The 72,089-nt window shown below is 48.7% G+C and overlaps 1 protein-coding gene across 1 annotated transcript; it reads right to left on the minus strand.

Moving 5' to 3' along the window:
- Positions 1–7,953: 7,953 nt before the first annotated feature.
- On the minus strand, positions 7,954–48,677 carry LOC141155611 (SCAN domain-containing protein 3-like). Its single transcript, XM_073642479.1, has 2 exons — positions 46,884–48,677; positions 7,954–7,959 (listed from the first exon to the last, which is right to left on the minus strand). Exons 1-2 carry the CDS (start codon positions 48,675–48,677, stop codon positions 7,954–7,956), a joined length of 1,800 nt encoding a protein of 599 aa, XP_073498580.1.
- Positions 48,678–72,089: the final 23,412 nt, after the last annotated feature.

The raw sequence follows: 72,089 nt of genomic DNA on the forward strand, positions 1-72,089 counted from the left end.
TTCCACCTCCGGGGGCTTCTCTGTCCTCATCTACATCCATAGACATTAATATGGAGAAAAGTATGTGCCCCCCACATCCACCTCCGGGGGGTTCTCTGTCCTCATCTACATCCATACACATTAATATAGAGAAAAGTATGTGCCCCCCACATCCACCTTCAGGGGCTTCTCTGTCCTCATCTACATCCATAGACATTAATATGGAGAAAAGTATGTGCCCCCCACATCCACCTCTGGGGGCTTCTCTGTCCTCATCTACATCCATAGACATTAATATGGAGGAAAGTATGTGCCCCCCACATCCACCTCCGGGGGCTTCTCTGTCCTCATGTACATCCATAGACATTAATATAGAGGAAAGTATGTGCCCCCCACATCCACCTCCGGGGGCTTCTCTGTCCTCATCTACATCCATAGACATTAATATGGAGAAAGTATGTGCCCCCCACATCCACCTCCGGGGGCTTCTCTGTCGTCATCTACATCCATAGACATTAATATGGAGGAAAGTATGTGCCCCCCACATCAATCTACGGGGGCTTCTCTGTCCTCATCTGCATCCATAGACATTAATATGGAGAAAAGTATGTGCCCCCCACATCCACCTCCGGGGGCTTCTCTGTCCTCATCGACATCCATAGACATTAATATGGAGAAAAGTATGTGCCCCCCACATCCACCTCCGGGGGCTTCTCTGTCCTCATCTACATCCATAGACATTAATATGGAGAAAAGTATGTGCCCCCCACATCCACCTCCGGGGGCTTCTCTGTCCTCATCTACATCAATAAACATTAATATGGAGAAAAGTATGTGCCCCCCACATCCACCTCCGGGGGCTTCTCTGTCCTCATCGACATCCATAGACATTAATATGGAGGAAAGTATGTGCCCCCCACATCCACCTCCGGGGGCTTCTCTGTCCTCATCTACATCCATAGATATTAATATGGAGAAAAGTATGTGCCCCCCACATCCACCTCCGGGGGCTTCTCTGTCCTCATCTACATCCATAGACATTAATCTGGAGTCGCTCCTCTTCAGATATAATAGCTCCGCTCTTCTGGGAACGATTCTGTAAGATTTCGGGGTGTGTGAGGGTTTTTTGGGGTCAGACGTTGATGCTGGAGAGCGGGTTCGGACTCGCCGTCTGCACTCACCCCATGCAGTAGGGGACACAGACGTATGAGACCCCTGTGTAAGAACAGTATATGGGCCTCTGCAGTCCAATAACTCATCATAATGTACAATTCCTCCTGCTTTGGGGGTGGTTGTGGCCCCCAGACCTCTTGGGCCCCTGTGAAGCAGCCCTGGTTGCACCAATGATATGTCCGCCCCTGACGCCATGGGCACAGTCACACTGAAATAGGAAATAGCCGCCCAAACTGTTACTAAAAAGCAACAATTGTGTAAAAGGTCTTTCTATGCGGCAACATTCACTCGTCACCGGAAAAACAGGGGCCGACCTGTAAAAAAGCTGCCGACACCATTACCCCTCCTCCACATTTTACAGTAGGGACTGTACATATTAGGGAGCGTTCTCATCAACTAAGCCCATATTCATCCATCATCAGACTTCGGCCGTCAGATAGTGAGGGGTCCAGCGCTCCAGAGACGAGCATCCTCAGCTTTAGGGGTGACGCCTGGCATTGAGCGCTCCCCCATCAATCCCCTGCAGGCTTCTCTTCAGACGATGTCACTTGTCTGGGCCGATGGAGCATTTTAGTGGCACCTCCGGTCCCCGGGGGCTTCGTATGGCATGGCCCGAGTTCTTCAGTACGATCTGTGCTATCATCATCTGTCTATGGCCGCCAGTTTGACTCTTTGCCCCTCTTTAAGATGGGCACAGCTGAAATGCCCAAGCTCAATATCTCGGAAGGGGTGCACATACTTCTGAGCACATCTTTAAGATCTCTGCCGTTGAACATTCTTGATTTCACCCAGTTCGCACAGCTGCAGGGTTCGTTACAGTGTGTCAGAGCCGCCCCTGTAACCAGTATTGCACATGTGTCAGCAGGACAAGAGGCGGATTCAGCTTCAGTCTTTTCTACCTTTGAGCAAATGCACATTTCTTTCTTCATGGATGGTCCCCGTTGCGATGCTGGAGCTGAGACCATTAGATAGGACGCAGAGAAAGAGACAAGCTGCAGTTTCATCTCCCTCCTCCCCCGCTCATGGTTCAGCTGCAGCTTCATCTCCCTCCTCCCCCACTCATGGTTCAGCTGCAGCTTCATCTCCCTCCTCCCCCGCTCATGGTTCAGCTGCAGCTTCATCTCCCTCCTCCCCCGCTCATGGTTCAGCTGCAGCTTCATCTCCCTCCTCCCCCGCTCATGGTTCAGCTGCAGCTTCATCTCCCTCCTCCCCCGCTCATGGTTCAGCTGCAGCTTCATCTCCCTCCTCCCCCACTCATGGTTCAGCTGCAGCTTCATCTCCCTCCTCCCCCGCTCATGGTTCAGCTGCAGCTTCATCTCCCTCCTCCCCCGCTCATGGTTCAGCTGCAGCTTCATCTCCCTCCTCCCCCGCTCATGGTTCAGCTGCAGCTTCATCTCCCTCCTGCCCCGCTCATGGTTCAGCTGCAGCTTCTTCTCCCTCCTCCCCCGCTCATGGTTCAGCTGCAGCTTCTTCTCCCTCCTCCCCCGCTCATGGTTCAGCTGCAGCTTCTTCTCCCTCCTCCCCCGCTCATGGTTCAGCTGCAGCTTCATCTCCCTCCTCCCCCGCTCATGGTTCAGCTGCAGCTTCATCTCCCTCCTCCCCCGATCATGGTTCAGCTGCAGCTTCATCTCCCTCCTCCCCCGCTCATTGTTCAGCTGCAGCTTCATCTCCCTCCTCCCCCGCTCATGGTTCAGCTGCAGCTTCTTCTCCCTCCTCCCCCGCTCATGGTTCAGCTGCAGCTTCATCTCCCTCCTCCCCCGCTCATGGTTCAGCTGCAGCTTCATCTCCCTCCTCCCCCGCTCATGGTTCAGCTGCAGCTTCATCTCCCTCCTCCCCCGCTCATGGTTCAGCTGCAGCTTCATCTCCCTCCTCCCCCGCTCATGGTTCAGCTGCAGCTTCATCTCCCTCCTCCCCCGCTCATGGTTCAGCTGCAGCTTCATCTCCCTCCTCCCCCGCTCATGGTTCAGCTGCAGCTTCATCTCCCTCCTCCCCCGCTCATGGTTCAGCTGCAGCTTCATCTCCCTCCTGCCCCGCTCATGGTTCAGCTGCAGCTTCTTCTCCCTCCTCCCCCGCTCATGGTTCAGCTGCAGCTTCTTCTCCCTCCTCCCCCGCTCATGGTTCAGCTGCAGCTTCTTCTCCCTCCTTCCCCGCTCATGGTTCAGCTGCAGCTTCATCTCCCTCCTCCCCCGCTCATGGTTCAGCTGCAGCTTCATCTCCCTCCTCCCCCGCTCATGGTTCAGCTGCAGCTTCATCTCCCTCCTCCCCCGCTCATTGTTCAGCTGCAGCTTCATCTCCCTCCTCCCCCGCTCATGGTTCAGCTGCAGCTTCTTCTCCCTCCTCCCCCGCTCATGGTTCAGCTGCAGCTTCATCTCCCTCCTCCCCCGCTCATGGTTCAACTGCAGCTTCATCTCCCTCCTGCCCCGCTCATGGTTCAGCTGCAGCTTCTTCTCCCTCCTCCCCCGCTCATGGTTCAGCTGCAGCTTCTTCTCCCTCCTCCCCCGCTCATGGTTCAGCTGCAGCTTCTTCTCCCTCCTCCCCCGCTCATGGTTCAGCTGCAGCTTCATCTCCCTCCTCCCCCGCTCATGGTTCAGCTGCAGCTTCATCTCCCTCCTCCCCCGCTCATGGTTCAGCTGCAGCTTCTTCTCCCTCCTCCCCCGCTCATGGTTCAGCTGCAGCTTCATCTCCCTCCTGCCCCGCTCATGGTTCAGCTGCAGCTTCTTCTCCCTCCTCCCCCGCTCATGGTTCAGCTGCAGCTTCATCTCCCTCCTCCCCCGCTCATGGTTCAGCTGCAGCTTCATCTCCCTCCTGCCCCGCTCATGGTTCAGCTGCAGCTTCTTCTCCCTCCTCCCCCGCTCATGGTTCAGCTGCAGCTTCATCTCCCTCCTCCCCCGCTCATGGTTCAGCTGCAGCTTCATCTCCCTCCTCCCCCGCTCATGGTTCAGCTGCAGCTTCTTCTCCCTCCTCCCCCGCTCATGGTTCAGCTGCAGCTTCTTCTCCCTCCTCCCCCGCTCATGGTTCAGCTGCAGCTTCTTCTCCCTCCTCCCCCGCTCATGGTTCAGCTGCAGCTTCATCTCCCTCCTCCCCCGATCATGGTTCAGCTGCAGCTTCATCTCCCTCCTCCCCCGCTCATGGTTCAGCTGCAGCTTCTTCTCCCTCCTCCCCCGCTCATGGTTCAGCTGCAGCTTCTTCTCCCTCCTCCCCCGCTCATGGTTCAGCTGCAGCTTCATCTCCCTCCTCCCCCGCTCATGGTTCAGCTGCAGCTTCTTCTCCCTCCTCCCCCGCTCATGGTTCAGCTGCAGCTTCATCTCCCTCCTCCCCCGCTCATGGTTCAGCTGCAGCTTCTTCTCCCTCCTCCCCCGCTCATGGTTCAGCTGCAGCTTCTTCTCCCTCCTCCCCCGCTCATGGTTCAGCTGCAGCTTCATCTCCCTCCTCCCCCGCTCATGGTTCAGCTGCAGCTTCATCTCCCTCCTCCCCCGCTCATGGTTCAGCTGCAGCTTCATCTCCCTCCTCCCCCGCTCATGGTTCAGCTGCAGCTTCATCTCCCTCCTCCCCCGCTCATGGTTCAGCTGCAGCTTCATCTCCCTCCTCCCCCGCTCATGGTTCAGCTGCAGCTTCATCTCCCTCCTCCCCCGCTCATGGTTCAGCTGCAGCTTCATCTCCCTCCTCCCCCGCTCATGGTTCAGCTGCAGCTTCATCTCCCTCCTCCCCCACTCATGGTTCAGCTGCAGCTTCATCTCCCTCCTCCCCCGCTCATGGTTCAGCTGCAGCTTCATCTCCCTCCTCCCCCGCTCATGGTTCAGCTGTAGCTTCATCTCCCTCCTCCCCCGCTCATGGTTCAGCTGCAGCTTCATCTCCCTCCTCCCCCGCTCATGGTTCAGCTGCAGCTTCATCTCCCTCCTCCCCCGCTCATGGTTCAGCTGCAGCTTCATCTCCCTCCTCCCCCACTCATGGTTCAGCTGCAGCTTCATCTCCCTCCTCCCCCGCTCATGGTTCAGCTGCAGCTTCATCTCCCTCCTCCCCCGCTCATGGTTCAGCTGCAGCTTCATCTCCCTCCTCCCCCGCTCATGGTTCAGCTGCAGCTTCATCTCCCTCCTGCCCCGCTCATGGTTCAGCTGCAGCTTCTTCTCCCTCCTCCCCCGCTCATGGTTCAGCTGCAGCTTCTTCTCCCTCCTCCCCCGCTCATGGTTCAGCTGCAGCTTCTTCTCCCTCCTCCCCCGCTCATGGTTCAGCTGCAGCTTCATCTCCCTCCTCCCCCGCTCATGGTTCAGCTGCAGCTTCATCTCCCTCCTCCCCCGATCATGGTTCAGCTGCAGCTTCATCTCCCTCCTCCCCCGCTCATTGTTCAGCTGCAGCTTCATCTCCCTCCTCCCCCGCTCATGGTTCAGCTGCAGCTTCTTCTCCCTCCTCCCCCGCTCATGGTTCAGCTGCAGCTTCATCTCCCTCCTCCCCCGCTCATGGTTCAGCTGCAGCTTCATCTCCCTCCTCCCCCGCTCATGGTTCAGCTGCAGCTTCATCTCCCTCCTCCCCCGCTCATGGTTCAGCTGCAGCTTCATCTCCCTCCTCCCCCGCTCATGGTTCAGCTGCAGCTTCATCTCCCTCCTCCCCCGCTCATGGTTCAGCTGCAGCTTCATCTCCCTCCTCCCCCGCTCATGGTTCAGCTGCAGCTTCATCTCCCTCCTCCCCCGCTCATGGTTCAGCTGCAGCTTCATCTCCCTCCTGCCCCGCTCATGGTTCAGCTGCAGCTTCTTCTCCCTCCTCCCCCGCTCATGGTTCAGCTGCAGCTTCTTCTCCCTCCTCCCCCGCTCATGGTTCAGCTGCAGCTTCTTCTCCCTCCTTCCCCGCTCATGGTTCAGCTGCAGCTTCATCTCCCTCCTCCCCCGCTCATGGTTCAGCTGCAGCTTCATCTCCCTCCTCCCCCGCTCATGGTTCAGCTGCAGCTTCATCTCCCTCCTCCCCCGCTCATTGTTCAGCTGCAGCTTCATCTCCCTCCTCCCCCGCTCATGGTTCAGCTGCAGCTTCTTCTCCCACCTCCCCCGCTCATGGTTCAGCTGCAGCTTCATCTCCCTCCTCCCCCGCTCATGGTTCAGCTGCAGCTTCATCTCCCTCCTGCCCCGCTCATGGTTCAGCTGCAGCTTCTTCTCCCTCCTCCCCCGCTCATGGTTCAGCTGCAGCTTCTTCTCCCTCCTCCCCCGCTCATGGTTCAGCTGCAGCTTCTTCTCCCTCCTCCCCCGCTCATGGTTCAGCTGCAGCTTCATCTCCCTCCTCCCCCGCTCATGGTTCAGCTGCAGCTTCATCTCCCTCCTCCCCCGCTCATGGTTCAGCTGCAGCTTCTTCTCCCTCCTCCCCCGCTCATGGTTCAGCTGCAGCTTCATCCCCCTCCTGCCCCGCTCATGGTTCAGCTGCAGCTTCTTCTCCCTCCTCCCCCGCTCATGGTTCAGCTGCAGCTTCATCTCCCTCCTCCCCCGCTCATGGTTCAGCTGCAGCTTCATCTCCCTCCTGCCCCGCTCATGGTTCAGCTGCAGCTTCTTCTCCCTCCTCCCCCGCTCATGGTTCAGCTGCAGCTTCATCTCCCTCCTCCCCCGCTCATGGTTCAGCTGCAGCTTCATCTCCCTCCTCCCCCGCTCATGGTTCAGCTGCAGCTTCTTCTCCCTCCTCCCCCGCTCATGGTTCAGCTGCAGCTTCTTCTCCCTCCTCCCCCGCTCATGGTTCAGCTGCAGCTTCTTCTCCCTCCTCCCCCGCTCATGGTTCAGCTGCAGCTTCATCTCCCTCCTCCCCCGCTCATGGTTCAGCTGCAGCTTCATCTCCCTCCTCCCCCGCTCATGGTTCAGCTGCAGCTTCTTCTCCCTCCTCCCCCGCTCATGGTTCAGCTGCAGCTTCTTCTCCCTCCTCCCCCGCTCATGGTTCAGCTGCAGCTTCATCTCCCTCCTCCCCCGCTCATGGTTCAGCTGCAGCTTCATCTCCCTCCTCCCCCGCTCATGGTTCAGCTGCAGCTTCTTCTCCCTCCTCCCCCGCTCATGGTTCAGCTGCAGCTTCATCTCCCTCCTCCCCCGCTCATGGTTCAGCTGCAGCTTCTTCTCCCTCCTCCCCCGCTCATGGTTCAGCTGCAGCTTCTTCTCCCTCCTCCCCCGCTCATGGTTCAGCTGCAGCTTCATCTCCCTCCTCCCCCGCTCATGGCTCAGACACAGGACAAGATCTGCACCCAGTTTGTATGTTCTTCTCCCCGTGTCCTCTGGGCTCTATAACATAGAGAATGGTCAGTCATGTCCCACCAGTGGCCTCATACTGAAGCCACGGAGAGACCCCATATGACAGACCCCAGACCACAAGCTCCACATTATGTGGAAACAAGAGAAACTTATTATTTCAGTCTCAAAGAAGAAACTGATACAAAGTTTATTCTGCTGCGTCCAGGATCGGTTATTTGTTCTGTGGCAGGGTTCGCTCAGGATTACAACACCCATCAGATGAAGGCGCACAGTGAGGACTCAGCAACCGTCCAGTAAGGTCTCCGGGTTACATGGGACTGTCCGCCTCCTACTCGATAACTAGGGTTAGGGGCAAACCTGCAGCCTGATGTATGAAGAAGTGCAGGAAAATAATGTAATGATCAATATTCTAATGATACATTTTTATCTCTTTTGTTTCCAATTTTGAAAAAGTAATAAACATTTTGTAAAACCAAGAAAATGTGTTTGACATAAGAAGATTGTAGAGAAGTGCTGCCCCCTGGTGTCAGCCTGTGTTATAGCATCATCTCTGATAGATGGGATAATATCACCACCAAGTGTTCGACAAGAAACATTACAGCTGAGACAGGAAAAAAAAAAAAAAAAAAGTGACAACTGCCGGAGGTAAAGAGCTGACAGATACCAGCACGGTCCTGTAATAATAGCCATCGGTGTATAAATTAGATATTCGTGAGATATAATTAGTGCCGTGCGTGTGTACTTTACTGTACTTGTATTGTATTGTAGCTAATGTAAGGCGGCGGTGTTCACACTGTGCAGTAACTGAGGCAGTGACCCAAGCAAGTCCAACACAAACAGCTTTATTCAGCAACGCACGGGTAAACAGGACAGTCCTCCGGTTCGCAGCCGGGTTAACACAAGTCTTTAAACAACGGTTGCCGTGGGCAACGGCCGCGCCGGGCCGCTCAGAGCCTGACAGGTGCAGGGTCTTCCCAGGCGGGGGGTCAGCCACCCTCCATCCTGCTGAGCTTTCCTGCTGTGCTCCAGCAGGTCCCAACACTGAACAACACTAATCCTTAGTGCAGGGATTTTAAAGGACCTGTGGCAAGAGCCACTGGAAAACCCGGGTTGGAAGGAGGAGGCCGCCCCACTGCCTCCTGTGACCTCCTCCAAGAAATGAAGGCCCTGCCGGGTTTTACTTAATCTGCCTTAGCCAGATAGCCTGACCAGGTCAATGCTCACCTTCATTCCTGCATTGCAGCCGGAGGTGAGCGTGTGACTGCAATGCACTCCAATGGGTTTAATAGGTCTCTGTACACATTCTGGGGGATATATAACGTCACTCGTATACGATCCCGGTCACTGCCTCACAGCACGAACAACCTCCCATGGGGAGTGTTAGATGGAGCTGTCTCGCTCCCGGTGGGGCCTTACTGACTGGGGCAGTATATATATATATCACGGTGGCTGGCCCAGGGCGGACAGTGCGCCAAAAAGGGGTTTTAATAAAAATGAAAATAAAAGTTCGTGACGCCACCTGTGGATCCCGGTAAGAGGTTACCAGCGCTGCGGCAGTCGGCTGAGGCCGATGTTAGGGGCAGCTTTGATGGGGCGGCTCCCCACGGGTGGAGCAGGGCTCAGGTCAGTGTAGAATGAATGGAGGTGGGTGCACTGGGCGTTGTGGTGCAGGTAGGGAATGATAGCGCAACCGGAGTAACGGACAGAGACAGGGGGTTTTGCTTCGTTACCTTTACTGGTACAGCTGTTAGATACGGTCCAGGGTACTCTAGGTGAAGGGCGCACTTTTGGACTTCTCCCCAGTGAGCGGGTATAAGGCCTCCTGTTCCGTGTCTGACTCTGTGTAAGCTCCTGGCCAGCCTGCAACTGTGCCTAGCTTATGTGTCTTGCTTTTTCTTAACCTGTTGCACTGAAGTAGGACCTCCAGTTGGTGACCACTCTCCCTGGACGTCGGGGCCTTCGTGGTACCTGGTCCTGTGAGTCTAGCTTCAGGTCTGCCAGGGACTTGTAGTTCTCCTGGGATTCCGGTTAACCCTACTGGGTGTGAAGGGTTCTTGTAGGCTCGGACCCGGTGTCCGGTAGATATACTGGGGTGAGCCTGGCATGCTCCTCTGCCCCCTTTATCACTCCTTCTCTCCTCGCCGTCGGCCACGCTCGGGGCCTTCACTACAAGGCAGCTGGCGTACTGCTTCTTCACTGCTCTCTGAGCGTCGGCACGCTCTCTGTCTGGCTTCAGAGCTGCTGGAGGCCTAGCTTGCCTCTCACAGCTGCCTGTGTGCTGCTCACTATCTGAGCACACTGCAAACTGAACTAAGAACTGAGCTGCCTGGCTCCACCTTCCCTTTATATATCCCTATCAGTGCTCCCTCTGCTGGTATGAGGTGGAAGGTGGAGGTGTTTGAATGTAGTGAGGGCTCCTTGTGGAGAAATCCAATCATGCACCCTTCTGGGTTCTGTGGCACCAAGCGCAGCAGGGCGCCACATTCCCCCCTAGTAAAACGCAGTACTCCCGGACTGAAGCATTTTTGTAAAAACAGGTTAACAATAATAACTCTTCCCTTTACGGGAGGCACTTGCTTGAACGTTACATAAGAAAACATTATAAATAATAAATAGATATATACAATTTGATAAGCAACCCCAGAATCCAAGTCTCTTGCGGTGAGGTTCCCAGACAGGATGTCCATCTCACAGGGTAGAGTACTTGGTAGCTTGAGGGACCTGTCCCAAACCCTCCACGTAGGCCCTGGGGTGGCTGCCGGGCATGGAGATCCTGAGTTGGACCTCCGTTAGTGCCACACCAGACAGGTTTTTCTTCTGAGGTCACCTAAAGGGGGCACTCCAGGGAGTGCGATTATTTACAAGAAGCAGTTTTTGGGCTGGACACAGTCCTCAGCCTCAGAGTTCTGAATGTACCCTGACGGGTAACTAGATACAATAGCAAAGTGTCCGTATCACTGAAATTGTCCATTTGCAAGGCAAAAACACATAAATAAATGAATACATGAAAATTTTACAATGATAACATACCCCAGGGGTAACTATTTATACTATCAGAATGCCCTTCTTCATTCTCTATATCTGGCAGGGATCTGACCTTTGGTACTACGTGTGGACCTGCGTGGTGCTGGAATGCGTGTGGTACTGGTATTTGCACTACTTCCCATTCTGTCAGTACTAGGTGTGGAGGGGCTACAAGACTGCCTTGACCTCCCTGCAGGACTGGCAAGTATACCATTAGCTGGGCCTTCTTGCTCTGCTCCAGCCGGGGATTCTTCTTCCTGGAATTCTTCTTGCTGTGGGTAGAAGGTGATTACAGGTATGATTACTGCTCCTCCTAGTTGGGGCCAATCTGCAGGGAAATCTCTTAATTCAGTGCGTATTACTGCTTCTTTATGCTCCTCCGGTATAGTGAGAGGCACTTCCTCCTGGGGTTTTAGCAGACCTGCACACAACTTCAGATGGTCCCTGGATACTGTTGCAATAGTTCTTCCTCCGTCCTTAGTAATTAAACAGGTCTTCCTGTTATTAAACCTTGAGTTTAACACAGTGTAGGGTTCTCTCTCCCACTGGTCATCAAGCTTATGGTTTCTCCTTTTTCTTTTTAACACGACTTCTCCAGGTTTTATTGTAGTGGGCTTTCTGCTTGTCACTCACCCGAGTGAGACTGTCTTTGACACAGGACTGAACTCTTCTGTACTACTTCTGTCTGGTCGTGTCCCAGTCCTCAGTGGACATATCTGCTTCTGGTTCTACTACACCAAGCTCCAGGTCCATGGGCAACTTCCCGGGTCTTGCTCGCATGAGATATGCTGGAGTACAATTGGTGGAACTCACAGGTATGTGGTTGTATAGATCTACCAGGTAAGGTAGTAGGTCTGACCACTGATTTCTCTCCTCTAGTGGTATGGTCTTCAGCAAGTCGATGATGATGTTATTCATCTTTTCACAGAGACCGCTGGTTTGGGGGTGGTACGGTGTAGTCCTGATCTTTTTACACCCGTACAGATTGCAGAACTCCTTGAACAGTTCGGCTTCGAAGGCAGATCCTTGGTCTGTCAGCACCTGCTGCGGGTATCCATGGGGCCTGCAGAAGTACGCCTGAAATGTCTTTGCCGCAGTTTCTGCCGTCAGGTTATTGATGGGGGCGACCACCAGGAACCGGGAGTAGTGATCCACCATGGTCAGGGCATAGGAATATCCTGACCTGCTGGGTGATAGCTTGACATGATCCAGGGCCATGATCTCCAGGGGTCGAGTTGTCTTGATAGGTTGCAGGGGTGCCTTCTGGCTGCTGTAGTCTTTTCTTCTGAGACTACAGGGTCCACAGTCTCGGCACCATCTCTCTATAGAGCTCAGCATTCCAACCAGTAAAACCGACCTTTCAGCAGGGTCTCCAGCTTCTTCCAGCCAAAGTGCCCCGCCTGATCGTGGTAGGCCTCCAACACCATCTGGATGTCCGTCTTGGGTACTACGATCTGCCACACCAACTCATGGGTTCTTGGGTTGACGTACCTTTGGCACAGCTTCTGTCTATAGATGAACAGCCGGCTCATCTCACTCCACAGTTGCTTGGCTTGTAGAGACGCTTCCTTCTCCAGGGAGGAACCTTCCTGGGTTATCAGTTCCTTGATATGGCTGACAACCGGGTCGCTGTCCTGGGTCTCTTTGCAGCTGTGGTGAGGCAAAGGGTTTAGCGTCTTACCGCGATGCCTCCTGGAGGCTCGTTGCTCGTGGACCAGTCCATTACAGTGAAAGGCAGGTAGCTCAATCTCTTCCAAGTCATCCACTTCTTCTTCAGTGTCCGACTGGTGAGGCATCCTGGACAGGGCATCGGCGTTGGCGTTCTTGCGGCCCGCCCGGTACTTAATAGTGAACTGGTAGTTTGACAGCCGAGCCATCCATCGTTGCTCAATGGCTCCTAACTTGGCTGTTTCTAGATGAGTCAATGGGTTATTGTCTGTGTAGGCAGTGAACTTACTGGAGGCTAGGTAGTGCTTGAACCGCTCGGTGATGGCCCAGACCAGGGCCAGGAACTCCAACTTGAAGCTGCTATAGTTCTCCGGGTTCCTCTCGGTCGGGCGGAGCTTCCTGCTTGCGTAGGCGATCACCTTTTCTTTGCCATTCTGCTCCTTACTCAGTACAGCTCCTAATCCTTCGTTGCTGGCATCAGTGTAAAGCAGGAATGGTTGGCTGTAGTCAGGGTAGCCTAGGATCTCTTCGCCGGTCAGGATCTCCTTTATCACCTTAAAGGATTCAGCTTGCTCTGTACCCCACTGGAACAGGGGATTCCTGCCTCTGGGGGACTGTCCTACCAGGAGGTCTGGCAGAGGCGCCGCTTTCTTAGTGTAGTCCTTCACAAACCTCCGGTAATACCTGACGAGTCCCAGGAACTGACGTACCTCCTTGAGGCTCTTTGGCTCCGGCCGTTTCTGGATGGCAGTGACCTTCTCCGGGTCTGGTGCTACTCCCTCTGGACTAATGATGTGCCCCAGGTACTGTACCTTTCTCTTGAGCAGGTGGCACTTGGAGGGTTTCAGCTTCATCCCATACCGGGACAGTGATTCAAATATCTCTGCCAGGTGCTTCAAGTGGTCCTCGTACGTTTTAGAGTACACTATTACGTCATCCAGGTATAGTAGTACAGTCTCGAAGTTGCGGTGTCCCAGGCAGCATTCCATCAACCTCTGGAACGTTCCAGGGGCGTTGCAGAGTCCAAACGGCATACTATTGAACTCGCAGAGTCCCATTGGGGTGGTAAAGGCCGTCTTCTCCTGATCCTCCTCAGCAACAGCTACTTGCCAGTATCCACTAGTGAGGTCAAGGGTGGAGAAGTAATTTGCAGACTTTAAGGGAGCCAGTGGTAAAGGGTATGCATCTTTATGTGTAATGCGATTTACTTGTCTGTAATCTACACACATTGAGGGAATCACAATGGGCATCGGGTCTGTCACCCGTACATTACCAATCTCACCACCTGTTAGCTTTACCTGTTGCTGGTACAGGAGGGCTCCAATCTCTTTCGGGAGCGCCCTCCTCTGCCCTGGTCTGGCGGTGTCAGCCATCTGTTGGAGCAAGAACAACACTTCTCCCAAACAGTTACTAACAATATTTGTGCCAAGTACCATATACAATTCTGTATCATCAGGATTAGTCTCTACTACAATTAGTCCCTGGTCCTTCAGTTCCACTCTTCCCACCTTTACTGCCACATCCTTAACCCCGACTAGGTTAAGGGGGAGGCCATTGGAGGCATACACGGAAAGGTTTGGAGCTGGCGGGCTCAGTTCGTCTGTGGACCAGAACCTTTTGTAGAGGACATCAGGCATGATGGTTACCTGAGATCCTGTGTCCAGCAGGGCAGGGGTCGCGATGCTGTCCAGCACAATGGACAGGAAAGGTCTTCCTCCCTTGAACTGGCGGTACCAGTTTGATGGGCCTGGTTGGTCTACTCCTGGGTGTCGGCCCTCGGCCCCAGGGTTTCCTCGTTTAAAGGAGAGTTTCGCGTGGTGTGGCCTGCTTTCTGGCAGCTGTAGCAGATGAAGTCCTCTGGAGGGTGCCGTTGATCTCTGGTCCTCCCACGGGGCGGCGTTGTCCTCCTCCGGGGTGGTGTTGTCCTCCTTCTTCTTCTCATCCAGGGGACATCCTCAGGGCTGTCGGCTAGCAGGATCCTTCCTTCCAGCTCAGGCGCCGTCTGTAGCTGCAGGGTGCTCATGACAGTGGCCAGGGCTTTGCTTAGCTGGCGCACTTCAGAGAGTAAGCTGTCCAGCTCGCTAGGGGGCACTGTTTGCATCCTTGTTTCGGCAGTTAGTGAAGGAGCGGTGGGGGCTGCAGGCACTGGGGTGGCCCCACCCTGGTAACGCTGGATAGCAGTGTCTGTGGTTTCCAGGGGCTGCAGGCCCTTTATAGCCATGTCCTTAAGAGTGTCAAAGGTGGCATCTGGATGGTCTAAGGCCCACCACCGTACGGTTCTGCTCTCTTCCTGGGACTTTAACCACCGGATGAACTGTTCCGTCAGCATTTTATTTTCATCATGGATGCTGGCTGGACTAACCTGTTTCAGGGACCGCAGGGCCTCCTGTAAGCGCCAGGCATAGTCCCGGATACTGTCCTCAGGCTTTTGGACACAATGGTAGAACCTCATCCGGAGATCTGTTTCAGTGCGGTTTTCAAACGCGGTTTGCAGTCTTTTAAAGGTGGTGGACAATGATTCTTGGTCTGCGGCTGGCCAGGTTTCAACTTCTCGCTCAGCGGCACCAGTCAATTGTCCTAACTGTTATGATAGGCTACAAGCACTAAGGAAAAACAGGAGATCTGTCCCTACAATGGAACTAAGCTAGATCCCTACGATGTAACAGGGAACCTGATCCTGCGATCAGACCCGCTAAAGTCCTCAGCTAGTCTGAACGAAGACCTATAGATGTGAGGGAGGGATCCCTACAAGAACTAGGGACTGGGAGAAAGATGGACACCTCCTAGCAGAAATTGTAGCAGTAAAAAGACAAACACACAACATAGAACATAAAGGTCAAAAGACCTAGCTAAACTGACTGAGAAAGGTTACAAAGCACCTGGCTAGCTTAAGAGTAGAAATTACAATGAAGTCCAGCATGGCCAGAAGGGCGGAGCAGGATTAAATAGGCAAAAAGGTCATGTGACCAGCAAAATAGAAAATTTTTTAATGAATTTTCTGTAATAATTGGCGAAACCCAAAAACCTCTGTATCGATTTCAAACCAATAGGCCTAGGCCATTCCTGCACAGCCTGAACCTTCACCGGGTCCATCTCAAAACCTTCACTGGAGATAATGTAACCCAAAAAACTAATTCTCTGTACAGCGAACTCACATTTCTGTAGCTTAGCAAAAAGACCAAAAGGCTTAACCAGACTCTCAAAATGACCCACAGGAGTGTTAAAAGCAGTCTTCCATTCATCACCCACCTTCATGCGCAAAAAATTGTATGCCCCCCGGAGATCAATTTTAGAGAACCACTTGGCCCCCACTAACTGGTTAAACAAATCAGGAATCAATGGCAGTGGGTAGGGATTACGTACAGTAATTTTATTAATCTCGCGAAAGTCCAGACAAGGACGTAAACCGCCGTCCTTTTTTTTTACAAAAAAAATCCAACAGCCACAGGAGACTTAGAGGGTCTAATGTGACCAGCAGCCAAGCTTGTCTGTATGTATTCCTCCAAAGCCTTCCTCTCAGGAATAGTAAGGTTAAATAAACGACTTTTAGGAAGAGTCGCTCCAGGGACAAATTCAATGGTACAATCATAGTCTCTATGGGGAGGCAAAATTTGCAACTCCTCCTCTGAAAAAACTTTCCAAAAATCCTGAATAGGTACAGGCAATTCTCCCCTATCCAAAGCTGCAATACGTCCGTTACAACACTTGTCATAACACTTAGGGCTCCAGGACTTAATTTCATTAGTAGACCAATCCAGTACAGCAGGGTTCCCCAACTCCAGTCCTCAAGGCCCACCAACAGGTCATGTTTTCAGGATTTCCTTAGTATTGCACAGGTGATAATTCCATCATCAGCACAGGCAATAGTTACATCACCTGTGCAATACTAAGGAAATCCTGAAAACATGACCTGTTGGTGGGCCTTGAGGACTGGAGTTGGGGAACCCTGCAGTACAGGATTGTGCAATTTTAACCAGGGTAACCCCAAAATTACTGGAGAAGGCAAATTATTTAATACTACCAAATCCAAATTTTCTTTTTGAATACCAGTAATAGTGAGGGGAAATTCATAAACCTTGTGAGTAACACATTTCAAGGGAGAGCCATCGACAGAAACCACGGCAATAGGGGATGACAAAGGTTTGGGTTTTAATTTAAGTTTTTCCAAAAATCCCTTGTTAATCACATTGAGTGTAGAACCACAATCCACAAATACCCGAAATTCAATCAATTCCTCCTGGACTGAGGTGCTTCTGACGCGCCCCCTGGGCCTGTGCTGTGCAGGGGGATACCCGGAGCCGGGCCTTCTGTAAGATGCTGGGGGTTGTAGTCTCCGTGTGGCAGCGACCCGGTCCGTGCCCAGGGTGGTCAAACCAGTGGCAGTCTATTGATATTGTAATTGTCCAACTACGCCACCCGTGGATTGCAGTCAGTGGGGACCGCCGCTGCGCTGCAGACCGCTGAGGCTGATGTTATATGCGCAGCCAGGAATGGAATGACTCCCCACGGGAGAAGTATTGCCTCAGGGCAGCTAGAGTGAATGATGGGAGTGATGGTGTGAGTGTCCCAGTACTGATGGTGCTGGTGCGGCGATGAAACACAGAGACTTGTAATTGCAGTTTCCAAAGCTTTACTCACGGTTGTTATTCTGGTCACTTGTGCACATGAGGGACCGCCTGAGCCGTGCTGCGTTCACCAGGCAAGGGACTCGACCAACTCCCAGGCAATTCCAGAGCGTGGCACAGGGCTCCCTTCGTTTCCTTTCTCTGGCCGTCCCCACCAGTGACCCACCTTTGTCCAGCTCCCTCGGGCCTTCTCTGGGAACGCTGATCTCTGCGTCCCTGACCCTATATGGTATGCCTTCCTGGTGGATGTAGTGAGGGGTCGCACCAAGATGTGGTAACAACCTCCGGTCTTTGGCTGAGGAATCTGTTGCCTCCACCAATTTGGGTTCCGGTACCCTGTTCTGCCAACCCTTCACCCTGTATCTCCTGGGCATATGGGGTTCCTTCTGTCCTCGTGTCTCTGGGCCTTTCTCTGTGTTCCTTGCTTCCTTTCTCCTCTGTTCCAGTTCCTTTCTTACTTTCCTTTCCGTTCCTTCTCCTCTCTCTTTCTGCTGTTTCTGGCCTCCACTCCAGGCCTGCCTCTGGAGCTGGGCCCAGACTGAGCCACAGCTCCCTGTCAGCCCTCTCTGGCTGAACTCCTGTCTTCTTCTCCTCCTCTCTGAACTGAACTCTGTCCTAAGATGGTGCCCACCTTATATACCTCCCTCTAACACCCGAGCCCATGTGACTAGCAACCAATGGGCTCCTACCTATGCCCAGAGACCCACCCCTATCTGCTCCTACACCACTGGGTGTACTTTCCCCTCCCCACTCCAGTCAGGGACAGATGCTGTCGTGCCTGCACTTCTATCTTGTGGGAGCACCGTTGAGCTGTCCCTCGGAAATGGGGTGTGTGTGGTGCATGTAGCCTACCGAGTCCTGGTCCACACTCCATCCTTACCCGGGAGTGGAATATCGCACCTCTGGTTTGAGGTGCAATACCCCTGTAGCAGCCGAGCCCTCGGGGTACTACACTTCCAGAAAGAAATACCCCCTTAGAATTTAAACAGGCAATACGGGCGTAACTGACCTTTTTTTTTTCTTTGTTCATATGAAGCACACAGTTCTTAATAAAGTGGTCAGATTTTCCGCAATAAAAGCACAAACCTTCAGAAAACCTGCAGTCTTTTTCCTGAGAGCGGGGTGACATCGCCCCAATCTCCATCGGCTCTCCAATGTCAGTACAGACCCTCTCAAGACTCGGAGCTGACATGGCAGAGGATTTACTCTCATTAACCCTGTCTCCTGTCGCAGTCTCCTGTCCACCCGTATAGCTAATTGCATTGCTTCCTGCAAGTTCCCAGGTGTAGGATAAGCAATGAGCAGATCTTTAACCCTTTCACCTAGCCCAGCAAGAAACAAACTTTTCAGAGCTGAATCGTTCCACCCCACCTGAGCAGACCACCGACGGAAGTGAGTACAATAATTTTCCACATTACCTGATCCCTATCTCAAAAGTCTCAATTCCGTCTCAGCTGATGAGACACGATCAGGATCATCATACAACAACCCCAAAGCAGAAAAAAAACTATCCACTGATCTAAAGCACAGATCACTAGGTTGGAGAGAAAAGGCCCATCCCTGAGGTTCTTTGCGCAAAAGTGACATTATGAACCCTATGCGCTGTGATTCATCACCAGAGGATCTGGGTCTCAAACGAAAATACAATAAACAAGCATTTTTAAAGGAAAAAAAATCTTGTTGTTCACCAAAAAATAAATCAGGCAATCGTACCTTTGGCTCCACAAAATGCGCTCCAGAACAGCTACTCACGTGTTGTTGGAGCTCGGCCACCTCCAGAGAGAGTCCCTGCAGGCGTTGAGCCAAATCCTGAACCGACACCATGATGGAAACTGGAGGTCTTTCCTTAGAGATATTTTTGGGCTGGACTTACTGTTATGATAGGCTACAAGTGACGCGCCCCTGGGCCTGTGTCGCGCTGCGTTGCGCACGCGGGAGCCTACCCGGAGCCGGATCAGTGGAGGGTTGTAGTCTCGTGGCGGTGACCCGGTCCGTGCCCAGGGAGTCAAACTAGACGGCAGTCTATTCGTAGTAAATAGTTGATGACTACGCCACCCGTTGAGTGCAGCCAGGAAGCTGCTGCTGCAGGGCAGACCGCTGAGGCCGGTGGTAGGATTGTGCAGCGTGATAGTATAACCCCCAACGGGAGGGGTATGGCCTCAGGGCAGCCGACGTGGATGATGGGGGTAGCAGGAACCACTCAGAGACGGTACGGTGTAGTTCAGGGTCTTTTACTGGTAACAACGACAGACCCTCCCGGAGTACTTGCTAGCAAACGGGGCCTGGTCAGTCTTTGAGCAGATGGGATCTCCCCTGGCCAGGCGTAGTTGTAGGCCTCCCAAACTGACTGTACTCTTCTGGCTACCTTGCTAGAAGCTGATGTAAGTAGCCCACGTCCCTGAGTGTACCGTGTGGTGCTCACCCGTATGGCCGGTGACTCGGGGCCTTCTAATGGCTTCCGCTCCACGATGGCGGTGCTGGTCCCACGCGTGTGACCGTGCCTTCGGGCTTCTGGGCCAGAGGACCTGAAATCCCCTGCCTGACGGATTCTGCTGCTGGGTAGGAGTTAGTCCCCACAGCCTCGGACTCCGGGTCCGGTAAAGAATCTTCTTAGTCAGGGCGAGCTCTGCAGCCGCCAGCCCCTGACTCCTTGTAACTCTGCTGTTTCCTATGCTGCTTCTTGTCTCCACTCTCCTTGTCTGACTCACCCTGCCTCAGCCCCGGGTTTATACAGGGGAAGTTCTTCCCCTCCCAAGACTGGGCAGGAGGTGTGGCATGCACAGGATCCCTGACCAAAGGACCTCCCACCTGCTCTCAGACATAACATTACATTACTGTGGAAAACCAGACCCCTGGGGTGCCACATTCCCCCCTAGTGAAATTTAGTACTCCGGGACTAAACACATTTAGAAAAACATAACAAAGTATAACAATAACAATACTATAAGAAAAACACATAAGATGGTTACGGCGTGTCCGCAACCGGATGCAGTCTTTGAAGAAAAGCAAAGGTGTCCATTTCACCAACACAGGGAGACGTAACCAGGTAGGGGTCTGTCCTACCCCGAGTCCTTAACAGTCTCTAGTCCATCCTGGGTTACGCTCCAACTATATACAAGGATTCCCGGTAAATCCACCAAGGTTTCCTAAAAACAACTGGAAACACAAAATTATACACAAGCAACAATACACAGATAAACATAAATAAAGCTATTTTTACACTTCAAATTCTCCAGCGTGCGGGTAACTGGCCTCTAGTGGCCCTAGTGGACCTACGGAGCTGACTGTCTGGCCCTGAACTACAGGGTATAGGAGCTGTCAAGGGTAAACTGGGCAGCTGTCTACCGGCTCTTTGTCTCACTAGGGGTACGGCAGGCTCACTATAAGCAGAGGGTTGATTCTCCTGTTCTACTCGTGTGGAGTCTTCTGCCTCCTGGACCGGCTGTTCTTCCAGCTCTACCCGTTGCTCCGTAGGTTCTTGGGATGATGGTTGGAGGAAGGTGAGTACGGGTACCACAACTGCACCATTGACTTGAGTCCAAGACCGAGGGAAGTCCCCGAGCACGGTACTAACCATATCTTCCCTTTCTCCCACGGGTCGATGGTCTTCTTGTTCCTCTTCAGGGTTCCTCAGTTGTTCGGGACACTTCTTCAGGTGGTCCCGGGATACAATGGCTGTGGTTTCCCCTCCGTCTTTACTGATGGTACAGACCTTCGGGTTCTCGTGGCTTGAGGGCAGTACGGTGTACGGGTCCTTCTCCCACTGGTCATCCAACTTGTGGAGCCGTCTTTTCCTCTTCAAGACCTGCTCTCCGGGTACCAGGGGAACAGCGGGAGCATACTGGTTGTAAGTCTTCTCTTGTCTTTCCCTAGCCTGACAGAGACTTCGCTCCACGCTCTCTTGTACTCTCCGGTACTGCTGCTGCCTCTCTGTGTCCCAGTCTGTTTCTGGTGAAGTGTCCTCAGGTGTCAGGACTCCCATTTCCAGGTCAACAGGTAACTTACCAGGTCTCGCCCTCATTAGGTAAGCCGGGGTACAGTTGGTGGAACCTACCGGGATGTGGTTGTATAGGTCCACCAGATCGGGCAACTTCTCAGGCCACAGACTGCGTTCTTCCAGGGGCAATGTTTTTAGAAGATCCATTACCACCTGGTTCATTTTTTCACAAAGTCCATTAGTTTGCGGATGGTAGGGTGTCGTCCTTATCTTCCGGCAGCCATACAGATTGCAGAATTCCTGGAAGACCTCCGCTTCAAAGGCAGGTCCCTGGTCCGTCAGCACTTGGTCCGGGTACCCGTGTGGACGGCAGAAGTGCTGCTGGAAGGCTCTAGCTGCTGTTTGAGCCGTTAAGTCCTTGACGGGGACGACAACCAAGAACCGGGAGTAATGATCCACGATGGTTAACGCGTAGACGTAGCCACTTCTGCTTGGGGTCAGTTTTACATGATCCAAGGCTACCAGTTCCAACGGTTGCCGGGTGACGATGGACTGCAGGGGAGTCTTCTGGCTGGCCCGGTCCTTCCTTCTCAGATTGCACGGGCCACAGTCTCTGCACCACTTCTCGATGGTTCCCCTCATGCCTACCCAGTGGAACCGCTCGCGCAGCAGGAACTCCAGCTTTTTCCACCCGAAGTGTCCAGCTCCGTCGTGGTATGCCTCCATCACCATGGCTGCGTCTCTTCGTGGCACCACTACTTGCCAGAGTAGTTCATGCGTCCGGGAGTTGACCATTCTGCGGCACAACTTCCCCTTGTAAAGGAATAGTCGACTCTTCTCCGCCCATAGTTGTTTGGCTTCCTCCGGAGCGTCTGGTTCAAGGCGAGCCTCCGGCCGAGTCAGCATCTCCTTCACCAGTCGGACGGCAGGGTCGCTGTCTTGCGTTTCCGCCCAGTTGTAGTGGGGTAAGGGGTTCAACGTAGCAGCCTGCTTACCCCTTACCCGGTGGGAATACTGGATAGTCCCATGACGGTGGAACGCAGGGAGTTCAACTTCTTCCAGTCCCTCCGGATCTTCTCCTTCGTCCGGCAGGTTGGGCATCCTGGACAGGGCATCCGCGTTAGTATTGGAGCGTCCTGCCCGGTATTTGATTGTGAACTCGTAGTTGGACAGACGGGCCATCCACCTCTGCTCCAGGGCACCGAGTCTTGCCGTGTCCAGGTGTGTCAACGGGTTGTTATCCGTGTATACGGTGAACCGGGAAGAAGCGAGGTAATGCCTAAAGCGCTCGGTGACTGCCCATACCACGGCCAGGAACTCTAGCTTAAATGAGCTGTAATTCTCGGGGTTCCTTTCGGTGGGTCGCAGTTTTCGGCTGGCATAGGAGATTACTCGTTCTCTCCCCTGCTGAATCTGGGACAGTACGGCTCCTAGCCCGATGTTACTGGCGTCGGTGTAGAGGATGAAGGGCTGGCTATAGTCCGGGTACGCCAAGATTTCATCCCCCGTGAGGGCCATCTTCAGCTGGCGGAAGGACTCTTCTTCTAGCTCTTCCCATTTGAAGGGCGGCTTCTGGTTCTTGGCCTTTCGGGACTGGCCTATCAGGAGGTCCTGCATAGGCGCTGCCTTTTTGGTGAAACCGGGAATAAACCTTCGGTAGTAGCCTACCAACCCTAGGAACTGCCGCACTTCTTTTACGCTGGAGGGGCTTGGCCATCCCTTAATTGCGGTGATCTTATCGGGGTCGGGAGCCACTCCGTCAGCGCTCACCACGTGTCCCAGGTATTGCACCTTTGGTTTCAGGAGGTGACACTTGGAGGGTTTCACCTTTAGGCCGTAACTCGCCAGAGCTTCGAACACCTCCGCCAGGTGTTTCAGGTGGTCCTCATAAGTTTTGGAGTATACGATGACATCGTCCAGGTACAACAGGACCGTCTCGAAGTTTCTGTGGCCCAGACAGCACTCCATTAATCGTTGGAAGGTTCCTGGGGCGTTGCAGAGTCCGAACGGCATGCAGGTGAACTCGCTAAGTCCCATCGGGGTGGTGAATGCGGTCTTCTCCCGGTCCGCCTCTGCTACAGGAACCTGCCAGTACCCGCTAGTGAGATCCAAGGTAGAGAAGAAGTTAGCAGATCTTAAAGCAGCCAATGACTCCTCTATCCTTGGTAAGGGGTACGCATCCTTGTGTGTGATACGGTTGATTTTCCGGTAATCTACACACATCCTCATGGTGTTGTCTTTCTTTTTGACTAAAACTAGTGGGGCTGCCCAGGGGCTACAGCTATCCCGGATTACCCCAGCCTCCTTCATGTCTCTAAGCATCCCCTTGGCGTGTTGGTAATGTGCAGGGGGTACGGGTCGATACCTCTCTTTTATGGGAGGATGATCTCCCGTGGGGATGCGGTGTTCTACCCCCTTGACTCGCCCGAAGTCTAACGGGTGTTTACTAAACACTCTCTCATACTCTTGAACCACCCGATAGACTCCTTGTTTCTGATGTGAGGGAGTGGAATCAATACCCAAATGTAGTTGCTGACACCAGTCCTCCATGTCTTTCTTAGAGCCGTTACCTTCCTCCGGGTGAGATGGAGGCAAGGGTTCCACAGATTGTATAGAATTTTGATTAGTGGTATATAATTTGGCTAGCGTGGCATACCGGGGCAGGTACACTTCCCTCTCCCCGATATTTATTATGCGAATGGGCACCCTCCCATGGCGTACATTGACCACCCCCCGTGCTGTCAAAATGGTGGGCCTACTGTCTGAGTAAACTGGTTCTACCATTGCCTGGTAATCTCTACCTCTCAGACCAATAGCTGCCCGGCACCAAATCATCATTTCACTTTTTGGGGGCATGGCAATAGGAAAAGGGTCACACATTCTTACGCTACCAATCTCACCGCCGGAGAGTTCCACTTGTTGCCGTTGCATCAGTGCCCGGATCTCTTTCTGGAGCACCCGCTGCTCGCCGGAGCTGGCGTTCTTGGCAACCTGCTGTAAAAGGAAAATCACCTCTGCAAGACAATTTTCAATTACGTTAGTTCCTAGAGTTATTTTTGGGTGACTCTCATGTTTATCAATATCTACAATGATCAGTCCCTGTGCGGCCAGTTCGACTCTACCGATTTTGAGGGTCACCTCTTTAAATCCGATCTGTGGCACGGGCTGGCCATTGCTGGCGATGATACTCAAGTCGTCGTCAGGGTAGCGGGTAATATCCGAGTCATTCCAGTACTGCTTGAAGAGCACGTACGGGATGGTGGTGACCTGTGACCCGGTGTCCAGTAGGGCACTCATGGGAATGCCATCCAGTACCACAGGCAAGACTGGACGTCCTCCCACATATCTGTCGCGCCAGTTCGATGGGCCTGGTGATCTTTTTCCTGGGGGTTGGCCCTCTACCCCAGGTTGTGCCCGTTTAAAGAACAGTACCTTTCCATATGTCCGGGTTGATTGCAGCGGCGGCAGATGGGTCGTCCGTCCTCGCTGTATCGGTCACTGGGTCTTCCTCTGGCCGGTGGGGTCCTCCTTGGTCGACGCCACGGGATGTCCTCCGGTCCGGATGCCAGCTGGATCTTCCCTGGGGTGGAAACCTGTAAAGACTGCACAGTTCGGGTTAGCGCAGCAACGCTCTTAGCTAGCCCTTGGACCTGATGGTGTAGGTCTGGAGCCGGGTCATTGTCCAAAGCCTGCGCATCAGCTCCCACAGGCCCTGCCGACAAGGGCGCCGCCTCCTGGTGGTAAGTGATAGCTGGGCGCCTGTGGGTAACAACGCCACCCGGTGCTGGTTCTCGGAGCACCCGGATAGCTCTATCCTTGAACTGTGCAAAGTCCAGATGGGGATCCTGTAAGGCCATTGCCCGCAACTGGGTTCGGTGGGCATTGCAATATAAACCCTCTATAAATTGTTCAGTCAATAGCCTGTCCTCGTTTCCCACCCCATCAGGGTCGGTCTGCTTTATGGCCCTCAGGGCCTCTTGTAGGTTTAGTGCATAGTCCCTTATACTCTCATGCGCTCGCTGCTTGCACCCGTAGAATCTAAGCTTAATCTCGGCTGAGGTGCGGGTATCAAAGGTGTCCTTCAGCCGGGTTAGTATCCCTGCGACAGTCTTCCTCCCAGGTGGCCAGGATTTTACTTCCCTTTTGGCTGACCCGGTTAGTTGGGCCACCAGGATGCTCACTTTTTGCTCTTCTATGAGGGGGTACACCTGGAAGAGGCTATCCAGCTTTTCTCTAAAGTCATGCAGGGTATGTGACTCCCCTGAGTACTGGGGTAGCCAAGCTGCTCCCGGGATATAGGGCATGGTGAAGGGCATAACTGCAGCAGCGGTAGCGCTGGCGGGGGTTGAGGCAGTGAAGCTCTCCTCCGTATCCGACATCTTCCTCCCCCCTAGTGGACCGTGGCCTACCTTGCGATGATCCTCTTCCGTAGGCCGCGGCTCCGCAGTGGATCGTCAGGGTTGAGGACCTTCCGTCGCGCTCCTGTGACGTCGGCATCTGCTGGGCTCCTTCCAGGACCTTACGCAACGTCCGGACGTGAGGCGGGGCTTCAGTTCTCGCGCGCTTTCGGAGTCCACGCCCCTCTTCTTCCCGCGCGGCGTCCTCAAGATGGCGTCCAATGGCGGGAAAACTCCACGGATGGCGGGAAGAAGGTCGAAGATGGCGCCGGATGGCGGGAAAACTTCACCACTGGTAAGGTTGAACAGTCTTTGCTTTTCAGGCACGCAGTACCCGGTGGTTGCGGGCACGAAATCCTGCCGACTACGCCAAAGTTGACGCGCCCCTGGGCCTGTGTCGCGCTGCGTTGCGCACGCGGGAGCCTACCCGGAGCCGGATCAGTGGAGGGTTGTAGTCTCGTGGCGGTGACCCGGTCCGTGCCCAGGGAGTCAAACTAGACGGCAGTCTATTCGTAGTAAATAGTTGATGACTACGCCACCCGTTGAGTGCAGCCAGGAAGCTGCTGCTGCAGGGCAGACCGCTGAGGCCGGTGGTAGGATTGTGCAGCGTGATAGTATAACCCCCAACGGGAGGGGTATGGCCTCAGGGCAGCCGACGTGGATGATGGGGGTAGCAGGAACCACTCAGAGACGGTACGGTGTAGTTCAGGGTCTTTTACTGGTAACAACGACAGACCCTCCTGGAGTACTTGCTAGCAAACGGGGCCTGGTCAGTCTTTGAGCAGATGGGATCTCCCCTGGCCAGGCGTAGTTGTAGGCCTCCCAAACTGACTGTACTCTTCTGGCTACCTTGCTAGAAGCTGATGTAAGTAGCCCACGTCCCTGAGTGTACCGTGTGGTGCTCACCCGTATGGCCGGTGACTCGGGGCCTTCTAATGGCTTCCGCTCCACGATGGCGGTGCTGGTCCCACGCGTGTGACCGTGCCTTCGGGCTTCTGGGCCAGAGGACCTGAAATCCCCTGCCTGACGGATTCTGCTGCTGGGTAGGAGTTAGTCCCCACAGCCTCGGACTCCGGGTCCGGTAAAGAATCTTCTTAGTCAGGGCGAGCTCTGCAGCCGCCAGCCCCTGACTCCTTGTAACTCTGCTGTTTCCTATGCTGCTTCTTGTCTCCACTCTCCTTGTCTGACTCACCCTGCCTCAGCCCCGGGTTTATACAGGGGAAGTTCTTCCCCTCCCAAGACTGGGCAGGAGGTGTGGCATGCACAGGATCCCTGACCAAAGGACCTCCCACCTGCTCTCAGACATAACATTACATTACTGTGGAAAACCAGACCCCTGGGGTGCCACACAAGCACTAAGGAAAGACAGGAGATCTGTCCCTACAATAGAACTAAGCTAGATCCCTACGATGTAACGGGGAACCTGATCCTGCGATCAGACCCGCTAAAGTCCTCAGCTAGTCTGAACGAAGACCTATAGATGTGAGGGAGGGATCCCTACAAGAACTAGGGACTGGGAGAAAGATGGACACCTCCTAGCAGAAATTGTAGCAGTAAAAAGACAAACACACAACATAGAACATAAAGGTCAAAAGACCTAGCTAAACTGACTGAGAAAGGTTACAAAGCACCTGGCTAGCTTAAGAGTAGAAATTACAATGAAGTCCAGCAAGGCCAGAAGGGTGGAGCAGGATTAAATAGGCAAAAAGGTCATGTGACCAGCAAAATAGAAAAAACCTAACAGGAGAGTTCTAACACTAACACTACAGCGGCTCTCTGCTTGCCAGTCATAGAGTACATGTCCAGTATGCTGCAAATTATCCTCTTGAATCCGGACAGTGTGTCTGGTTTACCACTATACTGGGGGAACTACTTGGATCCCGGGATATACGGCAGGGCCATAGGTATGACAGGGGTTACAGGCCCTGCTGGTGGAGCATCCGCTTCAGCCTGCTCAGCGCCAGGCGCAAGTGGGACATCGGGGACGTTAACCGGTATTCCGGCGCTCTGCTGGGCTTCGGACATCGTTGCGCCCCCCTAGTGAACCGAAGCCTACCTTCTGAACTTTTGTTTTAGGTAGGCCGCAGCTCCGCGGGCGTCGGTCTTCTTTCAGGACCTTGCGTCGCTCACTTAAGACGTCAGGGCGTCCTCTGGCTCCTTCCAGGACCTGACGCTTCCTGGTTCGACGTCAGGGGCGGGGCGTGTCCTCAACTTCGTGCGCTTCCAGCGGTTACGCCCCTCTTCTTCCCGCGCGGCGACCCGAAAATGGCGGATAATGGCGAGAAACAGCGGCAATTGGCCGGAAAAACTTCACCACAGTAAGATTTACAGTCTTCTTAAGGCACACAGTACCCGGTGGCAACGGGCACGCAATCCTGTTCGTGACGCCAGTTGGGATATCGCATCCCCGGGGGCCTTACTGTTTGTGGACAGTATATATATATATATATATATATATATATATATATATATATATATATATATCACGGTGGCTGACCCAGGGCGGATAGTGCACAAAAAGGGGTAGCGATTACTATTAAAGTTCGGAGAAACTCGTGACGCCACCTGTGGTGTCTGGTGAAGGTCACCAGCGCTGCAGCAGTCCTCTGAAGCAGGTGACAAGGCAGCTAAAGATGGTACAGCTCCCCACAGGTGGAGCGGGCCTCAGGGCAGTGTAGATAGATAGATGGTGGGTGCATTGGGCGTTGTGGTGCAGGTAGAAATATAATGGCACAGCCGGAGTAACGGACAGAGGCAGGGGGTTTTGCTTCGTTACCTTTACTGGTACAGCTGTTAGATACGGTCCAGAGTACTCTAGGTGAAGGGCGCACTTTTGGACTTCTCCCCAGGGAGCGGTTATAGGGCCTCCTGATCCATGTATGCCTCCGTGTAAGCTCCTGGCCAGCCTGCAACTGGGCCTAGCTTAAGTTTCTTGCTTTTTCCTCTACCTGTTGCTCCGAAGTAGGACCTCCGGTAGGTGACCACTTTCCCTGGACGTCGGGGCCTTCGTGGTACCTGGTCCTGTACGTGTCTGGCTTCAGGTTTACCAGGGACTTGTAGTCCTCCTGGAATTCCGGTTAACCCTACTGGGTGTAAAGGGTCCCTGTAGGCTCGGATCCGGTGTCCGGTATATATACTGGGGTGAGGCTGGTATGCTCCTCTGCTCCCTTTATCACTCTTTTCCTTCCACTCGCCTTCGGCCACGCTCGGGGCCCTCACTAGGCTTCAGTACTGCTGGAGGCCTAGCTTGCCTCACACAGCAACCTGCGTGCTACTCTCTGAACACTAACTGTACTAAGAACTCTTCTCAACTAGACTCTAACTGACTAACTAACACTAATCTCTGACCAACAGAGCTGCCTGGCTCCACCTTCCCTTTATATATCCCTAACAGGGCTCCCTCTGCTGGTATGAGGTGGAAGGTGGAGGTGTTTGCATGTAGTGAGGGACTCTTGTGGAGAAATCCATCTATGCACCCTTCTGGGTTCTGTGGCACCATGCGCAGCAGGGCGCCACATATTACCTATACACGCACACTGACACTATATACAGAGCTCCTGTGTATAATATGTGGTGCCATTATGTGCTTTGGTCATGACATGACGATATTTGTCCCTTGTATGTGGTATTATTCGGTCACTATGTGGTGGTAATATGTGGTCTCATGGTGTGTCAGTATTTATACCTTGTATCTGGAAGCATTTGATCACTATGTGGTGGTATTATGTGCTTTGGTCATGGTGTGGCGGTATTTGTGTCTTGTATGTGGCATTATTTGGGCACTATGTGGTGGTAATATGTGATCTGGTCACGGTGTGGTGGTATTTCTGCCTTCTATCTGGTAATATTGGTCTTGGTAGAGTGGATTGTGGTTGGTCATTTGTTTTATCTGATATCAATAAGGGGAAACCTCTTTATTTCCAATAGATATTAAATACTTGGATGTTTAACCCCTCCCTGTCCTGTGACTATTACACAGCAGCAGAGATGCAGTTACAGAGGTTCACCAGAGAAAGCAAGTTGGCATTTGGTGAGATTTTCACCTCTGTATTTATAAGACAAAACCAGGAGTGGGTGAGAAATGCATAAAACATGACCTCGGATCGCTCCACTCCTGGATTTGTCTTATAAATACAGAGGTAAAAATCTCACCAAATACTCAAAGTGCCACAATCTCCTGACAGTGCGGATTCCACCAATAAATAAGTGATCCCCTTCCCAACCTGTGCATCGCTGATAACTTGTTTTCACCAAGAAAAACCCTTTAATGCAAACTGATTTGTAGATGAAATTGTACATCGCAGTTCTGGTGAGCGCACAGTGCTGGGCAGGAGCCGCCAATATAATGGGGATAACGGCTAACAGGTATCTGCAAATAGCTGAAGGGTGGGCCCGGGTGGGTGGCCCCTGGAGTTAATTTCCCTGGTGGGGGGCCCCAGACACCCCAGTCCGGCGCTGCCCGTAGGATCTTGTCTGTGTTGTCAGAGGAGAAACAATCTCTTTTTTCCCTTCTTGTGGGGATTCTGAGCAGATCTTGCCTTCCTCATCCTGATCAGAATGAAGGGATTGTATGTCCTCTTCTGAGCTCAGCTCCAGCTCCCATCTTGGTCTCTTAGCACGGGGACCTGGCTGAGATGTCTGTGGGGGGACGAAATTAGAGATTGAAGTCTGCACCTCCTCTCTAATCATGGACCTCATGTCAGATAGAAAAGTAGACTGTTCACCCCTGATGATTGTAGAGGTCCACCTCTCACATAGCTGTTTCCCAGGCAATTTTATGCTGCAGAGAGCACATCTTCTAGATTTCCCTGAGACCTTGACAGCCCTTTTGGGGGCAGACACTGGTGCAGCAGGGGCGCCCTTGTCCTAGAATTGTAAGAATGGGGAAGATACTAAGTATGCAGGATTTTTAATAGTGAGTAATCTCTTTACCAATTACTCACATGTACCAGGGTCTGCTCTGCAGGGGCATCTGATCGACCAGAATCCAAAAGGAGGAGACAGTTAAGCAAAAGGCATCAATAGGTGGGAAATACAGCTGGGAAGAGCAGAGGCATGGGAAGTGCTTCCACACACCCAAAGTGCTTCAGCCTCGTTTGCTTATCCATTCAAATGCAGCTTTCTCTGTAACGGAGGAATAGACTCTAGCAAAAGGAATGACTGTACTTGTATTTGCAAGAGTTACATGTGCATATAAATAGTTTTGAGGCGTGTAATCCTTCTGACAGATTCCTTTTAAAGGGTACCTGTCCTTTCAGGTGACTAGTCAGAACAGGCTGTCACTATTTCTGGTTATTATATGACTTGAATCGTGTGTTTTCATCAGTTTCCCCTCTGCAGGCTCTATCTCTGATTTTCAGTCCTCTCTGAGCTAGTGGGTGGAGATTAGCTACTATGATGTCTATACCGTACACGGACATGATGGATTCTTGCTGCTCTTGCTCTAAGCACAAAGACAGTAGCAACGGAAGCAATGCGGACATAATGTAACACAGGTACTTTAGATGCAGTGACACAGAAGCACAGAGCAGCCAATACAGGGTTAATAAAATGGGAAAGTTTATGATAACAAGGTGAATCTCCACGCAGGGAGTAACACGGGAAAATATGGGGAAATAGCAGGTATTAGTCTGTAACTGACAGTTTACAGTTTAACTAGATGTAGCAGAGTCAAACGGGTAACAAACGACAGTTTTTTCACTTAGCTGATTGTATCCTCTACAAGGCAGTTGCCAGCTGGTGCTGGTGACCCTGTCTTCAGGCTTCCCCGCCCAAACAATGCTCTGTGTTCTGGCGGCAGCGGGAAGTCTCCGGTTTTACCCACTGAGCCCCTAGTCCATAACACGGCACTTCATGTGCTCAGCTCCACGGACCCTGCGTCTTTTCTCCCTACAGTCAGCTTGACTCCTCCGGTCCACTGCACTCGGATCCCTTGCTCCAAGTCCTGCAGCCAGGAGCCTGGACCCTCTCACACTGCTCTGCTCCGCAGGACCCAGCTCCGCTTTCCCGTGCAAACGTCCTCGTCTCTCCCTCTCTCTCGTCACACCAGGAGTCCTTCTGTCACCTGACCTCCCAGCTCTCTCTCTCTCGACACACCCCCTGCTTCCCTGTTACATGACTCCTGTGCTCGCAGTCTGTCTTCCTCCTGCAGCAAGAGGCACGGCCCCGGCAGTTCCGGATCCTTTGCTCTGAAAGCACTTACACCCCGGTCTTCCCCTTACACTCCTGCTCTCCTTTACCTTGCCATTCCACGGGCGAGAGTTCCTTCATCAAATGTTCACATTCTTGGACTTCCTGGACGATACGGTACCATATGAATTGATCTTGTTCGTAACGTTGAGGAGGCACTCCTGCTGTTGTCCGTTCTGACCAGCGTAACTCAGTTTGACCGATGTGGGGTGCAGGGTCACTCGGATTTCCAATCTCCGCCTGCCCAGTGGCTTCAACCGATGTTGCTCCGTTGCCACCTGCACTGGGGACTGCAGGTAATCGAGTGCTGGGGCTCGGAGGTAGAACAACTCTTCTTCGTCCACATCGTGGCTTGGGGCAGCTGTGACAGGTCCCTCTCTAGAAGCAGGTGATTCTTCTTCATCCTCGTCATCTTTAGACAGACAGGGTCGCAGCATACTACGATGAACCACTCTGGTAGGGGCTCCTTCAGCCCCCTCGGGTAGAACTTCATACACAGGTCCTTCAGCGCCAATCCTGCGCTTCACTCGGTGCGGGGTCCGTTCCCACCGCCTACTCAATTTTCCCCGGGGCCGCTCTGCCGATATATATATGTGTGTGTGTATATAATATAATGTGTGTATGTATATAATGTGTGTGTATATATCTATATATATCTATATATACACAGCTCATTGTCATTTTCTATGATTTTTCTCTTTCTAGGTGTATTTTTGAGTAAAATGTACATTGCTGTTTTATTCTATAAGCTACTGACAAAGTCTCCGAAATTCAAAGCCAAAAATTTTGTATTTATTTGCAGCAAATGAGAAATCGGCAAATCTCACTGAACACTTTCCTTTCCGCCTCCTTTGGCATGGTTACAAGTTATTGCTTCATTCACATTCCTTTTGGGCCGTTCCTAGCACTTGTTTTGTCCTATTGCTGGAGGATTGTGAAGACCACCGCAGGGTTTCTTATACTTTCCCTGGTTACATAAGATTTGGTTCCGGTGATCACCTAATCAGAAGCCCATTAAGTAGAAGGAGGTGGACGGTGGGTGGAAGTCAGAGTAAACCAGAGATGGGGGTCGTCCATTTCAGGTGTTGTAGGTGTTCTCAGGCTCCCGAAATCCCTTTAAAGAGAACCTGTCACTTTCCATAACGATGTAATTTTGTACCTGGTGTAAATGCCCCTGTTCTGGATACGGCGTTGCTTTTCTTGTCTTCCGGCCCCTCTGTCCCTCTTCCCTGGATGTAAATCATCTTTTTAGCCAAGTGGACTAAGAGTGGGATATATCAACCAATTCGTCCCCCCCACCTGTCAGACAGATCTGTGTACATCTCCTCAGATGGATGCCAGCTCTGCAGGGAATTATTGGATATAAAGAGGTTGTCCGGCGCCACTCACATCTGCATTGGTGGTGAGCGACACTGATGACATTGCTCTGGGAGATACAAAACAGGACGTGGACTTTATTAAAGGGAATCTGTCAGCAGATTTTGGCTACTTAATCTGAGAGCAGCATGATGTAGAGCAAGATATCCTGATTCCAGGGATGTGTCACTTATTAGGCTGTGTGTTGTAGTTTCAATACAATCCATGTTTTATCACCAGGAGATGATCACTGCCTGACTAGGTCTCAGGTACAGGCCAGTCAGGCTCATCTGTGTAACCCCGCCCTCACCACTGATTTGCAGTTTGTACACAGGGATCTGCCAGCGTGGGCGGGGTTACACAGGGCTTAACATTCTGAGCACTGCTTCATTTACAACAGAGAAAGCAGGGATTCTATCAAAACTGCACCAAGCAGTCTACTAAGTGATACATAGCTGGAATCAGGCTCTCTGCCCCTACATCATGCTGATCTCGGATTACATAGCAAAACCTTCTGACAGATTCCCTTTAGCTGGAATTGTGTATCTGTCCGATCCTATTGCAATAACTAAAGATACAAGTCTGAAACGCAATTGCGGTTAAACATTATTCTGGTTAGGGTCGTGACCTATGGTGATGTTTTTATATATTTTTTGCTACAAATAAAGTTACAAGATTTTTAACCCTATCCTGACCCTGTAACACAATTTTCTTCGTTCTAATAAATAGGTGGAAAATTTGGCACAAATCCCTCCAAGTATCTGCTTTCCTCCCTATAGCCGGCCTTGGTAAATGGGCTATTGTGCTCATTGCTGAGTGAGGCCCTAGTTTTGTCTTGGGGCCCATGGCTACTTATTGCCCCCTGTGACACCTATTTAGCCATTTTCCCGGGTTTCCTGCATTCTGCTTTGCTGCGATCTGGTCATCAGTCTTTCAGGTCGTGTGTTTTATAGGACCAATACAATATAAGTGCCCCCATCACAGAGACCGACCCCCAAAACACTGGTGATGTCACTTGGGCTGGAGTTATATGTCACCTGCTCTATGTACAGGAGCAACTCATAAAACTACAAGATCATCAAAAAGTTACTTTATTTCAGATCTTCAATACAAAAAGTGACACTCCTATATTATATAGAGTCATTACACACAGAGGGATCTATTATATAGAGTCATTACACACAGAGGGATCTATTATATAGAGTCATTACACACAGAGGGATCTATTATATAGAGTCATTACACACAGAGGGATCTATTATATAGAGTCATTACACGCAGAGTGATCTATTATATAGAGTCATTACACACAGAGGGGTCTATTATATAGAGTCATTACACACAGAGGAGTCTATTATATAGAGTCATTACACACAGAATGATCTATTATATAGAGTCATTACACACAGAGGGGTCTATTATATAGAGTCAATACACACAGAGGGATCTATTATATAGAGTCATTACAGACAGAGGGATCTATTATATAGAGTCATTACAGACAGAGGGATCTATTATATAGAGTCATTACACACAGAGGGATCTATTATATAGAGTCATTACACACAGAGTGATCTATTATAGAGTCATTACACACAGAGGGATCTATTATATAGAGTCACTACACACAGATGGATCTATTATATAGAGTCATTCCACACAGAGGGATCTATTATATAGAGTCATTCCACACAGAGGGATCTATTATATAGTCATTACAGACAGAGGGATCTATTATATAGAGTCATTACACACAGAGGGATCTATTATATAGAGTCATTACACACAGAGCGATCTATTATATAGAGTCGTTACACACAGAGGGATCTATTATATAGAGTCATTACACACAGAGGGATCTATTATATAGAGTCATTACACACAGAGGGATCTATTATATAGAGTCATTACAGACAGAGGGATCTATTATATAGAGTCATTACACACAGAGGGATCTATTATAGAGTCATTACACACAGAGGGATCTATTATATAGAGTCATTACACACAGAGGGATCTATTATATAGAGTCACTACACACAGATGGATCTATTACATAGAGTCATTCCACACAGAGGGATCTATTATATAGAGTCATTCCACACCGAGGGATCTATTATATAGAGTCATTCCACACCGAGGGATCTATTATATAGAGTCATTCCACACCGAGGGATCTATTATATAGAGTCATTCCACACAGAGGGATCTATTATATAGAGTCATTACACACAGAGGGATCTATTATATAGAGTCATTACACACAGAGGGATCTATTATATAGAGTCATTACACACAGAGGGATCTATTATATAGAGTCATTACACACAGAGGGATCTATTATATAGAGTCATTACAGACAGAGGGATCTATTATATAGAGTCATTACAGACAGAGGGATCTATTATATAGAGTCATTACACACAGAGGGATCTATTATATAGAGTCATTACACACAGAGTGATCTATTATAGTCATTACACACAGAGGGATCTATTATATAGAGTCATTACACACAGAGGGATCTATTATATAGAGTCACTACACACAGATGGATCTATTACATAGAGTCATTCCACACAGAGGGATCTATTATATAGAGTCATTCCACACAGAGGGATCTATTATATAGAGTCATTCCACACAGAGGGATCTATTATATAGTCATTACAGACAGAGGGATCTATTATATAGAGTCATTACACACAGAGGGATCTATTATATAGAGTCATTACACACAGAGCGATCTATTATATAGAGTCGTTACACACAGAGGGATCTATTATATAGAGTCATTACACACAGAGGGATCTATTATATAGAGTCATTACAGACAGAGGGATCTATTATATAGAGTCATTACAGACAGAGGGATCTATTATATAGAGTCATTACACACAGAGGGATCTATTATAGAGTCATTACACACAGAGGGATCTATTATATAGAGTCATTACACACAGAGGGATCTATTATATAGAGTCACTACACACAGATGGATCTATTACATAGAGTCATTCCACACAGAGGGATCTATTATATAGAGTCATTCCACACCGAGGGATCTATTATATAGAGTCATTCCACACAGAGGGATCTATTATATAGAGTCATTCCACACCGAGGGATCTATTATATAGAGTCATTCCACACAGAGGGATCTATTATATAGAGTCATTACACACAGAGGGATCTATTATATAGAGTCATTACACACAGAGGGACCTATTATATAGAGTCATTACACACAGAGGGATCTATTATATAGAGTCATTACACACAGAGGGATCTATTATATAGAGTCATTACAGACAGAGGGATCTATTATATAGAGTCATTACAGACAGAGGGATCTATTATATAGAGTCATTACACACAGAGGGATCTATTATATAGAGTCATTACACACAGAGTGATCTATTATAGAGTCATTACACACAGAGGGATCTATTATATAGAGTCATTACACACAGAGGGATCTATTATATAGAGTCACTACACACAGATGGATCTATTACATAGAGTCATTCCACACAGAGGGATCTATTATATAGAGTCATTCCACACAGAGGGATCTATTATATAGAGTCATTCCACACAGATGGATCTATTACATAGAGTCATTCCACACAGAGGGATCTATTATATAGAGTCATTCCACACCGAGGGATCTATTATATAGAGTCATTCCACACAGAGGGATCTATTATATAGAGTCATTACACACAGAGGGATCTATTATATAGTCATTACACACAGAGGGATCTATTATATAGAGTTATTACACACAGAGGGATCTATTATATAGAGTCACTACACACAGATGGATCTATTACATAGAGTCATTCCACACAGAGGGATCTATTATATAGAGTCATTACACACACAGGGATCTATTATATAGAGTCATTACACACAGAGGGATCTATTATATAGAGTCATTACACACAGAGCGATCTATTATATAGAGTCATTACACACAGAGGGATGTATTATATAGAGTCATTACACACAGAGGGATGTATTATATAGAGTCATTACACACAGAGGGATCTATTATATAGAGTCATTACACACAGTGGGATCTATTATATAGAGTCATTACTAGAGATGAGCGTTGTTCTACTCGAACTGTTCGCCAATCTCAAATTCGAGCTGTTTTGGGCGGTGTTCGAGCCGTTCGGCGAACACAAACAATTTGAGAAAAATTCGGCTGTTCGAGGTTATGTTCGATAACTGTTCTTGCACCAAAATCATAACTGGATTTTTTCTCAGTAATGATGAAAATTAATGTTAATACGCAGTTTGAGTGTACAGCGGGGCGGGGGGAGGGGCAGGGGATGGATCTCTGCAGGAATAATGAAGATCTCCATTTTTTTTTCTCTTTCCCGCATTTACAGTGGGGAGGTGCAATCTGTCAGCCTATCAGCAGCGCACACACGGAGCGAAGTGCTTTTTTTCACACAAGCAAGGGCATGTGTCATTGGCAGTGTATGTCACATGTCCTTGCCCTATAAGACCCAGCCATCTTCCCCGTCGCCACCATTTTCTCACTGCTGCAGCTGCGTGTTAGACGGCACCGCTGTTGCTGTGTGCGCTATACCTTGTTAATTTCAAGCCAATTTTCGCACAAATCTACAGATAGCTTGGGAGTAGGGAATAGTTGTGATTGCAGTCCTTTTAAGGACTAGGTTACATCATTTCCTACGACTTTTATCAGGCAGGTCTGTGCTCTTAAATAGATAGGTTGGGAGTAAAGACTAATTGTAATTGCCGTCCTTTTCAGGACTAAGTTACATCAGTTCCTGTCAGTTTTTGCCAGGCAGGTCTGTGCCAGTGCTGTGCAAGTTTTTTTCACAGCATTTGGCTGAATCTAGCAAAGCTAATCCTTTTTGGCCTATTGCAGAGTGTGTTAGTCAGTGGAGTAGCCTATCTGTGTTGCAAGCTACACCACCTGTGTATAGAATACCAATTTTTTTACTGCACCTAGTGAAGAAAAACCTTTTGGGCATAGCATCATTCTATTAGTCCATCTATACTGACCTCCATCAGGTTGCAAATTAAAAATAATTTTTATCTGCATCTAGCTCTGAAAAAATATTTGGGCTTCTAGCAGTGTGTGGGACTTTCTCTATTAGTCCATCTATACTGACCTCCATCAGGTTGCAAACTGAATATAATTTTTTTCTGCATCTAGCTCTGAAAAAATATTTGGGCTTCTAGCTGTGTGAGGGACTTGTTCTATTAGTCCATCTATACTGACCTCCATCAGGTTGCAAACTGAATATAATTTTTTTCTGCATCTAGCTCTGAAAAAATATTTGGCCTTCTAGCAGTGTGTGGGACTTTCTCTATTAGTCCATCTATACTGACCTCCATCAGGTTGCAAACTGAATATAATTTTTTTCTGCATCTAGCTCTGAAAAAATATTTGGGCTTCTAGCAGTGTGTGGGACTTGGTCTATTAGTCCATCTATACTGACCTCCATCAGGTTGCAAATTAAAAATAATTTTTATCTGCATCTAGCTCTGAAAAAATATTTGGCCTTCTAGCAGTGTGTGGGACTTGTTCTACTAGTCCATCTATACTGACCTCCATCAGGTTGCAAACTGAATATAATTTTTTTCTGCATCTACCTCTGAAAAAATATTTGGGCTTCTAGCAGTGTGTGGGACTTGTTCTATTAGTCCATCTATACTGACCTCCATCAGGTTGCAAATTGAATATAATTTTTTTCTGCATCTACCTCTGAAAAACTATTTCGGCTTCTAGCAGTGTGTGGGACTTGTTCTATTAGTCCATCTATACTGACCTCCATCAGGTTGCAAATTGAATATAATTTTTTTAAGCATCTAGCTCTGAAAAAATATTTGGCCTTCTAGCAGTGTGTGGGACTTGGTCTATTAGTCCATCTATACTGACCTCCATCAGGTTGCAAATTAAAAATAATTTTTATCTGCATCTAGCTCTGAAAAAATATTTGGGCTTCTAGCTGTGTGTGGGACTTGTTCTATTAGTCCATCTATACTGACCTCCATCAGGTTGCAAACTGAATATAATTTTTTTCTGCATCTAGCTCTGAAAAAATATTTGGGCTTCTAGCAGTGTGTGGGACTTGGTCTATTAGTCCATCTATACTGACCTCCATCAGGTTGCAAATTAAAAATAATTTTTATCTGCATCTAGCTCTGAAAAAATATTTGGGCTTCTAGCTGTGTGTGGGACTTGTTCTATTAGTCCATCTATACTGACCTCCATCAGGTTGCAAATTAAAAATAATTTTTATCTGCATCTAGCTCTGAAAAAATATTTGGCCTTCTAGCAGTGTGTGGGACTTGTTCTATTAGTCCATCTATACTGACCTACATCAGGTTGCAAACTGAATATAATTTTTTTCTGCATCTAGCTCTGAAAAAATATTTGGCCTTCTAGCAGTGTGTGGGACTTGGTCTATTAGTCCATCTATACTGATCTCCATCAGGTTGCAAATTGAATATAATTTTTTTCTGCATCTAACCCAGCCAATAGTTTTGGCCTAATACCACAGTTTGGCCACTCAGCTCTGCTCGGTTACCATCCATTGTTTTTTTGTGCAAACAACTCCAGAGTTGTGAATTAGTTAACCACCAAAATGAGTGGAAAAAGGCCTGCTGCTGGTGGAAAGGGGAATAGGCGTGTTGGGAAGGGGAAAAAAGGTTGTGTCCGTGGGGTAGGTGTTAAAGCAACAGTAACATCTGCAGAAGAAAGACCATCTTCCAGCCAAACTAAGATGTCTACTTCTTTTAGCGGACAATGTGATAAGATCCCTTTCTTACGGCCACGCCAATCGCTACAAATTCCAGATGAGGCACAAAAACAGCAGGTGCTTCAACGGATATCAAGTGCTCCTTTAAGTGGGCTCTCCTCCACATCAACTTCAACATCACAAATACTCCAGTCCTCAAAGGTGTCACCCAAATCGCACTTGCTTCCTCACAGCTCCCAAATCTCCAGCTGCCCGTCTGAGTATGAGGTAGAACAGATGGTTGAGTCTGCAGAGCTGTTTACTCATACTATAGCCTGGGAATCAGAGGTCGACTCCAGCGCTTCTGTGAATCCAGACGAGGAAATGATCTGCACTGATGCCCAGAATCTTTATGAGTCGGATCCAGGACCAGACGCAGAAGGTTCTGACCATAATATAGACCCTCATTCCCAAACTGTAACTCCTGTTGGTGGAGACAATGAGGAAGACGATGATGAGACTCAAATACCTGATTGGAGCGACAACTTTAGTTTTTTGTCAGGGCAGGAACAGGTTGGCTCTGAGGACGACGGGTGTGATAACACACAGGGTGATGATGATGAGGTTGGAGATCCCACTTACTGTCAACCCACAGTCAGCCAAGAGATGAGGTCAGCAGAGGAGGTGGAGGAGGATGCTAGTGACGACGAGGTCAGGTTGCGCCTTCCTGGACAGAGACGTAGTACTGGAAGCACGTCAACAACTGCATCCTCAAACACAACTCTGCCTCTCACCACAAGTCGTGGTGGCTCTTCAGGTCGCATGGGTGCTAAGCCTTGCATAGCCTGGGCATTTTTTCAGATCGATAAAGATGACCCAACTCGTGTTATCTGTAACATTTGTCAGCAAAAGCTAAGTAGAGGCCAAAAAATACATAGTTTGAGTACTTCATGCATGAACCGGCACATGGACATGAAGCATAAGTTGCAGTGGGAAGCTCACTGTGCTACAATGCGGCCTAGCCGGCCGGGCCAACCACCGTCTGCCATATCTTGTGCATCCGCGGCCTCTTCATCCTCTGTGACGGGGGGGACAGCAGTCACACCTGTTTTGGGACGCAGACCTGCCACCTCTTTACCCGCAACAGCCAGCGTGATTGGCAGGTCATCATTTTCTTTGGAGGTGGTAACACCAGCTGGTGTTGAGCGCTGTCCGACATCGATAGCACCACCTTTGGATCAAGGCAACCTAACATGTCCGCCTGCATCTTCCTCACAGACCGGCAGTTTGCCGGGGACACCCTTATCAACCCCGTCTAAGCACAATAGCCAGCCCTCGGTCCCTCAGATGTGAACAAGTAAAAGACCATTTCCTCCTAGCCATGAGAAAGCTAAGAGGTTGAATTTCACCATCTGCAAGCTCTTGGCTACAGAAATGCTGCCTTTCCGCCTGGTGGACACAGAGGATTTTCGAGACCTTATGTCCGTCGCAGTGCCCTAGTACCAGATGCCCAGTCGGCACTACTTCTCAAAGAAAGGTGTGCCTGCGCTCCACCAGCATGTCGCACACAACATCACCGCTTCTTTGAGAAACTCTGTGTGTGACAGGGTGCATTTCACCACAGACACTTGGACGAGTAGGCATGGACAGGGGCGTTACATGTCGCTGACTGGGCACTGGGTAACTTTGGTGACAGCAGGACAAGGGGCTGCTGTCCAAGTCTTGCCGTCCCCACGAGTTGTGCGTCAATCCTCTTTATCTCAAAGTTCCTCCACTGCTTCTGCCTCCTCAACCTCCTCTCGGTCCTCCACCTGCACCCAAAGCCTGTCTGGTCATGCCACAAGCTTTCTAACTGCGCAGAAGGGATCCTGCACACCTCCTTACTATGCTGGCAGCAGGGCTCAACGTCATCAGGCGGTTTTTACTTTGAAATGTCTGGGAAATGTGAGTCACACAGCTGAGGAGTTGTGGTCAGCTCTGGAGAACCAATTTCATGAATGTTTGTCTCCACTGGACCTGAAACCAGGGAAGGCCGTGTGCGACAATGCTGCAAACCTGGGTGCGGCCCTTCGCCGGGGCAATGTCACACACGTGCCTTGTATGGCTCACGTGTTGAACCTGGTTGTCCAGCAATTTTTAGCCCACTATCCCAGACAAGATGGCCTTCTGCAGAGGGCACGGTCGCTGTGTGCTCACTTCCGCCGTTCGCATCCCGCAGTTCAGCGACTTACATCTCTACAGAAGTCGTTGGGCCTGCCACTTCACCGGCTAAAATGCGATGTGCCTACCCGGTGGAATTGAACTCTGCACATGTTGCAGCGACTGTGGCAGCACTGACAAGCCCTGGTGCAATACGTTCTGACGTATAGCCTGGGCCAACGAGATCCAGAGGTGGGGCAAATCACGCTGGAGGAGTGGTCTCAGATCAGGGACCTATGCACCCTTCTGCACAGTTTTGAAATGGCGACGAAGATGTTTAGTGCTGACGATGCCATTATCAGCATGACTATTCCGGTGATTTACATGCTGGAGCACATGTTAAACAGAATTCGGAGTCAGGTGGTGGCACAAGAGGAGGTGGAGGAAGTAGAGGAGGAGGAGTTGTATGCGGAAGGGCTAACATCTGCAAGGTCCAGACGGTCGGCAGCACCAAGGCGGCAGGCATGTGAGGGTGGGGGAGATGGTTTTACCAGGGCGCATGGTAGCAGCCAAACTAGTGAGGAAGGTGCAGGAGCCCAGGAAGAAGTGGAGGACGAACTGATGGAAGACTCATCAGATGAGGGAGACCTTGATCACATTTCTGTTGTGCGAGGTTGGGGGGAGAGGACAGAGGAAGGAAGCATGATTGTTACCTCGCCACCAACACAACAGGGACTTGGTGCTCCTGGATGCGCAACACACATGAGTGCCTTTTTGCTGCACTACCTGCAACATGACCCTCGAATTGTGAGAATTAGAAATAATCCTGACTACTGGGTTGCCACACTGTTAGATCCCCGGTACAAAAGTAAATTTGCAGAAATTATTCTTGCCATAGAAAGGGATGCACGCATGCAGGAGTATCAGCAGAGACTGTTCCAGAATCTTACATGTGCTTTTCCACAAAACACCAGTGGTGCACGTAGTGAATCTCACAATTCCAACTTGCCAACCGTGGGACCGTCGAGTGTTCAGCACTCAAACCGTAACAGAACCACAGTATCTGCTGGTAACATCAATTTTGCGGAATCATTTCACCACTTTTTTAGCCCATCCTTTGCAAGGCCACAGGAGACAAGAAGTCTGACACATAGTCAACGCCTAGAGACGATGGTACAGGAGTATCTCCAAGTAAACATTGAAGCCATGACTGTGTCACTGGACCCTTGCTCTTTTTGGGCTTCCAATCTGGATAAATGGCCGGAGCTAGCCACTTACGCCTTGGAGATCTTGTCATGCCCCGCAGCCAGCGTTCTGTCTGAACGTGTGTTCAGCGCTGCTGGTGGTGTGCTGACAGATAAGCGCACGCGGCTCTCCACTGATAATGTAGACAGACTCACGTTCATAAAGATGAACAAATCATCGATCCGAAACGACTTTTCTACCCCTGTGTCATCCTGGGGGGAGTAAAAGCTTGATGATTGGTTAAAATCACCCTACCAACCGTTTTAAGCTTTAAAATTACTAATCATGTTTATCTGTATCTTGGCTGGAAAATAATTTGGGCTTTGTAGCAGTGTGCAGTACTGATTCTATTAGGCCATCTATACTAAGCCCCACCAGATTTAAAATTACTAATCATGTTTATGTGTATCTTGGCTGGAAAATAATTTGGGCTTTGTAGCAGTGTGCAGTACTGATTCTATTAGGCCATCTATACTAAGCCCCACCAGATTTAAAATTACTAATCATGTTTATGTGTATCTTGGCTGGAAAATAATTTGGGCTTTGTAGCAGTGTGCAGCACTGATCCTATTAGGCCATCTATACTAAGCTCCACCAGATTTAAAATTAATAATAATTTTTAGCTGCATCTAGCCCGGAAAATTATTTTGGGGCTCCGAGATGCGCAAGACACATAAGTGCCTTCTTGCTGCACTACCTGCAACATGACCCTCAGATTGTCAGAATTCGAAGTAATCCTGACTACTGGGTTGCCACACTCTTAGATCCCCCACACTCTTCGATCAACCTTTTCATTTTAATAAAGACCAAAAAAATGGTCATTTTTGAAATTATAAGCATTAGCAGGTTATTAGAAACTGAAATCAAACAGTTTTCAACTCAAAACTTTATTCTAGGTGATGTTACATTTTCACATAGGACCCCTTGTTCAAAAGGAGCTTCTGAACTCTCTCGTCCATTGAATTTGTCAGGTTTTGGATGGTTTCTGCTTCAATTGTTTTGCATGAGGACAGAATACCCTCCCAGAGCTGTTGCTTAGATGTGAACTGCCTCCCGCCATCATAGACACTCCTTTTGATGATGCTCCAGAGGTTCTGAATGGGGTAGAGGTCAGGGGAGCATGGGGGTCACACCATAAGTTTGTCCCCTTTTATGCCCATATCAGCCAGAGATGCAGATGTTTTATGTGCAGCATGAGATGGTGCATTATCATGCAAAAAAATGATCTTGCTGTGAAATACACGGTTCTTCTTCTTGAACCATGGCAGGAAGTGCTGTTTGAGAAACTCCACATACATTATGGAGTTCATCTTTACCCCTTCAGGGATCCTAAAGGGGCCGACAATCTCTCTCCCCATGATTCCAGCCCAAAACATTACTCCACCTCCTCCTTGTTGGCGCTGTAGCCGTGTTTGCGTGGGGTGTCCATCAACCAGCCATCCTCCACTCCATCCATCTGGACCATCGAGCGCTGCACGGCACTCATCCGTGAACAAAACAGTTTTGAAATCAGTCTTCATGTATTGTTTGGCCCACTGGAGCCGTTTCTGCTTGTGTGAAGTGGATAGAGGAGGTCGACAGGATGGCGTATGCACAGCTGCAAACCTCTGAAGGACCCTGCATCTTGTTGTTCGGGGGACGTTGGAGGCACCAGCAGCTTCAAAAACTTGTCTGCTGCTATGACAAGGCTTTTTTGCCGCTGCTCTTTTAACCTGACGTAATTGCCTGTAGGAAAGAGTCCTCAATTTGCCCTTATCAGCACGCACACATGTGTACTGTGAATCAGCTACATACTTCTTGATTGCCAAGACACTTCATCCTGATCATCGCACAATGTTGATTGTAGTCATGCCTTGACCTAAACACTCCACAATTTGTTGCTTCTCAGCAGCCGACACATCCTTTTTCTTTCCCATTTTGGCAGAAAATGTAGGCTGCTTAATAATGTGGGACAGCCTTCTTAAGTAGTCTTGCCTTTCATTGGACACACCTGCCAAACTAATTAGCACAGGTGTCTGCAATTGCTTACAGTGATATAAAGAGCCCTGACACACATCACCATCAATGAGTTTAACTGACAAACAAACAAATTCTTCCCTTATCACTCCTAAACACTTTTTGCATAATAATTTGGAACACAGTGTACATGTGCTTTTCCACAAAACACCAGTGGTTCACGTAGTGAATCTTACAGTTCTAACTTGCCAACCGTGGTCTCTATGGAGTTGTTCAATAAAGGGCCCAAAATTAAGATAACATAGATGGGAGAGGTCTCTATGAATAGGAATTCCTAAGTATTTGATACCCTGTGAGGGCCAGGCAAAGGGAAAGTTGGATTGGATGGAATCCTATATGGATTTGGGGAGGGAGACATCGAGGGCCTCAGACTTCGCTGCATTGATTTTAAAATTTGACCATGTAACAAAGTGATCTATTTCAGCCATAACAGCATGGATGGATATATGTGATTGAGTGATATATACTAGGACATCATCAGCAAATAGAGAGCACTTGTACTCGGTGCCTCCCACCTCAATCCACCTAATATTGGGGTTATGGCGAATTGATGAGAGCAGGTGCTCCGTCACTAGGATGTATAAGAGAGGGGACAGAGGACATCCCTGCCTTGTCCCATTGGTGATTGTGAAAGGTGATGAAAATGTTCTGATGTACCCCCTGGGCCTTGGGACACCCGGAGCCGGACCCTTTTTGGTGGATGCTGGTGGTTGTAGTCTTCGTGGCGGCGACCTGGTTCCGTGGCTCAGGGTGGTCAAACCAGTGGCGGAACTATTTATGTGGTTTTGATGTTTAAATGTCCGACTACGCCACCCGTGGATTGCGGTCAGAGTGAACCGCCGCTGCAGGGCAGACCGCTGAGGCTGGTGTTGTGGGTGCAGCAGAGCGTAGCATAACTCCCCACGGGAGGAGTATAGCCTCAGGGCAGTGTATGCGGAGGATGGGGGTGATGGTGCAGGGCAGCAGCAGTAACGACACGGAGTCAGTGATGCAGTCCAGGGCCTTTACTCACAGTTCTTATTATCCAGACCACATCTGCAGGTAACGGCTGCCCACGTCGTACTGTGCTCACCAGGTGAGGGGCTCAGACAACTCCCAGATAACTTTGGAGCGCTTCACAGGACCCTCTTTGTGTGTCCTTTGTCTGGCCTTTCTTACCAACCCTTCTGTCCGGCTGCCTCGGTCCTCCTCTTGGTAAACTTGGCGCCAGTTTCCCTGACCCTATGTGGTGCCTTCCTAGCGGGTGTAGCGAGGGGCTGCGCCACATAAAATGTCAGAGCCTCCGGTTTCTAGCTGAGGGTCGTTTCCTGCCTCCACTAGTTTCGGGGACCGGTCTCCCCCTTTGGTCTGACCCCTCCACGCAGGTGGATTTGGGCGTGCGGTGGCGACTCACCCGTCCGCACCCCTGGGATCCCTTCGTTCCTCGTTCCTGGAGCCTTCTCCGCTCCTCTTCCTTCCTTCTCCCTCTTCCAGGCCTGGGACTCTGTTACTAGGCCCGCCTCCAGAGCAGAGCTCATGCAGAGCCCCTGCTCCCTGTCACTTCTGCTCAGACTTCTCTGCACTGATCTAAGATGGTGCCCACCTTTTATACTCCCTTCTCAATGCACCCAGGAACTGCTTCCTCCCTGCTCCTGCACTACAGGGTTCCCCTTCCTCAGTGTTCCCTCCCCCCACTCCAGCCAGAGACAGGGACTGTCGTGCCCATCTCAGGGGCATATTGGTCACCCTGCCCCACGGCAATGTGGTGTAATGCATGCAGGTGTCGGGTCCTAATCCACACTCCATCCTTACCTGAGAGTGAGATATCACACCTCTGGGTGAGGTGCAATACCTCTGTAGCAACCGAGCCCTCAGGGTGCTACAGTTCCATTCATCTTCAGCCTAGGTGACGTATTGCGATACAGGGCCGTGATTTTGGCTATAAAAGGGTCCCCTAGACCAGTGGTCGGCAAACTTTTTTGCACCAGGGACCGGCTTTAAGCAAGACCAGTTTTCAATGGCCCGGTGGGGGTGGGGGCGGGGCTTTGGTCATATGTGGGTGGGGTTATGGAGGGGTGGAGCTTAGTGCATACTTATCATATAATTATGACATTTATAATGAGAATGTGGTTCAACTTACCATAGGTTCAGAATGAGTGGGAGCACTGGGCTTGTTTTCCTGCAACAAGACGGTCCCATCTAGGGGTGATGGGAGACAGTGAAACCCGAAGTGTGTTCCTTATGTCCAGTCTACTCCGTAATCTCGTTTTTGCTGTTGTCATGGCAGAAAACCCAGTTTCACAAAGATAGGATGTTGGAAAAGGAAGCAGAGTTTTCAGTGCTTTGGTGGCGATCCCAGGATATTCAGCCTTGACTTTAATCCAGAATGTTGGGAGATTTGAAGTCTCAAACATACTTTTAAGGCTACCATCATTTGCAATCTCAAGCAGTTGGTCTTCTTCAAGCACGGACAAGGTCGATTCACCTGGCTTGTTCACAAATGGGTTGCGAATCCATTCCTTCCTAGTTCGTGGGTCTTTTGTGGTCGGAAAATAGCGCTCAAACTCTTCTGAAAGCTGAGATAGGTGATCATGCACCAGCTGGGAGAATGAAGGCTCAGGCTCGGTCTCTTCCAAAATTCCTGCTAATGTTTGAAACATGTCAAATATCCCTGTTCTCACTCGCCGTCCCCACACTTCCAGTTTGGCTTTAAATGCAGCAACTTTATCTGCCAACTTGAAGGCAGTTGTCATTCTCCGCTGAAGTGACAGATTAAGTTCGTTCAAAAAGTTGAATATGTCACATAAGTAAGCAAGTTTTGTGACCCATTCCTTACTACTGAAATGTGCTGCAAGTGGCGATTCTTTTTCTAAAAGAAATCTATAAAGCGGGTCTCGTAACTCAAAAACTCTGGCCAGTGCTCTACCTTTAGAAAGCCATCTGACTTCTGTGTGTAGGAGAAGACGTTTGTGCTCCGCGTCCATCTCCTCACAGAGCTGCTCGAACAGACGTGAGTTAAGGGCACGTGCTTTTATGTGATTAATAACTTTAATCACATCTTGCAAAACGCTGTTAAGTTCAGGTGACATTTTTCGGCTTGCCAGCATTTCTCTATGGATGACACAGTGCGTAGACTCGCATTCAGACGCAACCTCTTTGACCCGGGTAGTTAAACCAGAAAGCCGTCCCGTCATGGCAGCTGCTCCGTCTGTGCATATACCGACACAAAATGACCAGTTTAGGTTTCCTGATATGTAATCATCCAAAGACTTGAATAGTTCTGCACCTGTGGTGTTGGCTGGCAACAATAATGCACATAACATATCCTCATGCACATCCTCCTGAAAAATATATCGCACATAAACCAGCATCATTGCCTTGTTGTCAACGTCAGTAGACTCGTCAACCTGGATTGCGTACCATGGTGACGCATTAATCCTCTCCAACAATTGTACCTCGATGTCTTCTGCTATTTCATTAATTCGTCTACTGACCGTGCTCGCTGAAAGAGGAACCTGTGCCACTTTTTTAACCGCAGCCTCTCCTAAAAGTTCCTGGCAAATGTTCTTAGCGGCAGGCAGGATCAACTCTTCACCAATAGTGAAGGGCTTCTCAGCCTTGGCAATGCGGTTAGCCACTAAGAATGATGCTCTCAGAGCAGACACATTTGTTGATGTGGTGGCCTTCAATAATTGCTTCTGTCCTTCGTGTTCGCGTTTTTTTCTTTCAAAAAACTCCAAAGGCTTGTCTTTTGATGCAGGGTGCTTGGTCTGTAAGTGGCGAACCAGTTTTGAAGGCTTCATGGCCTCGTTGGACAGCCGGTCGCCACATATCAGACAGAGTGGGCTTGGGGCATGTGAATCGCCAGTTGCGATGAACCCATCATTTAAGTAGGACTCATTGTATTTTCTTTTAAATGCAGCTTTCTTTTTTTTAGCAGTCATGGAGTCTTCATCTGTCTCATTGGGTCTTTCTTCCTTTTCAAAGAAGCTCTTCAGTGATGTTTGTTTTTTACTCATTTTACAAGGGTTAGAGGTGAAGGCGTAGTGGGCCCCTAACACAGAAAGATGGCTACTGCTACTGGAGACGGGCACTGATGATGATGACCACCACTACTGCTGCTACTGGAGACGGGCACTGATGATGATGATGACCACTACTGCTGCTACTGGAGACGGGCACTGATGATGATGACCACCACTACTGCTGCTACTGGAGACGGGCACTGATGATGATGACCACCACTACTGCTGCTACTGGAGACGGGCACTGATGATGATGATGACCACTACTGCTGCTACTGGACACAGCCACTGCTGCTATGAATTTTCACTGTTATTTGCTTTTTTCACTTTAACCAGAAAATCTGCTGCTGGGCCGCACGACACCAGAACACAGCTCCAGGAGTCATAAGGGTGGGACACCTGACGTCATATCTAGCTGCCCATTAGCATCCAGAGCCCCTCCCCCTCCAACTCGCAGCTAGCAGGAGGGGAAGGAGCGCTGGACACACATGACCTGCTTCTCCCTGCTCCTGCCTGAGCACATTCTGCGAGTAGGGCCGCATCGCTAATTATCTATTCACTGCCAGTCCCTCCTCCTCTTTTCTTATAGGCTACTGATCACATGCTGGCTTTCTCCCTGCTGATCCTCTACAACTGTCAGCGGCGCCGCCAGACCGGCTGAAAAACCCCAACGGCCCGGTCCTGGTCCGCGGACCGGCGGTTGGGGACCTCTGCAGTAATTGATGTAAAAGGATCCCGGCCAAGTATTGAGGACATTTACTGAACAGACATTTCAGGAGGACATTTTGGATTTTAAAAACATTTTTCAAGCTGTTGTTATAAAGTATTCTAATTAATTGAAATAATGACTTTTGAGTTTTCATTGGCTATAAGCCATAATCATCAACATTAACAGAAATAAACACTTGAAATAGATCCCTCTGTGTGTAATGACTCTATATAATAGATCCCTCTGTGTGTAATGACTCTATATAATAGATCCCTCTGTGTGTGATGACTCTATATAATAGATCCCTCTGTGTGTAATGACTCTATATAATAGATCCCTCTGTGTGTAATGACTCTATATAATAGATCCCTCTGTGTGTAATGACTCTATATAATAGATCCCTCTGTCTGTAATGACTCTATATAATAGATCCCTCTGCGCGTAGTGACTCTATGTAATAGATCCCTCTGCGTGTAATGACTCTATATAATAGATCCATCTGCGTGTAATGACTCTATATAATAGATCCCTCTGTGTGTAAAGACTATATAATAGATCCCTCTGTCTGTAATGACTCTATATAATAGATCCCTCTGTCTGTAATGACTCTATATAATAGATCCCTCTGTGTGTAATGACTCTATATAATAGATCCCTCTGCGCGTAGTGACTCTATGTAATAGATCCCTCTGCGTGTAATGACTCTATATAATAGATCCATCTGCATGTAATGACTCTATATAATAGATCCCTCTGTGTGTAAAGACTATATAATAGATCCCTCTGTCTGTAATGACTCTATATAATAGATCCCTCTGTCTGTAATGACTCTATATAATAGATCCCTCTGTCTGTAATGACTCTATATAATACAGTCATATGAAAAAGTTTGGGCACCCCTATTAATCTTAAGCTTAATGTTCTATAAAAATTGGTGTTTTTGCAGCAGCTATTTCAGTTTGATATATGTAATAACTGTTGGATACAGTAATGTTTCTGCCTTGAAATGAGGTTTATTGTACTAACAGAAAATGTGCAATCTGAATTCAAACAAAATTTGACAGGTGCATAAGTATGGGCACCTCACCAGAAAGGTGACATTAATATTTAGTAGATCCTCCTTTTGCCTCTAGTCGCTTCCTGTAGCTTTTAATGATTTCCTGGATCCTGGATGAAGGTATTTTTGACCATTCCTCTTTACAAAACAATTCCAGTTCAGTTAAGTTTGATGGTCGCCGAGCATGGACAGCTGTCTTCAAATGATCCCACAGATGTTCAATGATATTCAGGTCTGGGGACTGGGATGGCCATTCCAGAACATTGTAGTTGTTCCTCTGCATGAATGCCTGAGTAGATTTGGAGCGGTGTTTTGGATCATTGTCTTGCTGAAAGATCCATCCACTTTGTAACTTCATATTTATCACTGATTCTTGAACACTATTGTCAAGAATCTGCTGATACTGAGTGGAATCCATGCGTCCCTCAACTTTAACAAGATTCCCAGTGCCAGCATTGACCACACAGCCCCAAAGCATGATGGAACCTCCACCAAATTTTACTGTGGGTAGCAAGTGTTTTTCTTGGAATGCTGTGTTTTTTTGCCACCATGCATAACGCCTTTTTGTATGACCAAATAACTCAATCTTGATTTCATCAGTCCACAGGACCTTCTTCCAAAAAGAAATTGGCTTCTCCAAATGTGCTTTTGCATACCTCAGCCGACTCTGTTTGTGGCGTGCTTGCAGAAACGGCTTCTTTCGCATCACTCTCCCATACAGCTTCTCCTTGTGCAAAGTGCCTTGTATAGTTGACCGATGCACAGTGACACCATCTGCAGCAAGTTGATGCTGCAGCTCTCTGGAGGTGGTCTGAGGATTGTCCTTGACTGATCTCACCATTCTTCTTCTCTGCCTTTCTGATGTTTTTCTTGGCCTGCCACTTCTGGCCTTAACAAGAACTGTCCCTGTGTTCTTCCATTTCCTTACTATGTTCCTCACAGTGGAAACTGACAGGTTAAATCTCTGAGACAGATTTTTGTATGCTTCCCCTGAACAACTATGTTGAATAATCTTTGTTTTCAGATCATTTGACAGTTGTTTTGAGGAGCACATGATGCCACTCTTCAGAGGAGATTCAAACAGGAGAACAACTTGCAAGTGGCCACTTTAAGTAGCTTTTCTCATGATTGCATACACCTGGCTATAAAGTTCAAAGCTCCATGAGGTTACAAAACCAAAAAAAGTGCTTTAGTAAGTCAGTAAAAAGTAGGTAGGAGTATTTAAAACAAGAAAATGATAAGGGTGCCCATACTTATGCACCTTTCAAATTTTGTTTGAATGCAGATTGCACATTTTCTGTTAGTACAATAAACCTCATTTCAAGGCAGAAACATTACTGTGTCCAACAGTTATTACATATATCAAACTGAAATAGCTGTTGCAAAAACACCAATTTTTATAAAACATTAAGCTTAAGATTAATAGGGGTGCCCAAACTTTTTCATATGACTGTAGATCCCTCTGTCTGTAATGACTCTATATAATAGATCCCTCTGTCTGTAATGACTCTATATAATAGATCCCTCTGTCTGTAATGACTCTATATAATAGAACCCTCTGTCTGTAATGACTCTATATAATAGAACCCTCTGTCTGTAATGACTCTATATAATAGATCCCTCTGTCTGTAATGACTCTATATAATAGATCCCTCTGTCTGTAATGACTCTATATAATAGATCCCTCTGTCTGTAATGACTCTATATAATAGATCCCTCTGTAATGACTCTATATAATAGATCCCTCTGTGTGCAATGACTCTATATAATTGATCCCTCTGTGTGTAATGACTCTATATAATTGATCCCTCTGTGTGTAATGACTCTATATAATTGATCCCTCTGTGTGTAATGACTCTATATAATTGATCCCTCTGTGTGTAATGATTCTATATAATTGATCCCTCTGTGTGCAATGACTCTATATAATTGATCCCTCTGTGTGCAATGACTCTATATAATAGATCCCTCTGTGTGCAATGACTCTATTTAATAGATCCCTCTGTGTGCAATGACTCTATATAATTGATCCCTCTGTGTGCAATGACTCTATATAATTGATCCCTCTGTGTGCAATGACTCTATATAATTGATCCCTCTGTGTGTAATGACTCTATATAATTGATCCCTCTGTGTGCAATGACTCTATATAATTGATCCCTCTGTGTGCAATGACTCTATATAATTGATCCCTCTGTGTGCAATGACTCTATATAATAGATCCCTCTGTGTGCAATGACTCTATATAATAGATCCCTCTGTGTGCAATGACTCTATATAATAGATCCCTCTGTGTGCAATGACTCTATATAATTGATCCCTCTGTGTGCAATGACTCTATATAATTGATCCCTCTGTGTGCAATGACTCTATATAATTGATCCCTCTGTGTGTAATGACTCTATATAATAGATCCCTCTGTGTGTAATGACTCTATATAATAGATCCCTCTGTCTGTAATGACTCTATATAATAGATCCCTCTGTCTGTAATGACTCTATATAATAGATCCCTCTGTCTGTAATGACTATATAATAGATCCCTCTGCGTGTAATGACTCTATATAATAGATCCCTCTGCGCATAGACTCTATGTAATAGATCCCTCTGCGTGTAATGACTCTATATAATAGATCCATCTGCGTGTAATGACTCTATATAATAGATCCCTCTGCGTGTAATGACCATATAATAGATCCCTCTGTGTGTAATGACTCTATATAATAGATCCCTCTGTGTGTAATGACTCTATATAATAGATCCCTCTGTCTGTAATGACTCTATATAATAGATCCCTCTGTCTGTAATGACTCTATATAATAGATCCCTCTGTCTGTAATGACTCTATATAATAGATCCCTCTGTCTGTAATGACTCTATATAATAGATCCCTCTGTAATGACTCTATATAATAGATCCCTCTGTGTGCAATGACTCTATATAATTGATCCCTCTGTGTGCAATGACTCTATATAATTGATCCCTCTGTGTGCAATGACTCTATATAATTGATCCCTCTGTGTGCAATGACTCTATATAATTGATCCCTCTGTGTGTAATGACTCTATATAATTGATCCCTCTGTGTGTAATGACTCTATATAATTGATCCCTCTGTGTGTAATGACTCTATATAATTGATCCCTCTGTGTGTAATGACTCTATATAATAGATCCCTCTGTGTGCAATGACTCTATATAATAGATCCCTCTGTGTGCAATGACTCTATATAATAGATCCCTCTGTGTGCAATGACTCTATATAATTGATCCCTCTGTGTGCAATGACTCTATATAATTGATCCCTCTGTGTGCAATGACTCTATATAATTGATCCCTCTGTGTGCAATGACTCTATATAATTTATCCCTCTGTGTGCAATGACTCTATATAATTGATCCCTCTGTGTGCAATGACTCTATATAATAGATCCCTCTGTGTGCAATGACTCTATATAATTGATCCCTCTGTGTGCAATGACTCTATATAATAGATCCCTCTGTGTGCAATGACTCTATATAATAGATCCCTCTGTGTGCAATGACTCTATATAATAGATCCCTCTGTGTGCAATGACTCTATATAATAGATCCCTCTGTGTGCAATGACTCTATATAATTGATCCCTCTGTGTGCAATGACTCTATATAATTGATCCCTCTGTGTGCAATGACTCTATATAATTGATCCCTCTGTGTGCAATGACTCTATATAATTGATCCCTCTGTCTGTAATGACTCTATATAATTGATCCCTCTGTCTGTAATGACTCTATATAATAGATCCCTCTGTCTGTAATGACTCTATATAATTGATCCCTCTGTCTGTAATGACTCTATATAATTGATCCCTCTGTCTGTAATGACTCTATATAATAGATCCCTCTGTCTGTAATGACTCTATATAATTGATCCCTCTGTCTGTAATGACTCTATATAATTGATCCCTCTGTGTGTAATGACTCTATATAATAGATCCCTCTGTGTGTAATGACTCTATATAATAGATCCCTCTGTGTGTAATGACTCTATATAATAGATCCCTCTGTGTGTAATGACTCTATATAATAGATCCCTCTGTGTGAAATGACTCTATATAATAGATCCCTCTGTGTGCAATGACTCTATATAATAGATCCCTCTGTGTGTAATGACTCTATATAATAGAGCCCTCTGTGTGCAATGACTCTATTTAATAGATCCCTCTGCGTGTAAGGACTCTATATAATAGATCCCTCTGTGTGGAATGACTCTATATAATAGATCCCTCTGTGTGGAATGACTCTATATAATAGATCCCTCTGTGTGTAATGACTCTATATAATAGATCCCTCTGTGTGTAATGACTCTATATAATAGATCCCTCTGTGTGTAATGACTCTATATAATATGAGTTTTACTTTTTGTATTGAAGAACTGAAATAAAGTAACTTTTTGATGATATGATAATTTTGTGAGAAGCACCTGTAGTTTGCTATGTGCCCAATTTTAACAAATGTTCTGCAATTTTTGCTGAATGTGTTCAGAAATGTAGAGATGTGTAAGCAGACAAATGCAGAGACTTAGGCTATGTGCCCACGATGCAGAGATACTCCGGATTTTTCCTGAGCGTTTCTGCATCTCCCTGGCAGAAAAAACGCATGCGGATTGTACATGCGGATTGTATATGTGGATTGTACATGCGGATTGTACATGCGGATTGTACATGCTGATTGTACATGCTGATTGTACATGCTGATTGTACATGCTGATTGTACATGTGGATTGTACATGCGAATTATACATGCGGATTGTATATGCGGATTGTCCATGCGGATTGTCCATGCGGATTGTCCATGCGGATTGTACATGCGGATTGTACATGCGGATTGTATATGTGGATTGTACATGCGGATTGTGCATGCGGATTGTACATGCGTTTTTCCTGCCAGGTAGAAGCGTTCTTCACATGCATTTCCGTATGCGGGTTGACAAGCGATTTTAGCATCACTTGGAAAGTGCTTGTCAACTTGGTCACACTATAGAAATCCATGAAAACGGCATGGATTTATATAGTGTGACCCCAACGACTGGTTAAAAATAAAAAAATAAATCTATACTCACCTTCCGATGGCCCCCGCAGTCTTGCTTCGCTCCGTCCTGGCTGCCGGCAGATCGCGGTACACTGAAGGACCTGCCGTCACATGACTATGACGTCAGCGCAGGTCCTTCAGTCCATTGCGAGCTGCCGGTATGGGAGGACGAGCGCAGCGGGGGCCGTCAGAAGGTAAATATAACATTTCTTTTTTATTTTATTCTTTTTTTACAGGTTCTATGGTACCCGGGTCCGGAGGAGAATCTCCCGTCCTCCACACCCGGGTACCATCCGCACATTGAACGCATGGATTCCGCATGTGCTTATCTAGTGAAGCGGAATCCATGCGTTCCAATGCAAGTCAATGGCGGCGAAAACGAAGCGCTTCCGCGAAATAATTGGTAGTGCTGCGTTTTTTTCCGCAATGATAATCCGCAGCGGAAATTTCTGCATCATGTGCACAGCACAGCGGATTATCATTGGGGGACATGGCAGACCTTCTAACATGCGTTTTTAAGCGTTTCTGCAGCGTTTTTGCAGCCTTAGGCTATGTGCCCACGTAGCATTTTTGTAGCGTTTTTGCTGCGTTTTTACGGCCACGAAAACGCTTGTAAAACAGTCTGCCATGCAAAGCAATGTGAATTCGGATGTGCTGTGCACATGATGCGCTAATTTGCGCGCCGAATTCGCATTACTTTGAAAAACGCAGCATGACCATTTCTACCGCGATTACGCTGAAGCTTATTCGCGATGCGTGTGGTACCTGGGATGAAGACGAGACTACAACTCCTCTTCATCCCGGCTACCACGCGGTGAAAAAAAGAAATAAAAAGGTAAAAATAAACAAAACCTGTATATTCCCCTCTCCGGCGGCCCCCGGTCTGCTCTCCGGTCTCCTTCGGTCTGCTGTCTGTACTGTCAGGACCTGCGGTGACGTCATTTAGTCAGCTGATGGTCGCGTGACCGCTGACGTCGGTGTCAGGTGATGGTCGCGTGACCATCAGCTGACTAAATGACGTCACCGCAGGTCCTGACCGTACACTGCGGGACGCTGAAGAGAGAAGACGCGGCCGGGAGCAGACCGGGGGAGACCGGAGAGCAGACCGGGGGCCGCCGGAGAGGTGAATATACAGTTGTTTTTTTATTTTTAACGTTTAGTTTCTTTTTTTTACTATAGATGCTGCATTTAAAGCATCTAAGCTGTTCACACATTATAGATCCATGTCGGTTGCATGGATTTATATTGTGTGATCAACTTGTCAAGCACTTTTCCAAGTGATGCTCAAAATCGCTTGGAAAAGTGCTTGAAAAAACGCATGTGAAAACGCTTCTCTCTGGCAGAAAAAACGCATGTAAATCTGCTAGGTGTGCACACAGCCTTCTAGTTGGTTTTGCTCTGAGCTGAGATGTCCCGGCTGAATAATGCTCTGGGAGCAGAACCCATCAGCAGAATCTGTCTGTTTCCTGCCTTGTAGCAGTGGATCCCGGCTATTTAGCTCACAGAGCATTGTCTACACAAGATACAATTGTATCCAGTTTTCAGCTGGGAACAGGACTATGGACAAGTTTTGCAGCAACTGCATTTGTGATAGGAAATGTTGATCAATCTAGATTTTCTTCAGTGTTCTTATTCATTGCAGAAAATCTTAAAAAAGCCGAGGAATGTGGGCAACATGGTGGGTCAATGATTAACGCTGTAGGGCTGGGTTCATATAATAGCAAGGACAACATCTGCAAGGAGTTTGTATGTTCTCCCCGTGTTTGTGTGGGTTTCCTCTGGGTTCTCCGCTTTCCTCCCACACTCCAAAGACATACTGATAGGGAATTCATATTGTGAGCCCCAATGGGGACAGTGATGATAATGTCTGTAAGGTGCTACAAAATCTAACGGCGCTATATAAGAGAGTAAAATAAATATATAACTAAATAAAATGAATATTAAAAGGCTAAGATTGCAAAGAGCTTGTAAAAACAAGAAACTTTGCAATTTCCTTCATCTTCAAAATCTTCTCTGTTCTCAAGAAGGAAAAGATTTTTAATTCTGCAGTGTACAGCTCATTGCTATGGTTACTGACCACCTGAGAAGTGGCCGGTCTCCTTGGCTAGAAGCGCTCACTTGCAGACTGGTGGACTTCAGTGCCCCTGTGCCTGTCCCATTCTGCAGAGGCAAAGCCGCCTCTGCCCGCAGAATGCAAGAGGGCACAATTCAGACAAGCGGCTCAGCCAAGCCACCGGCCAGAACTGTAAATCTTCAGCTTCTGATGATAGGAACACAAGACCACCCCTTTAATAAAGGAGTTGAGCAGAACTCATACAGTGATTAGTGGGGGTCTGACACCTGAAATCCCCAGACATCAGCTACTTCTGCAAGATGATGTACACAGTGTTAAGAGCTGGAATAGCACAGCTCCGCACACTGTGCAATGGCTGGTTTCAGGTACTACAGCTCAGATCACAATCATTTCAATAGGAGCTGCAGTACCAAGATCGGCCACTACACAGTGTACAGCGCTGTGCTGTTTGGTCTCTACGCTGAGTATTTCCAGCTGCTGTCTTATTGGTGAGGGGGCCGTGTGTTGGAACCTCCCTGATCTGATATTGATGACCAGGGTCGGACTGCGGTGTCTGGGGCCCACAGGGGAAATTAACTCTAGGGGCCCACCTACAGCAATATGCAAATATCTGTTATCCGCTCTCCCTGTTATAGTGGAGCATTGACTGGCGGCTCCTGCACATCTGCTGGGCGACACTCTAACTGGGATGGACATGTTTGCATTAAGGGGCTTCTTTGGGTAAAACTACTGTTGAGCGAGTATGTTCTGTCCGAGTATGCTCGGCCGAGCTCCGAGTATTTACAGCTGCTCGGTGATGAGGTTGAATCGCTCCCGTGTGCATGATTTGCGACTGTTTGACAGTTTTATTACATGGGAGGAATGTGTAAGAAATAGACAATCCTCACATGTATTAACCCCTTAAGCCGCGGAGCATTTTCCGTTTTTGCATTTTCGTTTTTTGCTCCCCTTGTTCCCAGAGCCATAGCGTTTTTATTTTTTGGTCAATATGGCCATGTTAGGGCTTATTTTTTGCGGGACGAGTTGTACTTTTCAACGCCATTACTAGTTTTACCATGCCGTGTACGGGAAAACAGGAAAAAAATTCCCAGCGCCGTGAAATTGCAAAAAAAGTGCAATACCTCTGAGGTTTTTTTCAAATTTTTTTTACCACATTCACTGAATGCTAAAACTGACCTGCCATTATTATTCTCCAGGTCATTAAGAGTTCGTAGACACCAAACATGTATAGGTTCTTTTTTATTTAAGTGATGAAAAAAAATTCCAAAGTTTGGTTAAAAAAAATGGTGCCATTTTCCGAGACCCGTAGCGTCTCTATTTTTTGGGATCTTGGGCCAGGTGAGGGCTTATTTTTTGCAAACCGAGCTGAAGTTTTTGTAGATGCTATTTTGGGGTAGATCCGATGTTTAGATCGCCCATTATTGCATTTTATTGCAATTTTATGGCGACCAAAAAACATAATTCTGGCGTTTAGAATTTTTTTCTCATTACGCCATTTACCGATCATATTAATTCTTTTTCTATATTGATAGATCAGGCGATTCTGAATGCGGCGATACCAAATATGTGTATGTGGGTTTTTTTTTATGATTTTATTTTGAATGGGGCAAAAGGGGGGTGATTTAAACTTTTATATATTTTTTTTTTTATATTTTTTAAAACTTTTTTTTTTCACTTTTTGCTTGCTTCTGTAGACTCCATAGGAGACTAGAAGCAGCAACTGTCCGATCGCCTCTGCTACATAAAGGGGACCAGCAGATCCCCTGTATGCAGCAGAAATGGCCCTGTGCTATGAGTGCCGACCACTAGGTGGCGCTCATAGCGACAGGATCATTACAACCACTGGTGTCTGCTGCAGACCCAGGGTTGTCATGACCACCCATCGGCGACTCTCGATCATGTGACGGGGTCACCGATGGGCGGGGTAAGTGACGCGCTTCCAGGAAGCGCGCGTTAAATGCCGCTGTCGGAGATTGACAGCGGCATTTAATATGCTAACAGCCGCGGGTGGATCGCCGGAGCCCTCACTGAACCGGAGGATAACGACATGTGCGTACTAATATGTGACATGTTGTTAAGGGGTTAAAGCTGTCAAACAGTCACAAATCATGGACACGGGAGCGATTCAACCACATCACCGAGCAGCTGTAAATACTCGGAGCTCGGCCCGAGCATACTCGGACAGAACATACTCGCTCAACACTAGTTAAAACAAGTTATCACCGATCCATGGGCTCTACAGGATAGGTGATCACTTATTGAGCATTTGTGTCCGAACATTGGAAAACGCACCTATGGGAAGAATGGGGAAGTTTTATCCCTGACAGGACACTTATCCCTATTTTAAAATGCCGCGGCAGGTGGGACGTCTGACCGCAGCTCCATTCATTCTCTTAGAGACTTGCAAAAAAGAGCAGCGCTCACAGCCACTGAGAGAATGAATGGATCAGTGGTCGCATCTCACATGCCGCTCCAGTCTAATGGGGAGAAAAGCTCCACACTCTGCCGGTGTGTGCAAGCAGTCAGACCCCCACCAATCAATATTATCAATGATCCTGTGGAGAGGTGATTACTTGTTTTCACCGGAGAACCCCTGTAAGTGCATCTCTGCCGCTCTGGTCCAAGTATTTAATCGCTAAGGCCACGGCCCTACTATCAGTATTCGGTCAGTATCCAGTCAGTATTTTTCTCAGTGGAGAGGTGCAGAAGTCTCATTGACAGTTACAGGAGTCGTGTGATTGCCTCAAAAGGTTCAACAAATTATTAAGTTAAGAAGAACCATCATTTCTGTCCAGGCCTGTTTCATCAGTTTAATTTTTTTTTTAATTCTGTGGAAGCAGAAAAGCAATGTCTGACTTTCATTTGTTCATTTTCATAGATTTGTAATTTATTATTACTTTTGTCAGATTCAAGTTATTTCTGTGACCATTGTGGGTTTTTCTTTCATTAAACGAGGGGTACCAACAATTTTGACCACGTGTGTAGTGTAAGTGTACATGTAACACACGGACTCACCAGTGACGTCTCTAGGTGAAGTCCTTCATCTTCACTTTTCTTCTTCATCTGGCACAGACGGCCATCACTTCTTCCAGCCAGGAATCATCTCTGCAGAAAATAACACACAGTTATCAATAACTGATCTCTTCTAGAGAATATTCCCACCCCACCCCCCGACTTCTACACTACACCAGTTGAAGAAAAAAAGCGACATAGTGCCGCCCTGCACAGTAACAGGAGCCCTCTTTTGTCCCATCCCATGGAAAACAATTTCCTAAAAAGTAAATTATATTACAGAAGTAATAATGTCCCTAATTGGACTCTAAAATAATAATGTTCCCCACTGGCCACCATAAACTAATAAAGTATGTTCCTCAATCTGGCCCCAAACAGTAATTAAGTCCCTTGTTCAGCCTGGCTCCCCCATATATCCATCCTGGCCCCCCCTTCCCTGCATATACCCATCCTGACACCCCCCCATATATCCCTTCTGGCCCCCATATGTCCAGTGTGACCCCTCCATATATTTATCCTAGCCCACGTGTATCAAGCCTGCCCTCTCCCATATACCCATCCTAGTCCCCCATGTGGCCTGCCTGTTCCCCCCATATATCCATCCTGGCCTCCATGTGTCCAGCCTGTCCCCCCCCCCACATATCCATCCTGGCCTCCATGTTTTCAGCCTGCCCCGCAATATATATGTCCTGGCCTCCATGTGTCCAGCCTGCCCTCTCCCATATATTCGTCCTAAAGCCCCATGTGTCCAGCCTGCCTCCCCATATATCCATCCTGGCCTCCATGTGTCCAGCATGCCCCCCTACATATCCATCCTGGCCTCCATGTGTCCAGCCTGCCCCCCCCCAATATATCCATACTGGCCTCCATGTTTCCAGCCTGCCCCCCCCATATATCCATCCTGGCCTCCATGTGTCCAGCCTGCCCCCTCATATATCCATCCTGTCCTTCCCCCCTGCATATATCCATCCTGACACCCCCCCATATATCCATTCAGGCCCCCATATGTCCAGCATGGCCCCTCCATATATTTATCCTAACCCACGTGTATCGAGCCTGCCCCCCACATATCTATCCTAGCCCCCCATGTGTCCAGCCTGCCCCCCACATATCCATCCTGGCCATCATGTGTCCAGCCTGCCCCGCCCCCCATATATCCGACCCCCCCAAATATCCATCCCCCCACATATCCATCCTGGCCTCCATGTGTCCAGCCTGCCCCCCCATATAGCCATCCTGCCCCCCTTTCCCATGTGTCCAGACAGGCTCCCCCCCTTGTGTGTCCAGCCAGGGTTCCTTCTTGTGTGTCCAGCCAGGGTTCCCCCTTGTGTGTCTAGCCAGGGTTCCCCCTTGTGTGTCTAGCCAGGGTTCCCCCTTGTGTGTCCAGCCAGCTCCCCCCTTGTGTGTCCAGCCAGGGCTCCCCCTTGTGTGTCCAGTCAGGGCTTCTCCTTGTGTGTCCAGCCAGGGCTCCCCCTTGCTTGTCCAGCCAGGGCTCCCCCTTGTGTGTCCAGCAGGGCCCCCCCTTGTGTGTCCAGCCAGGGCCCCCCCTTGTGTGTCCAGCCGGGCCCCCCTTTGTGTGTCCATCCAGGGGCCCATCCCATTCTGCATCCACTCATATACACACAGACACACACACAGACACACACACAGACACCTCTTACCTTCCTGCGCTCCAGTGCGGTGTCCTCCTTCTCCGGCGGCTGAGTTGCGCGCCTCCTTCACAGCAGGCGCATGACGATGACATCATACGCCGGCCGGGGAAGGGAGATGCGCAGCTTCAGCTGCTTCACTGGGACGTGTGTCGTGGCGGTTCAGGTAATGAACGCCGCGTGCGCGCGTCCCTGCATACACTGTGCCTGCGCTTTTAAAGGGCCCGTGCCCCTTAAAACCGCAGGGTTTTTTTTTTTCATTCTCTTCTCCCCCTCTCCTCTGCAGGAGGGTACCCCGCCAGCCCAGTCCCACCCTGTTGATGACTTATCCTAAAATGGGTCATTAATATATAAGTCCTGGACAGTCCCGTTAAGCTTGTTTTACCTAGTTATAAAAGCCCTTTAAGTCCTCATTATAAGGTAAGGTATGAATGGATCTAATTAAATTCTCCAAAGAGAACTATTTATACATTTGTAGTCACTGTGAGCTTTCTACAAGATATTGCGGGCAGTATATAGCGAATATACGGACACAGAGCCATTCGCCGGCTCAGATTGCCAATAAGCACCTTGTAAATATGAGACCTTGACTCAGAAAGTTTAGGATCAATGGTCCATTTGTAACGGTACAGCCGAACAGGTGTAGAGGCACAAAATCATTGCATTTATGCGACGTCTGCTCCTGTACACACCTGCCTTCTAAAATTGGGGAGCACAGTTTTTTCTTTATTAGGTTGAATATTATATGATTTTACGATGTCGCATTATTTTGAAATTATGGAGAAATCTTATTACTGAAATACCATAACTATACAGTAAAACCAGGAGACTCTGAGTTTTGTTAAAGAAAGTTTCAAAATTATTAGTTTTAAAAGCAAACACTCACTTTAAAGGAGTTATCACCTGATTTAAAAGTGATTCTTAAAGGGGCTTTCCACTAATGGCCAATAGCTTTACTGGCCATTTTGAAAATTAAAAAAAAAAATCTTCACACCTCCCCGACCAACATGGTTCCTCCAATCACAGGGCTGTGTCTGCCAGCTTTCACATGACATGTCTGATGACCACTGCAGCCAATCAGCAGCCATTGGCAGCAGGGAGGAAGGGGCGTAATGATCACATCACAAGAGTGGGCGACGGCAATCAGGCTCATGTGGGGGACGTCGCCTACGCCAGCGCTTATTCCACCTGGATGTACATCCTCGGATGCACATTCAGATGAAATGTACTGTGGCGCAGAGACCCGCTGATTCCCTGCACTTCAATACACGCTGCCGGCCAATCAGAGGCCGGCAGCTGACCTTGGCTTGCCCGTCATGGGCAGCACATGGAAATGACGTCTTGCGCTACTCATGCAGGCTCATCAAAGTCAGCTGCTGGCTTTTGCACCAGCTATAAAAGAGGATGCCGCACATTGTGGCAGCGGGAAGGTAAGAATTAATGTTTTTTGTTTTTTTAAAATGTACTGGAGAACAAATTATTACTGGAAGGGGCCTAGAATGGGGGGCTATATAGCAGGATGGGGACCAGGAAGTGGGAAATTGTTCTAAGATGGGGCCCAGGATGGAGAGGGGCATTATCACAGGGAGAAGCCAGGAGGGGGACATTATTACTGGAAGGGACTCAGGATGGGGAGCTATATATCAGGAAGGGGCCAAGAATGTGGGAAATTGTTATAGGATGGGGCCCAGGATGAAGTGGGGCATTATTACAGGAAGAAGCCAAGAGGGGAACATTATTACTGGAAGGTTTCAGGAAGGGGACATTATTACTGGAAGGGGCCAAGGATGGAGGACTTTATACCAGGAAGTGGTCAAAGTTGGGAGACATTATATCAGAAAGGAACACAGTATGGGGAATATTTTGCCAGGAAAGGGCACAGTAAGGGGTACATTGTTATCGGATAGAGGGGCATTAATACAGGAATGGGCCCAGGACAGGGGACAATAATTCAGGAAGGGGTCAGGAGGGGAACATTATTACTTGAAGGGGCCAGGACGGAGGACATTATTACAGGCAAGGACCAGGATGAGGAAAATTATTACAGGAAGGAGACAGGATGGGGGACATTATTACATGGGGGGGGCGAATATATATGTTTTTGTAGGTTCTAGAACGCTTACAGAAGGTAGGAGCCTAGGTCCAAATTTTGCATGGGGCCAATCGGACTCTAGTTAAGCCACTGCAGAGATCTCTCCTGATGGTTGAAAAGCGCTGATCCAGGTGGTAAGTAGTTGATTCTTTTATGATGGTCAGTTTAGCTGTTAAGAAGGAGCTGGACAACCACTTTAATGAGTTTAGGGTAGGGATATAATGTAAATAAAAAGGACAACATCTTCAAGGAGTTTGTATGTTCTCCCCGTGTTTGCATGAATTTCCTCTGGGTTCTCCATTTTCACTCATACTGCAAAAACAAACTGACATCATAGGTTACTTGGCTTAATATGAAATTGTCCCTCATGTGTAGCGCATTGTGGGCAGGGACTATATGTACATCACTGCAGAATATGTTGGCAATAAAAAGTCAACAGAAATTAATATCATGCAGATTGTTACGGGTCCGGGTGGTGGAACCTCTGTGCCGAGGTGCAAGGAGGGACCCAGAGGGGCGTGACTAAGTATCCACCCGAACCGACCCTGGTCGTACGGCAGCTAATGACACCGTGACCAGGGAGGATCCGGGCTGAGGGACCAGGTGCTACTCTGGGGACGACCTTGTAAGAGAGCAGGTGGCTCCCACGGGTCAGATGGCTGGGACTGACCGGTATGGCGGATGGACAGGTGGTCACAGTTCAAGAAAGCAGAGCAAGCAGCAGTCTTTAGGTTTACCAGGAAGGTGGTCACAGCAAGTGACGGCAGGGTCTCCAGGCAGGCTGGCAGGAAACAGGCAGGTGCTCCCAGGTGAGCGGGCAGACAGACGAGGCGGGTAACTGGCAGGTAACTGGTGGGTGCTCCCAGGTGAGCCGGCAGACAGACGAGGCAGGTAACAGGTGGGCGCTCCCAGGTGAGCGGGCAGACAGACGAGGCGGGTAACTGGCAGGTAACTGGTGGGTGCTCCCAGGTGATTCAGCAAACAGACGAGGCAGGTAACTGGAAGGTAACAGGCAGGTGCTCCCAGGTGAGCGGACAGACAGACGAGGCGGGTAACTGGCAGGTAACTGGTGGGTGCTCCCAGGTGAGCCGGCAGACAGACGAGGCAGGTAACAGGTGGGCGCTCCCAGGTGAGCGGGCACACAGACGAGGCGGGTAACTGGCAGGTAACTGGTGGGTGCTCCCAGGTGATTCAGCAAACAGACGAGGCAGGTAATTGGCAGGTAACAGGTGGGCGCTCCCAGGTCAGCGGACAGACAGACGAGGCAGGTAACAGGCGGGTGCTCCCAGGTGAGCGGCCAGACAGACGAGGCAGGTAACTGGCAGGTAACTGGTGGGCGCTCCCAGGTGAGCGGTCTGACAGACAAGGCAGGCGGATGCTCCCAGGTGAGCGGACAGATAGCCAAGGCAGGTAACCGGCAGATAACAGGTGAGCGCTCCAGGTGAGCAGGCTGGCAGGCAGGACGAGGAGTCAGGCTAGCAGCGGGACCTGAGGGCTGAAGCACAGATCAGACACAGTGCAAACAACTTTGCTCGGGCACCTCCATTTTGGAGGAGGTGCCTTATATATGGGAGGCCCTCTGGCAATTGGCCGGGGACTCCTTAGGACGGCGCGCGCGGTCCCTTTAAGAGAGGGGGAGCGCGCCCTAAGCACACAGCCGGGAAAGGAGCGCATGCCGGAATCAGTGGGGAGAGAAGCGCTAGAGGACGCCGCGCCAGGAGCGGGGAGGTTAGAGGGACGGCGTCTGCCTAGCAAGGGGCAGAGACGCCGATGCTACACAGATCCTCCCCAGGACTCCAGCAGTGTCACCATCCTGCCACCATACAGCAGAGAAGGACAATAAACCTGCAGGGTTCTCCCCTCAGTTATTTTTTCCTTTAATTTTATTATCTGTTTCTTACTCACAGTGAAAGAACAGTCATCAGATATTTTATTCTTCACTTTTTATTTTACAGTCTCAGCTCTGAAGAATAGAACGTCTTATGAATAAATGACAGCTCACTTATTACAGTGGTGGCCAAAAGTATTGGCACCCCTGCGATTCTGTCAGATAATACTCAGTTTCTTCCTGAAAATGATTGCAATCACAAATTCTTTGGTCTTATTCTCTTCATTTAATTTGCTTGCAAGGAAAAAACACAAAAGAGAATGAAGCAAAAATCAAAACCTTGATCATTTCACACAAAACTCCAAAAATGGGCCGGACAAAAGTATTGGCACCCTCAGCCTAATACTTGGTTGCACAACCTTTAGCCAAAATAACTGCGAACAACCGCTTCCGGTAACCATCAATGAGTTTCTTACAATGCTCTGCTGGAATTGTAGACCATTCTTCTTTGGCAAACTGCTCCAGGTCCCTGATATTTGAAGGGGGCCTTCTCCAAACTGCCATTTTGAGATCTCTCCACAGGTGTTCTATGGGATTCAGGTCTGGACTCATTGCTGGCCACCTTAGAAGTCTCCAGTGCTTTCTCTCAAACCATTTTATAGTGCTTTTGGAAGTGTGTTTTGGGTCATTGTCCTGCTGGAAGACCCATGACCTCTGAGGGAGACCCAGCTTTCTCACACTGGGCCCTACATTATGCTGCAAAATTTGTTGGTAGCATAGGCGGATTATAATGAGGGCAATCCGGGCTACCGCCAGGGGCACCAAGCCTGCAGAGGGCCCGCGGCTCCGGGCGGGGTGTCTAATGCCGGATTGCCCTCATTATATGTGCGGGCCACCGCGGCACATACCGGTAGCAGTGGCGGGGGGGGGGGCCCCGGACCGCTCCCCAGCAGCGGCCGCCGCTACTTCTTCATCGGCCGGGCCAGCACTGCAGCAGTTAACCTCCCTGTGCTGGCCCGGCCGCGTCACTGCTAGGAGACACGGCCCTGTGCGCGGCCGTGTCTCCTAGCTGTGACGTCACGCAGTGCGCGCCCGGCCTGCACTGCTGCAACGGAGAAGAGAGAGCAGGCAGGAGGAATGGAGCTGGGGGATGGTGAGTCTGTGTCTGTATGTGTGTGTGTGTGTGTGTGTGTGTGTGTGTGTGTGTGTGTGTGTGTGTGTGTGTGTGTGTGTGTGTGTATGTATGTATGTATGTGTGTGTGTGTGTGTGTGTGTGTGTATGTATGTATGTGTGTATGTATGTGTGTGTGTGTGTGTAGGCAGATATCATTGTGTGATGTCTGTTTATATGTATTTTTGTGTTTCAAATGTGTTTACGCGTGTATATATATGTCTGTATATGTTTGTGTGTGTGCGTGACTGCATGCGTGACTGCGTGTGGCCTCCTGCTGAGTATAGTTGGCGCTGTGCGGCCTCCTGCTGTCTCTGGGGGGGGCGCCGTGCAGCCTCCCACTATGTATAGATGGCGCCGTGCGGCCTCCCGCTGTATATAGATGGCGCCGTGCGGCCCCCTGCTGTGTATAGATGGCGTCGTGCGGCCCTCTGCTGTGTATAGAAGGCGCCGTGCGGCCTCCTGCTGTGTATAGATGGCTTTGTGCGGCCTCCTGCTGTGTACAGATGGCTACGTGCGGCACCCTGCTGTGTATAGATGGTGCCGTGCGGCCCCTGCTGTGTATAGATGGCGCCGTGCGGCCCCCTGCCATGTATAGATGGCGCCGTGCGGCCCTCTGCCGTGTATAGATGGCGCCGTGCGGCCCCCCGCTGCGTATACATGGCGCCATGCGGCCTCCTGCTGTGTATAGATGGCGCCGTGCGGCCTCCCGCTGTGTATAGATGACTACGTGCGGCCTCCCGCTGTGTATAGATGGCTACGTGCGGCCTCCCGCTGTGTATAGATGGCTACGTGTGCTCAATATTGAGTCATACAATTAATGTAAGGCTATGTGCCCACGATACAGAAATGTTCCGGATTTTTTTTTAGCGTTTCTGCATCTCTCTGGCAGAAAAAACGCATGCGGATTTTACATGCGGATTGTACATGTGGATTTTACATGCGTTTTCCTGCCAGGGACATGCGGATGTGAAGAGTTCTTCACTTACATTTCCGCATGCGGGTTGACAAGTGATTTCAGCATCACTTGGAAAGTGCTTGACAACTTGGTTACACTATATAAATCCATGCAACCAGCAACCAGCATATATAGTGTGACCGTAAAAGAATGGTAAAAAATAAAAAATATATACTTACCTTCTGATGGCCTGCCGACGTCAGCGGTCGCGTGACCCGTCACATGACTAAATGACGTCACGGCAGGTCCTTTTCAGACCATCGCGAGCTGCCGGCAAGCCAGGACGCATCGCTATGGAGACCGGGGGCCATCAGAAGGTAAGTATAATATTAATTTTTTGTTTTATTCTTTTTTACAGGTTCTATGGTACCCGGGTCCGGAGGAGAGTCTCCTGTCCTCCACACCCGGGTACCATCCGCACATTGAAACGCATGGATTCTGCATGTACAGATGCAGGGATGCGGATTCCATGCGTTCTAATGCAAGTCAATGGCCGCAAAAAGCCGCGCTTCCGCAAAATAATTGGTAATGCTGCGGATTTTTCCGCAATGATAATCCGCAGTGGAAATTTCCGCAGCATGTACACAGCACATGCGGATTATCATTGGGGAACATGGCAGACCTTCTACCAAGCGTTTTTTAAGCGTTTCTGCAGCGGAATTGCCGCTGCGGAAACGCTTAAAAAACGCATAGTGGGCACACAGCCTAAAAAAAAATATTATAATTAATATTGTGCCAAATTAATTTCACGTGAACTATCACATGATCTATCACAGGGGATCATGTGACATGTCACGTGATAAATCAGGTGTGTGTGTGTGTGTGTGTGTGTGTGTGTGTGGGGGGGGGGGGGGGGGGGGGGCCGTGCCTTCTAAACTGCCTGGGGTCCTTGCTACTCTTAATCCACCCCTGGTTGGTAGTCTTCAGACTTCATAATGCCATGCACACGGTCAAGCCAGTGCCAGAGGCAGCAAAGCAACCCCAAAACATCTGGGAAGCTCCGCCATGTTTGACTGTAGGGACCATGTTCTTTTCTTTGAATGCCTCTTTTTTTTTCCTGTACACTCTATGTTGATGGTTTTTCCCAAAAAGCTCGACTTTTGTCTCATCTGACCAGAGAACATTCTTCCAAAACGTTTTAGGCTTTATCAGGTAAGTTTTGGCAAACTCCAGCCTGGCTTTTTTATGTCTCGGGGTAAGAAGTGGGGTCTTCCTGGGTATCCTACCATACAGTCCCTTTTCATTCAGACGCCGATGGATAGTACGGGTTGACACTGTTGTACCCTCGGACTGCAGGGCAGCTTGAACTTGTTTGGATGTTAGTCGAGGTTCTTTATCCACCATCCGCACAATCTTGCGTTGAAATCTCTCGTCAATTTTTCTTTTCCGTCCACATCTAGGGAGGTTAGCCACAGTGCCATGGGCTTTACACTTCTTGATGACACTGCGCACGGAAGACACAGGAACATTCAGGTCTTTGGAGATGGACTTGTAGCCTTGAGATTGCTCATGCTTCCTCACAATTTGGTTTCTCAAGTCCTCAGATAGTTCTTTGGTCTTCTTTCTTTTCTCCATGCTCAATGTGGTACACACAAGGACACAGGACAGAGGCTGAGTCTACTTTAATCCATGTTAACTGGCTGCAAGTGTGATTTCGTTATTGCCAACACCTGTTAGGTGCCACAGGTAAGTTACAGGTGCTGTTAATTACACGAATTAGAGAAGCATCACATGATTTTTCAAACGGTGCCAATACTTTTGTCCACCCCCTTTTTTAGGTTTGGTGTGGAATTATATCCAATTTGACTTTAGGACAATTCTTTTTGTGTTTTTTCATTGAAGACAAATTAAATGAAGATAATAATACCTAAGAATTTGTGATTGCAATCATTTTCAGGAAGAAACAGAGTATTATCTGACAGAATTGCAGGGGTGCCAATACTTTTGGCCACCACTGTATTTCATGCGGCAGAAGTTAGCCTCCAGCAATGGAAGAGGGAACCGAGAAAGTGTAGAAAATGCTCTATCATGGCAGCAGTGGTAAGAGACATTGGAAATGCACGATCAAACCTATCATATCATAGGATTATCTATCATCTATCTATCCTTATATACTCTATTTCATATCTATCTATCTATCCATATATGTATCTATCTATCTTTCTATCTATCCATGTATGATGGATGGATGGATAAATAGATAGATAGATAGATGGATAGATAGATGGATAGATAAATAGATAGATAGATAGTGTAGGGATTTGTACTCACTGAGCCGCGTTGGAGGTAGGCACGGGTTCACACAGTGATGCAGTCCACGGGTTCAAACAAACTGGTGGCTTATTTTAGTGTCCATACACCAGTTAAGAAACAAAAGTTACAGCCTTTTCCTGGCACAAAAAGGAATAACAGAACAAAGCTCAAAATAACAAGTCCATGCAGCACGGCTTCAGCCGTTTAAACAAGGTGCTTTTCTCTGCCTCCTGCAGAGTCTAAGAAGCACCTGCAAGGTCTGCTCACCTTGCCCAGCAAACACAGACAGACAGAGACAGGCGCAGCTGTCTTAAATTAGCCTTCCAAGACCTGGACTGGAGGTAATTGAGCAGCTGTTCCCCCCCAGCTCTTTCAGCTGCTCATAAAACCCGACCCTGTAATCCGGACCCATTAAATTCCTCTCAGCACTATGTGTGTTGGAGCCTGCTTCTCCGGGTCCTACATCACCGAAGCATGCCACTTCGAGGACACATACCTCCCGTCCACGACCTGTCCGGCAGCCACCTTACATACCCCCCCTCCGCCCAAAGCTGGAGGGCTTGGCACCTTCTGTCACCATACAATAAACCCTTGACAAGGCAGCAGCATTCCCATGTTGTTTCCCAGGCCTATGCTCTACCCGGAAACTAAAATCTTGTAGAGCCAGGAACCACCTAGTCACTCTGGCATTGTTTCCCTTCTTTTCTCGCATCCACCTCAACGGGGCATGGTCTGACACTAACCTGAACCTGCTACCTAATAGGTAATACCTCAGAGTGTCTAACGCCCACTTAATGGCCAAAGATTCTTTTTCTACAATGGAGTAGTTCTTCTCACAAGCGGAGAGCTTCCGACTGAGGTATTTTACAGGGTGTTCTTCTCCGTTAATCTCCTGGGGCAAGACTGCTCCCAGCCCGACATCCAATGCATCCATCTGGACCACAAACTCCTTGGAGAAGCTGGGTGCCACCAAGACTGGTTGTTTACAGAGGACCAGTTTCAATTCCTGGCAGGTCGCTTCTGCTTCCGGGGACCACTTGGCAATAGCTGACTTCATCCCTTTCAGAAGATCCGTCAGTGGGGCTGCTATCAGGGCAAAGTTAGGGACAAATCTTCGATAGTAGCCCACAATGCCTAGAAACGCCCTGACCTGCTTCTTCGAGAGGGGCTGTGGCCAGTTCAAGATCGCCTCGACCTTATTTATTTCTGGTTTTATTTCCCCTCTACTAACCACGTACCCTAGGTACTTGGCTTCCTCCATCCCCATGGCACATTTCTTCGGGTTGATAGTAAAGCCCGCCTTCCTTAGGGCATCAAGTATGGCTTGAACTTTGTCCAGATGACTTTCCCAGTCCTGGCTAAATATGACGATGTCATCTAGGTAGGCCGCTGCATACTGTTTGTGGGGTGCTAAGATCCGGTCCATTGCTCTCTGGAAGGTGGCCGGAGCTCCCTGCAACCCAAACGGCATCCTGACGTATTGGCGTCGAGAAGGCTGTCTTCTCCTTGGCCTCTTTGGGCAGGGGAATTTGCCAA

The sequence above is a fragment of the Phyllobates terribilis genome, unplaced genomic scaffold (genome assembly GCF_046119375.1).
Source record: "Phyllobates terribilis strain yellow unplaced genomic scaffold, ASM4611937v1 Scaffold_7__3_contigs__length_470593459, whole genome shotgun sequence".
Lineage (NCBI taxonomy): Eukaryota > Metazoa > Chordata > Amphibia > Anura > Dendrobatidae > Phyllobates > Phyllobates terribilis.

What these genes read in the sequence shown, in the direction of transcription:
- LOC141155611 (XM_073642479.1), bottom strand. Translation starts at nt 48,677, where the DNA reads ATGAGTAAAAAACAAACATCACTGAAGAGCTTCTTTGAAAAGGAAGAA.